A 72,089-nucleotide genomic window follows, 5' to 3' on the forward strand; every position below is an offset into this window, starting at 1 on the left:
GTTTTGAATACATGTTTGGAGTCCGGTCAGCTCTTTCAAACTACCCCAGGACAGGCCCTTCTCTTTCCAGAAGGTGAGCCGTGTGGGGAAGCCAGATCGGAACTCGGGGGCCGCCGCACATGCAGGGTCGCGCGGCTCGGTGATATAGAACCACCCCGATTGCCACCCCTTTATGATTTCCACAAAGGAGCCCTCGAGCCATGTTATGTTGGGCATCTTGCCCACCATGGCGCCTCCGCACTCTGCCTGGCGGCCGCCCACCACCTTTGGCTTGACATTGAAGGTCTTCAGCCATAAGCCAAAGTAGGACTTGATGCGGAGGAAGGCCTCGCACACGACGATAAACGCCGAGATGTTGAGGACGAAGTTCGGGGCCAGATCGTGGAAATCCAGGCCGTAATAGAACATGAGCCCCCGGACGAATGGATGGAGAGGGAATCCCAGTCCACGGAGGAAATGGGTGAGGAATACTACCCTCTCATGGGGCCTGGGGGTGGGGATGAGCTGCCCCTCATCTGGGAGCCGGTGCGCAATGTCGTCGGGCAGGTATCCGGCTCTCCTCAGTTTCTTGATGTCTCCCTCCGTGACGGAGGATACCATCCACTTGCCTCCCGCTCCGGACATGATTGGAGAAGGTCGAGGTGGGAAGTGCGGACTTGGGTGCTGGAGCTCGAGTGTGTGAAAACGGATGAGCAGAGGAGGAATAAGGTGTGGATAGAAAGGTGAATCCTTATCCCTTTATATGGGCGGACGAAACTAAGCGTCCCCACTTGCCTGGTAAAACTCGCTTATCCCCCAAGCGTCGCAATTGATGGCGCGGTTGGGTTACCCACGCCCGTATTGATGAGAATCCCGTAATAAGGGGACACGATCTCCGCTTTGACAAGACGTGTCGAAAAACTGCCTCGCGTTATGTGTGGGGCTGGTTAAAAGAAACGGTTTGAATAATCACCGGGCCATGACATAACGTCATGCTTCCAAAACAATCCAGCAAATTAGATCTGCGAAAATATTATTCTCTCTACGGTGGAACATGGAACTTATTTAGCAGGGTCGGACACTATCCTCGTATTCAAATTCTTCTGATGTATTCGGAGAAGGAACCCGCCTTGCAATGCCGAAGACAATACTGCGTGCCGGACTCATCGTCATTGAAGCCTGGTTTAGGGGCTACTGAGGGAGTCCTGGATTAGGGGGTCGCCGGACAGCCGGACTATCTCCATTGGCCGGACTGTTAGACTATGGAGATACAAGATTGAAGACTTCGTCTCGTGTCTGGATGGGACTCTACTTGGCGTGGAAGGCAAGCTAGGCAATATGTATATGGATATCTCCTCCTTTGTAACCGACCTTGTGTAACCCTAACCCTCTCCGGTGTCTATATAAACCGAAGGGTTTTAGTCCGTAGGACAACAACCATAACATACAATCATACCATAGGCTAGCTTCTAGGGTTTAGCCTCTCTGATCTCGTGGTAGATCTACTCTTGTACTACACATATCATCAATATTAATCAAGCAGGACGTACGGTTTTACCTCCATCAAGAGGGCCCGAACCTGGGTAAAACATCGTGTCCCCTGCCTCCTGTTACCATCCGGCCTAGACGCACAGTTCGGGACCCCCTACCCGATATCCGCCGGTTTTGACACCGACAATAGCCTTTACTATGCCTATTTTAGAAGTCCACATGTTGCTGTTTGAAAACAGAAAATTTACCGCTGTTGCAATACTTCCCTAGAAAAGTCAGAATGTGATAAAATGTTTAAACCTTTTTCATACTAAGCTCTGATAAATTTATTACAGTGGGAATTTTCTTTCATAATTTTTGGATCTAGGGAAGTATGGATCTTGCTGCACTCTTTACAGACTGTCCTATTTAGGCAGATTGATGTTATGTTTGCATTGTTTACATATATTTGCTTCTTTAATGATTCTATTTGAGGATAGGATTATTAAATATGTAGAGGCATTTAGTATGCAATGTTGAATAATAATTTTAGTGGTTTGCTACAGTAGAGTATGATAAGGTTTTTGCAATGGTTTATACTAACTTATCTCACGAGTCCTTGTTGAGTTTTGTGTGGATGAAGCTTTTGAGATTTAGGGAGACCGTGATATGAGAGGAATTAAGGAGACACAAAAGCTCAATCTTGGGGATTCCCAAGGCATACCAAGATAATATTTCAAGAGGTCTCAAGCGTCTAAGCTTGGGGATGCCCCGGTTGGCATCCCACTTTTCTTCTTCAACAACTATCTGCTAGTTTCAATTGATCCTAAGTTTTTGCTTCTTCACATGATGTTTGCCATTCTTAGAATGTCATTTTCTTTTGTTTTTCTTGCTGTTTGAATAAAGTATCAAGATTTGAAATTATTAAATGTTAGAGGGTCTTCACATAGTTGCACATTTATTCGACTACTCATTGATCTTCACTTATATCTTTCGGAGTAGTTTGTCATTTGCTCTAGTGCTTCACTTATACCTTTTTAGAGCACGGTGGTCGTTTTATTTTATAGAAATAGATGAACTCTCATGATTCACCTAGATTATTTTGAGAGTCTTAATAGCATGGTAATTTCCTTAAAATCCTAATATGCTAGGTATTCAAGAATAATAAAATTCTCTTATGAGTGTGTTGAATACTATGAGAAGTTTGATACTTGATAATTGTTTTGAGATATGGAGATGGTGATATTAGAGTCATGCTAGTTGAGTAGTTGTGAATTTGAGAAATACTTGTGTTAAAGCTTGTGATTCCCGTAGCATGCACGTATGGTGAACCATTATGTGATGAAGTCAGAGCATTATTTATTTATTGATTGTCTTCCTTATGAGTGGCGGTCGGGGACGAGCGATGGTATTTTCCTACCAATCTATCCCCCTAGGTGCATGCGCGTAGTACTTTGTTTCGATAACTAATAGATTTTTGCAATAAGTATGTGAGTTCTTTATGACTAATGTTGAGTCCATGGATTATACGCACTCTCACCCTTCCACCATTGCTAGCCTCTCTAGTACCACGCAACTTTCGTCGGTACCATAAACCCACCATTTACCTTCCTCAAAACATCCACCATACCTACCTATTATGGTATTTCCATAGCCATTCCGAGATATATTGCCATGCAACTTTCCACCGTTCCGTTTATTATGACACGCTTCATCATTGTCATATTGCTTTGCATGATCATGTAGTTGACATCGTATTTGTGGCAAAGCCATCGTTCATAATTCTTTCATACATGTCACTCATGAGTCATTGCACATCCCGGTACACCGCTGGAGGCATTCATATAGAGTCATATCTTGTTCTAAGTATCGAGTTGTAATTCTTGAGTTGTAAGTAAATAAAAGTGTGATGATCATCATTATTAGAGCATTGTCTCAGTGAGGAAAGGATAATGGAGACTATGATTCCCCTATAAGTCGGGATGAGACTCCGGACAAAAATAATAAAAGAGGCCAAAGAAGCCCAAATAAAAAAAGAGAAAAAAAGAGGCCATGAAAAAAGAGAAAGGCCCAAATAAAAAAATAAAAAAATGAGAGAAAAAGAGAGAAGGGGCAATGCTACTATCCTTTTACCACACTTGTGTTTCAAGGTAGCACCATTATCTTCATGATAGAGAGCCTCCTATGTTGTCACTTTCATATACTAGTGGGAATCTTTCATTGTAGAACTTGGCTTGTATATTCTAGTGATGGGCTTCCTCAAAATGCCCTAGGTCTTCATGAGCAAGCAAGTTGGATGCACACCCACTAGTTTCTTTTGTTGAGCTTTCATACACTTATAGCTCTAGTGCATCCGTTGCATGGCAATCCCTACTCACTCACATTGATATCTATTGATGGGCATCTCCATAGCCCATTGATACGCCTAGTTGATGTGAGACTATCTTCTCCTTTTTGTCTTCTCCACAACCACCATTCTATTCCACCTATAGTGCTATGTCCATGGCTCGCGCTCATGTATTGCGTGAAGATTGAAAAAGTTTGAGAACATAAAAAGTACGAAACAATTGCTTGGCTTGTCATCGGGGTTGTGCATAATTTAAATATTTTGTGTGGTGAAGATGGAGCATAGCCAGACTATATGATTTTGTAGGGATAGCTTTCTTTGGCCATGTTATTTTGAGAAGACATAATTGCTTAGTTAGTATGCTTGAAGTATTATTATTTCTATGTCAATATTAAACTTTTGTCTTGAATCTTATGGATATGAATATTCATGCCAAAATTAAGAAGAATTACATTCAAATTATGCCAAGTAGCACTCCGCATCAAAAATTATGTTTTTATCATTTACCTACTCGAGGACGAGCAGGAATTAAGCTTGGGGATGCTGATACGTCTCCAACGTATCTATAATTTTTGATTGCTCCATGCTATATTATCTTCTGTTTTGGATGTTTATGGGCTTTATTATACACTTTTATATTATTTTTGGGGACTAACCTATTAACCCGGAGCCCAGTGCCAGTTTCTGTTTTTTGCCTATTTTAGGGTTTCGAAGAAAAGGAAAATCAAATGGAGTCCAATTGACCTGAAACTTCACGGAACTTATTTTTGGAAGGAAAGCAACCCGGGAGGCTTGGAGTCCACTTCAAGGGAGCTTCGAGGAAGCCACGAGGTAGGGGGCGCGCCCACCCCCCTGGGCGCGCTCTCCACCCCCGTGGGCCCCTCGTGGCCCCCCTGACATACATCTTCCACCTATATATCTCCATATACCCTAAAACTATCAGGGAACACAATAGATCGGGAGTTCTGCCGCCAGAAGCCTCCGTAGCCACCGAAAACCAATCTAGACCCGTTCCGGCACCCTGCAGAAGGGGGCAATCCCTCTCCGATGGCCATATTCATCATCCCGGTGCTCTCCATGACGAGGAGGGAGTAGTTCTCCCTCGGGATTGAGGGTATGTACCAGTAGCTATGTGTTTGATCTCTCTCTCTCTCGTGTTCTTGAGGTGATACGATCTTGATGTATCGCGAGCTTTGCTATTATATTTGGATCCTATGATGTTTCTCCTCCCCCTCTCTCTCTTGTAATGGATTGAGTTTCCCCTTTGAAGTTATCTTATCGGATTGAGTCTTTAAAGATTTGAGAACACTTTATGTATGTCTTGTCATGCGTATCTGTGGTGACAATGGGATATCACGTGATTCACTTGATGTATGTTTTGGTGATCAACTTGCGGGTTCCGCCCATGAACCTATACATAGGGGTTGGCACACGTTTTCGTCGTGATTCTCCGGTAGAAACTTTGGGGCACTCTTTGAGGTTCTATGTGTTGGTTGAATAGATGAATCTGAGATTGTGTGATGCATATCATATAATCATACCCACGGATACTTGAGGTGACATTGGAGTATCTAGGTGACATTAGGGTTTTGGTTGATTTGTGTCTTAAGGTGTTATTCTAGTACGAACTCTAGGGCTGTTTGTGACACTTATAGGAATAGCCCAACGGATTGATTGGAAAGAATAACTTTGAGGTGGTTTCGTACCCTACCATAATCTCTTCATTTGTTCTCCGCTATTAGTGACTTCAGAGTGACTCTTTGTTGCATGTTGAGGGATAGTTATGTGATCCAATTATGTTATTATTGTTGAGGGAACTTGCACTAGCGAAAGTATGAACCCTAGGCCTTGTTTCAATGCATTGCAATACCGTTTACGCTCACTTTTATCATTAGTTACCTTGCTGTTTTTATATTTTCAGATTACAAAAACTATTATCTACCATCCATATACCACTTGTATCACCATCTCTTCACTGAACTGGTGCACCTATACAATTTACCATTGTATTGGGTGTGTTGGGGACACAAGAGACTCTTTGTTATTTGGTTGCAGGGTTGCTTGAGAGAGATCATCTTCATCCTACACCTCCTACAGATTGATAAACCTTAGGTCATCCACTTGAGGGAAATTTGCTACTGTCCTACAAACCTGTGCACTTGGAGGCCCAACAACGTCTATAAGAAGAAGGTTGTGTAGTAGACATCAGGTAACATAGTGTTATTCGAAATTTCTCCGGTTCCGTGTTATTCGGAATGAGTTCGTTAACAAGACTTGATCAACCTTGTTAGTGGATTCCTTTTGATGATCATGAGATGGATGAAACTAGAAGGCACAACCTTCTGTACCACACTTTTACTTTCTGTTATTTATATTAAATCAAATAAAAATAAATATTTTTTTGTCTGTTATCTGATTATCCGTGCAATATAAAAATACCTCGAAAATAAATGTTCTCCAAATGCCCTAAAATTTAAATATGATTTTTTCTAGAATATTTGAGAATATTTGGCACTGAGAACACAGCAGGGGGGTCAACCACCTGCCCACGAGGGTGGAGGGCGCCCCCTGCCTCATGGGCCCACGGTGGCCCTCCTCCACTTATTCCTGCACCCATACACTCCTTCTTCCTCCCACAAACACGAATAACCAGCTCAAACCCGAGTCCAAGCTTGTTTTGCTGCCATTTTCGATCTCCTTTCTCAAAGCACCTCTCACAAAACTGCTTGGGGACATTGTTCCTTGGTATGTGACTCCTCCATTGGTCCAATTAGTTTTTGTTCTAGTGCTTTATTCATTGCAAATTTTTGCTGCTTGGATGACCCTGTTCTTGAGCTTGCATGTTAAATTTATATGGTTCCAAGTAGTTTTGATGCATGATATAGGCCCTAGGCACTTATAGGAGTAGTTGCTATCAATTTTATTGAGTTTGGTTTACTTTTATTTTGAAGTTACTAAAAATTTCAGAATTTTTCAGAAAATGATGAGGAGACTATTGAGGGGCTCATCAGGCCAAAGCTCGAAGGAAAAGGCACTGAAGCCTAAGTATAATCTGTCGCGCACCGCGGAGGTTCGGGCGTGTGAATGGCCTTCCGAGGATTTCTTGAGAGCAGCCGGGATTTATGAAGATTTTCATGAATATTCTAAGAATGCAGGCCTTACCGCTTTCCTCCAAGACCAATGCGATCAATATCTCTTATTCACAAATATCTTTGTGCAAAACTTTCATTTCCATTCTAGGAGCTCACCACCTACGGTGGAGTTTTATTTATATGATGAGCATAAGGAGATGTCACTTTATGATTTTTGTCGGGTTTGTTTAGTCCCTTTTGAGGGCAAGACAGAAGAACCACATCGCGATGATGTGTGTGGGGGGGGGGCTTATTGATACTATCACTGTAGGGGAAACAAGGAAGGTTTCCGATGCACGAATCACTAGCATACATTTTCTTGTTTTACGTTATTTTGCATTATTTGCTAGTCGTTGCTTAATTGGTCGTAGAAACTGTGGAAACCTTAGTATCCCTGGTATTATTATTTTGCTCCACGGTTTATATGGTGATAACTCTGTTAGTATGGGTGGCATTATTGCCAAACAGTTAAGTCTGAACCGTACAAAGGGCCCCATCTTTGGAGGCATCTATGCTTCACGCCTAGCTGCACATTTTAACATACCTATTAGGCATTATGAGAAGGAAGAAAAGGTGCTGCCTCGTGTTTATCTAGATTATAAAAGTATGGTGGCACATGATTTTATTGTTAAGAATAGGGAAGGAGAGCTTAAATATCGATTGTTCTTTAATAAACATCATCCTGAGACTATTACCCTGCCTGCTCCTTCTTTGTTTGATTTATCTGTAGGCCAGTACCTTGTTCCGTTGAAGGCTATTCACGCCTACCGGAACCCTGCACCAGCCGTGGAGCCATAGCCAGAACCACAAGTTGATCCTTCACGATAGTCTAATTATCAGTGGGATCCAGAGATGATTGTCAGTCAGTGGCAATCGGGGTCTTCCTCTTCTTCTTTTCAGTACGACCCCAACTACTATTGTGGATATCCGCCAGGCCAGCCGTGGCCATAGACCAACTTAGGCCAAAAGACTAAGTTTGGGGGAGTACATATTTCCTACCGACATTACATTTATGTTCACACACTCATTGCTAGATGTCAGTGCTCATACTTTTTCATTGTATCATCCATGCTAGTTTATTTTCCTTTTTATGATTTCTTCTTGTGTGTTTAATAAACCTTAAGAAAAACCAAAAAAATTAGTTGTAGCTTTTAATCAGTTTAATTTCCATGCTTGTAGTAGTAATTAAAAAGAAAACCCAAAAAGATTTCCTGTTCTTCTTTTGAGTGCTGTAGCATAATTATCTTGATGCATTTAGATGGCTACTTGCTGTTTATTGCAGACCGGTACCATATTTGTTTTGCTTGCCATTTCCAAACCGTGCATCCGATTCCGGTGATCTTTATATCGATTTCAACCGAAATCACCTCACCTTTCCAGTGGCACTCTTGGATTTCCAAGTTGACCATCATTCCTTGTCAAATCTTGCATATGCATCACATATCGCATCCCGCATAGCATACCATGTTTGCATCATGTTGTTCGAGCTTTGCACGTGGTGGATTGTGTTCCTTTTGCTTGTTTGTCTTATTTGGGTAGAGCCGGGAGATGAGTTCACTAACGAGGAGCCCGTTGAGTTTGCTTACGAGGACCAAGTCAACTCTGACAACTTTGCAGGCAAGATGATCATAGCCTCGAAATCACTTCTATATTTGCTTGCTAGATGCTCGCTCTTTTGTTATGCCTATGCTACGATGCCTACCACTTGCTTATCATGCCTCCCAAATTGCCATGTCAAACCTCTAACCCACCATGTCCTAGCAAACCGTTGATTGGCTATGTTACCGCTTTGCTCAGCCCCTCTTATAGCGTTGCTAGTTGCAGGTGAAGATTGGAGATCGTTCCTTGTTGGAACATTGTTTATTGTGGGGATATCACCATATTATCTTGTTATCTTAATGCATCTATATATTTGGTAAAGGGTGGAAGGCTCGGCCTTTTGCCTAGTGTTTTGTTCCACTCTTGTCGCCCTAGTTTCCGTCTGTAACGCCCCGAGACCGATGTGCCAGTTGTCGTCCAGTTATTCGCCGTTGTTGCCATGTCATTCGCTTGCGTGTTGCTTCTTGTCATGTCATCATGTGCATTGCATCATCATGTTTTCAAAACTTGCATGCGTCCCGGCCTCCTCGTTCTCTCCGTTGTCCGTTCTGAGCCCAGACACACTTGCACGCGCCCGCGGCATGTCCGAAATATTATTTTATAAGTGGCCGGAAAATGTTCTCGGAATGGGTTGAAAGTTGGCATGCAATGTTGTTTTGCTGTCAGTAGACCGCCTGCCAAGTTCCATCGCTTGTGGAGTCCGTTTGACGCCCCAACGGATAAATATAGCGGCAATAGTAGCCGGTCTAATGTCGGACGTTTTCGGTCTCTGGAAATAGCCGTCGGGCCTCCCTCTCTTCTCTTCTCTCAGCTCGAGACCGTCTACACAGCCCACTACTCACCGCCAGGCCCTACCTAACCTCTCTCGTCAGCCCGTGACCCTCCTCGCGCGCGCCCGAAAGCTGTCCCGGACCCGACTCGGGTTGTCGCTACCGTTGTGTCCGGATTATCCCCAAACATCTACAAAACGTCTCCGTTTTGTTAATTGGACTCCCTAGCCTATTTTTCCCAACAGTCCGATTTCGATCGGAGGGACGAGGTAGTCCCTATCCAATTATCCGCCCGCTATATATATCGCCAACCCTAAAATTGAGGAAGCTGTCCCATCAATCCCGTCTCCGCCGCCGACTGACCAACCCCCCTCCTTCATCGGGATCTTGCCCGATCCAATCCAACAACAACCGCCTCCTCCTTCCTTGTTTTCCCCATCGAGCCTACCACCTTCCCTGATCCAGCCAGATCGATCCATCCGTCGTCCTACCACCTTGCCTCCTCGTTCCTGTGCCCGCAGCCAACCTCCACCTTCCCGATCCGCCCGTGCACATAGGAGCCCGAGCTCTCAACCGAGGAGACATGTTATTCGGAATGGGTTCGTTAACAAGACTTGATCAACCTTATTAGTGGATTCCTTTTGATTGTCATGAGATGGATGAAACTAGAAGGCACAACCTGCTGTACCCACTTTTACTTTCTGTTATTTATATTAAGTAAATAAAAATAAATATTTTTCTGTCTGTATCTGATTATCCGTGCAATATAAAAATACCCTAAAAATAAAAGTTCTCCAAATGCCCTGAAATTTAAATATGAATTTTTCTAGAATATTTGGCACTGAGAACACAGCAGGGGGGTCAACCACCTGCCCACGAGGGTGGAGGGCGCGCCCCCCTGCCTCGTGGGCCCATGGTGGCCCTCCTCCACTTATCCTTTCACCCACACACTCCTTCCTCCCCAAACACGAATATCAGCTCAAACCCGAGTTCAAGCTCATTTTGCTGCCAATTTTCGATCTCCTTGCTCAAAGCACCTCTCACAAAAACTGCTTGGGGAGGATTGTTCTTGGTATGTGACCTCCTCCACATTGGTCCAATTAGTTTTGTTCTAGTGCTTTATTCATTGCAAATTTTTGCTGCTTAGGTGACCCTGTTCTTGAGCTTGCATGTCAAATTTATATGGTCAAAAGTAGTTTTGATGCATGATATAGGCCCTAGGCACTTGTAGGAGTAGTTTGCTATCAATTTATTGAGTTTGGTTTACTTTATTTGAAGTTACTAAAAATTTCAGAATTTTTTCAGAAAATGATGAGGAGACTTTTGAGGGGCTCATCAGGCCAAAGCTCGAAGGAAAAGCACCGAAGCCTAAGTATATCCGCGCACCGCGGAGGTTCGGGCGTGTTGAATGGCCTTCGAGGATTTCTTGAGAGCAGCCGGGATTTATGAAGATTTTCATGAATATTCTAAGAATGCAGGCCTTACCGCTTTCCTCCAAGACCAATGCGATCAATATCTCTTATTCACAAATATCTTTGTGCAAAACTTTCATTTCCATTCTAGGAGCTCACCACCTACGGTGGAGTTTTATTTATATGATGAGCATAAGGAGATGTCACTTTATGATTTTTGTCGGGTTTGTTTAGTCCCTTTTGAGGGCAAGACAGAAGAACCACATCGCGATGATGTGTGTGGGGGGGGGGCTTATTGATACTATCACTGTAGGGGAAACAAGGAAGGTTTCCGATGCACGAATCACTAAGCATACATTTCTGTTTTACGTTATTTTGCATTATTTGCTAGTCGTTGCTTAATTGGTCGCGGAAACTGTGGAAACCTTAGTATCCCTGATATTATTATTTTGCTCCACGGTTTATATGGTGATAACTCTGTTAGTATGGGCGGCATTATTGCCAAACGGTTAAGTCTGAACCGTACAAAGGGCCCCATCTTTGGAGGCATCTATGCTTCACGCCTAGCTGCACATTTTAACATACCTATTAGGCATTATGAGAAGGAAGAAAAGGTTGTGTTTATTTAGATTATAAAAGTATGGTGGCACATGATTTTATTGTTAAGAATAGGGAAGGAGAGCTTAAATATCATTGTTCTTTAATAAACATCATCCTGAGACTATTACCCTGCCTGCTCCTTCTTTGTTTGATTTATCTGTAGGCACGTACCTTGTTCCGTTGAAGGCTATTCACGCCTACCGGAACCCTGCACCAGCCGTGGAGCCAGAACCACAAGTTGATCCTTCACGATAGTCTAATTATCAGTGGGATCCGGAGATGATTGTCAGCAGTGGCAATCGGAGTCTTCCTCTTCTTCTCAGTACGACCCCAACTACTATTATGGATATCCGCCAGGCCAGCCGTGGCCATAGACCAACTTAGGCCAAAAGCCTAAGCTTTGGGGGAGTACGTATTTCACCGACATTACATTTATGTTCACACACTCATTGCTAGATGTCGGTGCTCATACTTTTTCATTGTATCATCCATGCTAGTTTATTTTCCTTTTTATGCTTTCTTCTTGTGTGTTTAATAAACCTTAAGAAAAACAAAAAAATAGTTGTAGCTTTTAATCAGTTTAATTTCCATGCTTGTAGTAGTAATTAAAAAGAAACAAAAAGATTTCCCTGTTCTTCTTTTGTAAAAAGAAAACCCAAAAAGATTTCCTGTTCTTCTTTTGCTTGTTGGGAGCTTTCCCGTGTAAATAGTTTTATTTCTTTTCTTTTCTTTGGGGGTCGATAGGAGAAGACCATAATTAAATTGTTGAAGTGGCTCTTATATGCATTATTGTTGATCTGACAAAAGAGCCCATATTGCCTTGTCTTCTCCTGTTTATTGAATGCCTACAGATTCCAGCTTAGTCCAATGCATGTGCACTATTATTATTATTCACATCGTTCGGTCGTGCAAGTGAAAGGAAATTATGATGATATATGATGGACTGACTGAGATGAGAAAAGCTGGTATGAACTCGACCTCTTTTGGTTTTGTAAATATGGTTAGTTCATCGTTCCTGATTCAGCCTATTATGAATAAACATGTTTGCAATGACAACTAGAGATCATTGTTTCTTGTGCCATGCTTGATTAGCTATGCGTTATAATGGTTTACCTTGCGTGCCAACATGCTATTGAGATAGTTATGATGTGGTATGATAGGGTGGTATCCTCCTCTGAATGATTTAAGTGACTTGACTTGGCGCATGTTCACGCATGTAGTTGAAACAAAATCAACATAGCCTTCACGATATTTATGTTCATGGTGGATTATATCCTACTCATGCTTGCATTCGGTGTTGATTAATTTTAATGCATGTTCATGACTGTTGTCGCTCTCTAGCTGGTCGCTTCCCAATCTTTTGCTAGCCTTCACTTGTACTAAGTGGTAATACTGCTTGTGCATCCAAACTCCATAAACCCTAAAGTTATTCCATATGAGTCCACTATACCTACCTATATACGGTATCTACCTGCCGTTTCAAGTAAATTTGTATGTGTCAAACTCTAAACCTTCAAATAAATATCCTGTTTTGTATGCTCTAATAGCTCATATATCAACTAGGGATGTCTGTATCTTCCATGTTAGGCGGGTTATTCTCAAGAGGAGTGGACTCCGCTCCTCACTCACGAATAAATGGCTGGTCACCAGGATGCCCAGTCCCATGCTTTATGCAAACTAAATCAAAATAATTGCAAACAAAACTCCCCATGGGACTCTTGTTAGTTGGAGGCACTCGTTGTTTCGAGCAAGCCATGGATTGATGCTTGTTGGTGGATGGGGGAGTATAAACTTTACCATTCTGTTTGGGAACCGCCTATAATGTGTGTAGCATGGAAGATATCGCCATCTCTTGGTTGTTATGTTGACAACGAAAGTATACCGCTCAAAATATTATTCACCTCTATTTCAAAACCGAGCTCTAACACCTCTACAAATCCCTGCTTCCCTCTGCGAAGGGCCTATCTATTTACTTTTACGTTGAGTCATCATATTCTTATTAAAAAGCACCAGTTGGAGAGCACCGCTGTCATTTGCATTCATTATTGTTAGTTTACATTGAGTATGACTTGACTGGATCTCTTTTACGATGAATTACAATGTCTAGTCAGTCCTTGATCTTTAAAGATGCTCTGCATTTATGTTTTGCAGTCTCAGAAAGGGCTAGCGAGATACCACCTTGTTATATCATATTATGATTGTTTTGAGAAAGTGTTGTCATCCGAGATTTATTATTATTGCTCGCTAGTTGATTATGCCATTGATATGAGTAAACTTGAGACCTATGCGTTATTGTGAATGTGGTTAGTTATAATCTTTGCTGAAAACTTGAATGCTGGCTTTACATATTTACAACAACAAGAGCAAACAGGGTTTGTAAAAGTTTTTCTTTATCACTTTCAGTTTATCAACTGAATTGCTTGAGGACAAGCAAAGGTTTAAGCTTGGGGGAGTTGATACGTCTCCGTCGTATCTACTTTTCCAAACACTTTTTCCCTTGTTTTGGACTCTAACTTGCATGATTTGACTGGAACTAACCCGGACTGACGCTGTTTTCAGCAGAATTACCATGGTGTTATTTATGTGCAGAAACAAACGTTCTCGGAATGACCTGAAACTTCACGAAGCAACTTTTTAGAAAATATGAAAAATACCTGCAAAAGATGAAGGCCAGGGGGCCCACCACCTCTCCACGAGGGTGGGGGGAACGCCTGCCCCCCTAGGGCGCGCCCCCTACCTCGTGGGCCCCCTGTTTCCTCTCCGACTCCAACTCCAACTCCATATATTGTGTTTCGGGGATAAAAAAATCGGAGAGAAGAAATCATCGCGTTTTACGATACAGAGCCGCCGCCAAGCCCTAAAACCTCTCAGGAGGGCTGATCTGGAGTCCGTTCGGGGCTCCGGAGAGGGGAATCTATCGACATCGTCATCATCAACCATCCTCCATCACCAATTTCATGATGCTCACCGCCGTGCATGAGTAATTCCATCGTAGGCTTGCTGGACGGTGATGGGTTGGATGGGATCTATCATGTAATCGAGTTAGTTTTGTTAGGGTTTGATCCCTAGTGTCCACTATGTTCTGAGATTGATGTTGCTATGACTTTGCTATGCTTAATGCTTGTCACTAGGGCCCGAGTGCCATGATTTCAGATCTGAACCTATTATGTTTTCATCAATATATGAGTGTTCTTGATCCTATCTTGCAAGTCTATAGTCACCTATTATGTGTTATGATCCATTAACCCCGAAGTGACAATAATCGGGATACTTACCGGTGATGATCGTAGTTTGAGGAGTTCATGTATTCACTATGTGTTAATTCTTTGTTCCGGTTCTCTATTAAAAGGAGGCCTTAATATCCCTTAGTTTCCGTAAGGACCCCGCTGCCACGGGAGGGTAGGACAAAAGATGTCATGCAAGTTCTTTTCCATAAGCACGTATGACTATGTTCGGAATACATGCCTACATTATATCAATGAACTGGAGCTAGTTCTGTGTCACCCTAGGTTATGACTGTTACATGATGAACCGCATCCGGCATAATTCTCCATCACCAATCCATTGCCTACGAGCTTTCCATATATTGTTCTTCACTTATTTACTTTCCCGTTGCTATTGCTATCATCACTACAAAATACCAAAAACGTTACTTTTACTAATGTTACCTTTTGCTACCGTTACCACTACTATCGTATTACTTTGCTACTAAATACTTTGCTGCAGATACTAAGTTTCCAGGTGTGGTTGAATTGACAACTCAGCTGCTAATACTTGAGAATATTCTTTGGCTCCCCTTGTGTCGAATCAATAAATTTGGGTTGAATACTCTACCCTCGAAAACTATTGTGATCCTCTATACTTGTGGGTTATCACCTACCATTAACATCTTTGGTATCCGAGGTATCCGGATTCTTTGATGTGTTGTTGCTGCGAGCCAGCCAGCTGTCCTCACCCGCGCAAAAGCGGGTCATGAGTGTTGTGAGGGCTGCCATAGATTTCGGCTTCTCCTAGCCGAGGTGGCGGGCAAGCCATTCGTTGCGGATGTTATGCTTGAATGCCGCTAGGGCCTCTGCATCCGGACAGTCTACAATTTGATTTTTCTTAGTCAGGAACCGTGTCTAGAATTATCTAGCCGATTCCCCTGGCTGCTGGGTTATGTGGCTCAAGTCATCAGCATCCGGTGGCCGCACATAAGTGCCTTGGAAGTTGTCGAGAAATGCGTCTTCCAGATACTCCCAACTGCCGACGAAATCTGCTGGCAAGCTATTCAGCCAATGCCGAGCTAGTCCTTTGAGTTTTAGTGGGAGGTACTTGATGGCATGTAGATCATCACCGCGAGCCATGTGGATGTGAAGGAGGAAATCCTCAATCCATATAGCAGGATCTGTTGTGCCATCGTATGATTCGATATTTACGGGTTTGAAACCCTCCGGGAATTCATGATTCATAACTTCATCAGTGAAGCATAGGGGGTGTGCGACACCTCTGTGCCGGGCTATATCCCGACGTAGTCAGTATGAGTCTTGTCTGCTGTATTCGGCCCGGCCGGATTTACTCTTGGTGTATCCGACGCAACAATCATTGTCCCGTGTGGGCGCACGTGCCCGTGTCCCGTATATTGACCTTGCGATTTTTGCCTTACTGTCCAAGATGTCTCGTAGGTCCTCTGTGTTGCCCCGGGCCTTAGTATTTTTGAGTGAGTGGCGACGGGGTGCGGTCTGAACTTTAGGCTGAAACGCCTCTCTGGCTCGGCCGCGTAGTGGCCGGTCAGCCGCATCGTACACTGGTGAATGAGGCTTCAATGCTTCCTCCTCGAGGTGAGGTAGCAACCTGCGTTTTGGGTAACTCTTGGACGGGTGCTCGAGTTCATGCTCCTCGGCCGCAAGGACTTCGGTCCACCTGTCTGCTGGCGAGTCCTGATCAGCTTGAAGCTGTTGCTGTTTTTTCTTTAGGCTATTTACTGTGGCCATAAGCCGGCGCTTGAAGCGCTCTTGCTCGACGGGGTCCTCAGGCACAATAAACTCGTCGTCGCCGAGGCTCGCCTTGTCTTCGGAGAGAGGCATGTAATTGTCCTCCTCCGGTTCTCCATCTGCTGCCTTCTCTGGAGGGCTAACTTGTTCGTCCTCTAGCTCTACACCGTGCTGGAGGGGATTGTTGTTGTCTTCGGTGCTATCCGGAGTGTTATTATCTCCTCTGCTGGTATCACTGCTCTTGCTGTGGCAGGACTTAGAACGGCGCCGCTGACGTCGGCGCTTGGGCTGCTTCTTGGAGGGGTCATCCTCCACTGTCTCGTCGCCATTGCCTTCTTTGGGGGTGTCCACCATGTATATATCATATGATGAGGTGGCGGTCCAGCGCCCAGAGGGCGGTGGTTCCTGTTCGTCTCCGTCTTCATCGTCCATACCGTCGAAGTCTTCAGAGCTGAAGTCGAGCATGTCGGTTAGGTCGTCGACAGTGGCTACTAAGTGGGTGGTGGGTGGGCAGCGAATTTCTTTGTCGTCCGCATCCCATTCTAGCCGGACATAGTCCGGCCAAGGTTCTGCCGACAGGGAGAGAGACCTTAATGAGTTTAGCACATCTCCGAAAGGTGAGTGCTGAAAGATATCCGCGGAGGTGAACTCCATGATCGGCGCCCAGTCGGACTTGACGGGCACGGATGTGAGCGGCTCGGAGTCCGTGGCCGGAGATGAATCCAGTGGTTCGGCGACACGGCTCTTGTAAGGGGTGAAGTCAGTATCCGGCTCTATCGCCACTGAGAGTGCGGCCTCCATGGCGGGGTCCATCCCTCCGCTCTTGGATGGCGCGACTTGCTCCGGATTGATGGCCGGAGTAGTTGCGGATGCGATCTCCCGAACATTGTCCGACGGCATAGTTACATCATGCTCGTCGCGACTGTGCGGCGCGTCCGACATGGGCTCGAATCCGTCGAAGATCAAGTCTCCGCGTATGTCGGCCGTGTAGTTCAAGTTTCCAAATCTGACCTGATGGCCAGGGGCGTAGCTCTCGATCTGCTCTAGATGGCCAAGCGAATTGGCCCGCAGTGCGAAGCCGCCGAATACGAAGATCTTTCCAGGGAGAAAAACCTCACCCTGGACCACATCGCTAGTGATGATCGAAGGGGCCATCGAGCCTTATGGTGACGGCACAGTGGAACTCTCAATGAAAGCACCAATGTCGGTGTCAAAACCGATGGATCTCGGGTAGGGGGTCCCGAACTGTGCGTCTAAGGCGGATGGTAACAGGAGGCAGGGGACACGATGTTTACCCAGGTTCGGGCCCTCTTGATGGAGATAATACCCTACGTCATGCTTGGTTGTTCTTGATGATATAGGTATTACAAGAGTTGATCTACCACGAGATCAAAGAGGCTAAACCCTAGAAGCTAGCCTATGGTATGTTTGTATGTTGTCCTACGGACTAAAACCCTCTGGTTTATATAGACACCAGAGAGGGCTAGGGTTACACAAGGTCGGTTACAAAGGAGGAGATGTACATATCCGTATTGCCTAGCTTGCCTTCCACGCCAAGTAGGGTCCCATCCGGACATGAGACAAAGTCTTCAATCTTGTATCTTCATAGTCCAATAGTCCGGCCAAAGGATATAGTCCGGCTATCCGGAGACCCCCTAATCCAGGACTCCCTCAGAGCGCCTCGGCCTCGAGTGGAGCCTCTTGAAGCCAGGCGGAGTCATCGGCGATGAAGACAAGCGCGCCGAGACAGATCTCGCGGCCCTCAGCCAATCCACCGCCGAAAACCATGATGATGGGAATCGAAAAATCGCAACTTCACCAAAAAGTCGCTAAGACACCTGCCCCACGGTGGGCGCCAACTGTCGTGGATCTAAGACTAATAGTAGAATGGGGGTAGGTATGAGGAGGCAAGATCCTAGCTATGGCGAAGTTGTACACATGAGTTTTACGAGTTCAGGCCCTTAGCGTAGGAAGTAACAGCCCTACGTCTCGGTGCCCTGAGGCGGTCGACTGGATTATGTATGTGTGTATGTTTACAGGGGATGCGAACCCTTGTGCCAGTGGAGGGGGTGGCTTATATAGAGTGCGCCTAGACCCCAACCAGCCCACGTTACAAGGGTTTTAAGGTACATCAAGAGGGGGCATTATTGGTAATGCTAACAATCAAGTGACATAAATGTCTATTAAGTCTATGAAGTAATGTCCGACCGTTGCCATGCAGAGTGACTCTAGATCTTCTATCTGTCGAGTGGTAGTTGTTGCAGTCGAGTGACTTTGAGTCTTTCGAGTGGAATGCTTCGTGGTCGAGTGGATTATCCTATCCCTTGAATGCTTCTGGCTCTAAGGTGATGTCCTAGGGAGGGTGTCTAGGTCAGGCCTATGACCCTACCCTAGGTACATAGCTTCATCAGCATCCGAGCCAGGTTTATGCGTAGATGTTATATGCACGAGTAGAACACAAAGGAGTTGTGGGCGTGGGTATATACATATTGCTTGCCGTCACTAGTTGATTCTTGATTCAACGTCATTGTTGGATGAAGCGGCCCAGACTGACATTATGCGTACGCTTTACGCGAGACTGGTTCTACCGACGTGCTTCGCACATAGGTGGCTAGTGGATGTCTGTTTCTCCAGCTTTAGTTGAATCGGATTCAATGAACAGGGTTCTTTCTGAAGATCAAAAAGCAATCACTATACCGCGTTGTGGTTTTGATGCGTAGGTAAGAACGGTTCTTGCTCAGCCCGTAGCAGCCACGTAAAACTTGCAACAACAAAGTAGAGGACGTCTAACTTGTTTTTGTAGGGCATGTTGTGATGTGATATGATCAAGGCACGATGCTATATTTTATTGTATGAGATGATCATGTTTTGTAACGGAGTTATCGGCAACTGGCAGGAGCCATATGGTTGTCGCTTTATTGTATGCAATGCAATTGCCCTGTAATTGCTTTACTTTATCACTATGCGGTAGCGATAGTCGTAGAAGCAATAGTTGGCGAGACGACAATGATGCTACGATGGAGATCAAGGTGTCGCGCCGGTGACGATGGTGATCATGACGGTGCTATAGAGATGAAGATCACAGGCACAAGATGATGATGGCCATATCATATCACTTATATTGACTGCATGTGATGTTTATCCTTTATGCATCTTATTCTGCTTGATTGATGGTAGCATTATAAGATGATCTCTCACTAAATTTCAAGGTACAAGTGTTCTCCCTGAGTATGCACCATTGCCAATGTTCGTCGTGCCGAGACACCACGTGATGATCGGGTGTGATAAGCTCTACGTTCACATACAACGGGTGCAAGCCAGTTTTGCACACACAAAAATACTCTGGTTAAACTTGACGAGCCTAGCATATGCAGATATGGCCTCGGAACACAGAGACCAAAAGGTCGAGCGTGAATCATATAGTAGATATGATCAACATAGTGATGTTCACCATTGAAAACTACTCCATTTCACGTGATGATCGTTCATGGTTTAGTTGATATGGATCACATGATCACTTAGATGATTAGAGGGATGTTTATCTAAGTGGGAGTTCTTAAATATGATTAATTGAACTTTAATTTATCATGAACTTAGTACCTGATAGTATTTTGCTTGTCTATGTTGTTGTAGATAGATGGCCCGTGCAGTTGTTCCGTTAAATTTTAATGCGTTCCTTGAGGAAGCAAAGTTGAAAGATGATGGTAGCAATTACACGGACTGGGTCGGTAACTTGAGGATTATCCTCATTGCTGCACAGAAGAATTACGTCCTGGAAGCACCGCTATGTGCCAAACCCGCTGCAGGAGCAACGCCAGATGTTATGAACGTCTGGCAAAGCAAAACTGATGACTACTCGATAGTTCAGTGTGCCATGCTTTACGGCTTAGAACCAGGACTTCAACGACGTTTTGAATGTCATGGAGCATATGAGATGTTCGAGGAGTTGAAGTTAATATTTCAAGCAAATGCCCGGATTGAGAGATATGAAGTCTCCAATAAGTTCTACAGCTGCAAAATGGAGGATAATAGTTCTGTCAGTGAACATATACTCAGAATGTCTGGGTACCATAACCACTTGACTCAACTATGAGTTAATCTTCCTGTTGATAGTGTCATTGACAGAGTTCTTCAATCACTGCCACCAAGCTACAAGAGCTTTGTGATGAACTATAATATGCAAGGGATGGATAAGGCGATTCCCGAGCTCTTCGTGATGCTAAAAGCTGCGGAGGTAGAAATCAAGAAGGAGCATCAAGTGTTGATGGTCAACAAGACCACCAGTTTCAAGAAAAAGGGTAAAGGGAAGAAGAAAGGGAACTTCAAGAAGAACGGCAAACAAGTCCTTGCTCAAGAGAAGAAACCCAAATCTGGACCTAAGCCTGAGACCGAGTGCTTCTACTGCATAGGGACTGGTCACTGGAAGCGGAACTGCCCCAAGTATTTGGCGGATAAGAAGGATGTCAAGGTGAACAAAGGTATATGTGATATACATGTTATTGATGTGTACCTTACTAAAGCTCGCAGTAGCACCTGGGTATTTGATACTGGTTCTGTTGCTAATATTTGCAACTTGAAACAGGGACTACAGATTAAACGAAGATTGGCTAAGGACGAGGTGACGATGCACATGGGAAATGGTTCCAAAGTCGATGTGATCGTCGTCGACACGCTACCTCTACATCTACCTTCGGGATTAGTTTTAGACCTGAATAATTGTTATTTGGTGCCAGCGTTGAGCATGAACATTATATCTGGATCTTGTTTGATGCGAGACGGTTATTCATTTAAATCAGAGAATAATGGTTGTTCTATTTATATGAGTAATGTCTTTTATGGTCATGCACCCTTGAAGAGTGGTCTATTTTTAATGAATCTCGATAGTAGTGATACACATATTCATAATGTTGAAGCCAAAAGATGCAGAGTTGATAATGATAGTGCAACTTATTTGTGGCACAGCCGTTTAGGTCATATTGGTGTAAAGCGCATGAAGAAACTCCATTCTAATGGACTTTTGGAATCACTTGATTATGAATCACTTGGTACTTGCGAACCATGCCTCATGGGCAAGAGGACTAAAACGCCGTTCTCCGGAACTATGGAGCGAGCAACAGATTTGTTGGAAATCATACATACTGATGTATGTGGTCAGATGAATATTGAGGCTCGCGGCGGGTATCATTATTTTCTCACCTTCACAGATGATTTAAGCAGATATGGGTATATCTACTTGATGAAACATAAGTCTGAAACATTTGAAAATTTCAAAGAATTTCAGAGTGAAGTGGAAAATCATCATAATAAGAAAATAAAGTTTCTACGATCTGATCGTGGAGGAGAATATTTGAGTTACGAGTTTGGTCTTCATTTAAAACAATGCGGAATAGTTTCGCAACTCACGCCACCGGGAACACCACAGCGTAATGGTGTGTCCGAACGTCGTAATCATACTTTACTAGATATGGTGCAATTTATGATGTCTCTTACTGATTTACACCTATCGTTTTGGGGTTACACTTTAGAGACAGTTGCATTCACGTTAAATAGGGCACCATCTAAATCCGTTGAGACGACACCTTATGAACTATGGTTTGGCAAGAAACCAAAGTTGTCGTTTCTTAAAGTTTGGGGCTGTGATGCTTATGTGAAAAAGCTTCAACCTGATAAGCTCGAACCCAAATCGGAGAAATGTGTCTTCATAGGATACCCAAAGGAGACTGTTGGGTACATCTTCTATCACAGATCCGAGGGCAAGACATTTGTTGCTAAGAATGGATCCTTTCTAGAGAAGGAGTTTCTCGTGAAAGAAGTGAGTGGGAGGAAAGTAGAACTTGATGAGGTAACTGTACCTGCTCCCTCATTGGAAAGTAGTACATCACAGAAACTGGATCCTGCGACACCTACATCAATTAGTGAGGAAGCCAATGATGATGATCATGAAACTTTAGATCAAGTTGCTACCGAACCTCGTAGGTCAACCAGAGTAAGATCCGCACCAGAGTGGTAAGGTAATCCTGTTCTAGAGGTCATGTTACTTGACCATGATGAACCTACAAACTATGAGGAAGCAATGATGAGCCCAGATTCCACAAAATGGCTTGAGGCCATGAAATCTGAGATGCTATCCATGTATGAGAACAAAGTGTGGACTTTGTTTGACTTGCCCGATGATCGGCAAGCCATCGAGAATAAATGGATCTTCAAGAAGAAGACTGACGCTGACGGTAACATTATTGTCTACAAAGCTCGACTTGTTGCAAAAGTTTTTCGACAAGTTCAAGGAGTTGACTACGATGAGACCTTCTCACCCGTAGTGATGCTTAAGTCCACCCGTAGTAAAGACTGCATTCCTGAATGGATTTCTGGAAGAAGAGTTGTATATGATACAACCTGAAGGTTTTATCGATCCAAAGGGTACTAACAAAGTGTGCAAGCTCCAGCGATCCATTTATGGACTGGTGCAAGCCTCTCGGAGTTGGAATAAACGTTTTGATAGTGTGATCAAAGCATATGGTTTTATACAGACTTTTGGAGAAGCCTGTATTTACAAGAAAGTGAGTGGGAGCTCTGTAGCATTTCTAATATTATATGTGGATGACATATTGTTGATTGGAAATGATATAGAATTTCTGGGTAGCATAAAAGGATAGTTGAAGAAGAGTTTTTCAATGAAAGACCTTGGTGAAGCTGCTTATATATTGGGCATCAAGATCTATAGAGATAGATCAAGACGCTTAGTTGGACTTTCACAAAGGACATACCTTGATAAAGTTTTGAAGAAGTTCAAAATGGATCAAGCTAAGAAAGGGTTCTTCCCTGTGTTACAAGGTGTGAAGTTGAGTAAGACTCAATGCCTGACCACTGCAGAAGATAGAGAGAAAATGAAAAGTGTTCCCTATACTTCAGCCATAGGCTCTATCATGTATGCAATGCTGTGTACCAGACCTGATGTGTGCCTTGCTATTAGTCTAGCAGGGAGGTACCAAAGTAATCCAGGAGTGGATCACTGGACAGCGGTCAAGAACATCCTGAAATACCTGAAAATGACTAAGGATGTGTTTCTTGTTTATGGAGGTGACAATGAGCTCATCGTAAATGGTTACTTTGATGCAAGCTTTGACACTATCCGGACGATTCTAAATAGCAAACCGAATACGTGTTTATATTGAACGGTGGAGCTGTCAGTTGGAGCAGTTCTAAACAAAGCATCATGGCGGGATCTATGTGTGAAGCGGAGTACATAGCTGCTTCGGAAGCAGCGAATGAAGGAATCTAGATGAAGGGGTTCATATCCGATCTAGGTGTCATACCTAGTGCATCGGGTCCAATGAAAATCTTTTGTGACAATACAGGTGCAATTGCCTTGGCAAAGGAATCCAGATTTCACAAGAGAACCAAACACATCAAGAGACGCTTCAATTCCATCCATGATCAAGTCCAGGTGGGAGACATAGAGACTTGCAACATACATACGGATCTGAATGTTGCAGACCCGTTGACTAAGCCTCTCTCACGAGCAAAACATGATCAACACCAAGGCTCCATGGGTGTTAGAATCATTACTGTGTAATCTAGATTATTGACTCTAGTGCAAGTGGGAGACTGAAGGAAATATGCCCTAGAGGCAATAATAAAGTTATTATTTATTTCCTTATTTCATGATAAATGTTTATTATTCATGCTAGAATTGTATTAACCAGAAACATAATACATGTGTGAATACATAGACAAACATAGTATCACTAGTATGCCTCTACTTGACTAGCTCATTGATCAAAGATGGTTATGTTTCCTAACCATAGACATGAGTTGTCATTTGATAAACGGGATCACATCATTAGGAGAATGATGTGATTGACTTGACCCATTCCGTTAGCTTAGCACTTGATCGTTTTAGTTTACTGCTATTGCTTTCTTCATGACTTATACATGTTCCTATGACTATGAGATTATGCAACTCCCGATTACCGGAGGAACACTTTGTGTGCTACCAAACGTCACAGTGTAACTGGGTGATTATAAAGGTGCTCTACAGGTGTCTCCGATGGTACTTGTTGAGTTGGCATAGACCAAGATTAGGATCTGTCAATCCGATTGTCGGAGAGGTATCTCTGGGCCCTCTCGGTAATGCACATCACTATAAGCCTTGCAAGCAATGCAACTAATGAGTTAGTTGCGGGATAGTGCATTACAGAACGAGTAAATAGACTTGCCGGTAACGAGATTGAACTAGGTATTTGGGATACCGATGATCGAATCTCGGGCAAGTAACATACCGATGACAAAGGGAACAACGTATGTTGTTATGCGGTTTGACCGATAAAGATCTTCATAAAATATGTAGGAGCCAATATAAACATCCAGGTTCCGCTATTGGTTATTGACCGGAGACATGTCTCGGTCATGTATACATAGTTCTCGAACCCGTAGGGTCCGCACGCTTAACGTTCGGTGATGATCAGTATTATGAGTTTATGTGATTTGATGTACCGAAGGTAGTTCGGAGTCCCGGATGAGATCGGGGACATGACGAGGAGTCTCGAAATGGTCGACACGTAAATATCGATATATTGGACGACTATATTCGGACATCGGAAAGGTTCCGAGTGATTCGGGTATTTTTCGGAGTACCGGAGAGTTACGGAAATACGGGGAAGAAGTATTGGGCCTCATGGGCCAAGTGGTGGAAGAGAGGAGGCAGGGCGCGCCCCCCTAGCCCAAACCGAATTGGACTAGGGGCCCGGCCCCCCTTTCCTCCTTTCCTCCCTCTCCTTCCTTCTCCCCCTCCCTCTTCCTTTCCTTCTCCTAGTAGGAGTAGGAAAGGGGAGTCCTACTCCTACTAGGAGGAGGACTCCTCCTCCTGGCGCGCCCTACAGGGGCCGACCGGCCTCCTCCCTTGCTCCTTTATATACGGGGCAGGGGGCACCCTAGAACACACAAGTTGATCATTGATCCCTTAGCCGTGTGCGGTGCCCCCCTCCACTATAATCCACCTCAATCATATCGTAGCGGTGCTTAGGCGAAGCCCTGCGTTGGTAGCAACATCATCACCGTCATCACGCCGTCGTGCTAACGGAACTCTCCCGTGAAGCTCTGCTGGATCAGAGTTCGTGGGACATCATCGAGCTGAACGTGTGCTGAACTCGGAGGTGCCGTGCGTTTGGTACTTGGATCGATCAGATCGTGAAGACGTTCGACTACATCAACCGCGTTCTCATAACGCTTCCGCTTACGGTCTACGAGGATACATGGACGATACTCTTCCCTCTCGTTGCTATGCATCACCATGATCTTGCGTGTGCGTAGGATTTTTTTTGAAATTACTACGTTCCCCAACACATGCCTCTTACCATACTTTTGATGTTTTTACTAATCGTAAATCATACAACGAACACAGAGACACTAACGTTATTTGACCTTCTAATCCAATGTCTCTCTTGCAACACACATGCATCATGCATGCTAGTAGTTTTAAATACCTTAGAAAAAACAACTTCGCAAAGAAGATCAATACTCCTTTCATTCCGGAATATAAGGTTTATTGGTTTTTGTGCAAGTCAAATTTATGTATGTTTGGCCAAGATTACAAAATAAAATAGCAATATCTACAATACAAAATAAATAAAATATAAAAATACTTTTCATGATGGTTCTAATGATACAAATGTGGTACCGTAGAGTTGATACTTTTTTTTTCAAAATACTTGGTCAAACAAGCATGTGTTTGACTTAAAAATAATAATACACCTTATATTTTAGGATGAAGGGAGTACAACAAAACAGAGGAATTGCCAATATAGTCAGCAAAATCAATTACGCGAACCAACCTGTAGTTGGGATGGTTAGGTGGACAGTGGTATCCCCAGCCCACCAAGGTTTAAGTCCTGGTGCTCGAATTTATTCTGGATTTATTTCAGGTTTTCTTGCGTTACACTTTCAGTGGGAGGAGACGTTCCAGGCAACTATATGAAGCGCCTACGGTGACTTCGTAAAATCTCAAGATGATATGCCGGCTCAGTCTCTCGGAGGTGCTCATAGGGATATGGTGTGCGTGTGTGCATTTATAGGGGTGAGTGTATGCGTGTTTATATGAGCGCTTGCGTCTGTACTGTGTTAAAAAACTAAATCAATCACAACAGGAAAAAACAATTGGTTTTTGAGAGAAAAGCGGCATCTTTCTCTCTTCTATTACACTTTTTATGGGTAAAAGACTTTGTTTCTCATAGAATGGTCATATCATTTACAAAAAGAAGGAAAATAAAATATGCTCTCTATTACACTTGATTCTATTAAAGAAATAATGCAACCATTCCTAAAAAGTTGCAACCACACGGGGATAATTGAATAGAGATAATAAAGATCCAAAAGCAAGCATATCTGCTCCCAATAAAAAGAGATGTGTCATACTAAACGTAGCAGATTGTTTGGCACATAGCACAGCTGTATGGCACCGTAGAGGCCCCGTATATTGAGGACATCTTGCCTCTTGATTGTAATAATTCTATAATTATGAAATAAAACCCTTTTTTACCCGAAAAAAGAGGCGTGCCATAATTATCTCTAGTCTCAAGATTATCATCACTTGGCAGCAACACTATGCAAGTGGAGCAACCATAATCATGGTTGTTCATCATTAAATAGGAAACATCAGTGACCAAATCTATCACTTTTAACCTCTAATTTTCAGACATCATTTGTGAGAATTCCTTTACTCTTATCACACTCTACCACGAGTTCCGCTTGAGGCCACCCCCACTGCACTCATCTCCGGCGAGGGGATCAATCTGATGCGTGATCCCCATGCTCCTCCCTCGCTTACGGTGGTCGCCAACAGTCGTCACATCCCCTCTTCTACTGCTGACTGACCTCGAGCGAATCGATCCACCACCCCGCAATGTCGCCATTGGAATCTATGGTGCGAAGGGGGAGAAGAAGGTTGCCTCGTAAGTCGTGGGAGCAGCATGCCGTCGTCAGATTTTGGGGAGGAGACGAGGATGGGAGTGTACAACACCCAACAACGGGAAAACCTATATGACTCGTTGCGTCAAATTTTCGCGCAAACGCACAGGCGAATGCCCAGTGCGAGAATTTGGGTCGGCCCACTATACCCGAGCGAGGCAGCCGGTTTTGGGAAGAAGGTTCCTTGAATCGGTTTTTTGTTTCTTTTACCGTTTTTTCGGTTTCTTTTGTTTTTTCGTTTTCTTTTTTCTTTTTTTTTATCTCTCTTTCCTCTTTTTATTTCTTTAAAAAAAATCGTTTTTTCAAAAATATTTGGATTTTCTCAAAATTTCTTCAAAATATAAAAAAACCATACATTAAAAAATAGTGAATTTCAAAATATGTTTGGTTTTTATAAAATTGTGTTTTAAAATTTTAGTTCAAAATTTATTTCCATGTTTTCAATTTTTATTTAAAAATTATAAAAATGTTTTACATTTTATAAAAAAGTGCGAGAAAGATGAAAAATGTTCATGTTTTCACTATTTTTTCACAAATTCAAAAATATTCAGGATTTCTGAAATTGTTCACATATCTAATCGTTTGCTCTTCTCCAAATTTTGCTCGGAGTTCAAAAAAGTTCTTTTTTTAATAAATTGAAAATATATCATGATTTCTTTAAATATTTTAATTTTCAAATTTTGATCGCATTTTTAAAACTGTTCCGTATTTTAAAAATTGTCAAGAGGGGCTCCCGAGTCTGTCATATTTTGGGGAGAGAATAGAAAAATATGAATACGCTGTGGTACGGCCCATGTAAATACCGGGCCAGCCGAGGAGGCCCTTTCGATGTCGGCCAAGACTGTAGACAACCGTTACGTCTTCGAGATCTGGACGGACACGCCCTCCCCCCTCCCCCCTCGCCGACCTCTTCGCCGCCGTCGAGATCCGCTCCTCCCAGCCTCCCCGCCGCGGCCGGAGAGGGTTGGTAATGCTATCGAGCTACGTTCGATCTGCAGGCGAGCAGCGCGGTGCGGCAGTTTCGTGGGCGATGGGGCGGATGGGGAGCGACGCGCAGTTCTACGACGACCGCGACCGACCGACGACGCCTCCGTAGACTCCCGATTCGACGCCGACAGGTCGACGCGCTCTTCCCGCAGGTTTGGTTCGGAAACTCCCCTGCTTTCGTCTCTTTCTGGACGGAATTCTAATTGATTTGCAATCGGGCGGCGCAGCTGGTCAAGAATGGGGCGGCGGTGGGGCAGTCGTCCGAGATGAAGCTCGTCTACCTCTAACTGCTCCGAGACCCGGAGAAGCGAGCCAACCTTTTCCTGGTAACAGAGCCAGGTCGGAGTAATAACGTACGTGAGCTCAACTACTGTTGGTCCAGCTAGATTCATGCGGTCATTGCATGTTTGATCGGAGAAACAATATCTTCTTTTGGCAAATGCTTCGATTAAACCATGAATTTGCTGCAATTACATATTTGACATGCAAACAGAGATTCTTTCTGATGTTGTTGACAAAGATCATACTACCTTTTAAGTCTGAATCCTGCAACTAGTTGAATTTTGAGTAATTGCCATGTGCTGTTGGAAGTGATTCTGCAAATTTTCTTGCTATTATCGCAGGTGCCAGAATAAAGCTCTCCTTTCCATTAGCATATTCAAGAATGATTTATCACACATAAAGGTGACGTCTTGGGCCTTACACGCCATGGCTTCAGATTGCATTCGTTGCTCTGATTGTATCAGACTATCTGTTGCTGTAAAGAAATGTCTCAAGGATCCATCGCCATATGTTAGGAAATGTGCGGCATATTCATGTGCTCTACAACTTGCTTCCAGAGGAAGACACAACTTTGGAGGAGGTTTGTTTAGTGCAACTTCCTTCTCATTTTGCATTGTTGCTGGACACTATGTGCATCTGAAGCCTTCCAATGTTACTGCAGATAGTGAAAATTCCCCTCGGGTAGTGGGAGCTGCTGCTGTTGCATTTAGGTCGGCTTGTCTGAATCGACGGCCTCAGACTCCAGCCGATGCAGTTGCGACCCTGCCTCTAGATCAGCTCGCCAACCAACCAGTTACTGCTGTCTTCAATCAGTCTCCACAATCCCCGACAACCTCCGGCCGTCATCAGCATCATGCTCCAGCCACCACTCATCTTCTACCCTGTTCATCTACTACCATGTCCGCCATACACCTCATGCACCAACCCTAGGTAAAAAAGTTATGTTCTTTGATGTTGTTGCTCTGCTGCACCATAATGTTGCTCCAATAACGTGCAACCTGTGTTGATATTAAAGCAGTGGGTTGAGTACAGCCTCGATGGCTCATGGACCACACACTCCTGGCTTGCTTCCAGATGCTTCATAGTTCATCACCCACAAAGCTAGCTCCCATGAAGCTATGACTCGACACATGCAACCAGGTGGCCAATTACCTCGATCCATTTTTACCATCTTTTGATTTGGCTTATGCATACGAAATGTTCGATGAAATGGCCGAAGGAAAATAAATCTTACACCCAATCCTTATCGCACACCAGTGATGAAATATGCCTTTCATATTTATTACCGTTGTGCTACCTTCTTCGCTCAGCTCTTGTCTTTTGTGATGTGCTCAGTTCAATTATTTTTCTTTTGTTATTCTATTGCTAGATATCCTTCGATATCTATGTATGATTTGAATTTTAGGAGTCATGTGTTTGATTAATTTGTGACATATTGAACCTTACTTCCCTCCACATTCTTCATCTATGAGAACATATAGGACCTGCAAAAGAGAACATATAGGACGCACCAGATGCCAAAACTAGCAATAAATGATTCTGCAAAATGAACCACAAAATCAAGTTTTACTTCAATCCATCCACTTGGCTAACTACAAGGAAAAATGATATTTATTGGGCCACAACAACATCCAAAAGTAATCTATCCACCAGATTAAAAAGGAAAATTCAACATTATTCTACCAAGCAAAGAAGAAAAAAGCTAAATCATTTTACTGTCATAAAGTTGGATTTGTTGGTGTTTCTTCTTTTACCCCTCCTACCCCCCTGAAACCTCTGGAATAAAAAAACACCTCTCAACAAACAAATGGATTATGTTGAGCCCGACAATGACGACTCAACATGCCCGGGCACTGGGGCAATATGATTCTTTTTTATCTAAAGCATAGCACGGGAATTCAGCTGGTATTAGAAGCTATGGGGACTAATGCGTTAGTGGTTAGTAAAGAAGCAAAATATGTGATCCCAAATATCACATATCCCACAAAGGGAATAACTTGTAGGTCATGTTATGATTTTAATGTTTCAAATAGATCAACATATCCAGAAACATTAACTATTTGGGATAATAAATTGTTTGGAATTGCAAGCTTCTTGCCTATGGTGTGCAAGATAATGACTTCATAGATTTGGTTATCGGCCCGAAGACAGTTATTTTTTTGTTTGTAACCTGAGGACAGTTATTTGCCTGATATATTGATCTAAACCATTCATGAATTGTATAAACACTTAAAACCTGGACCCCAAAATCAAAAGTATGATATGCTAACATATATTACAAATTATTTAGGCATAGCATACCCCTAACACACATCAAAACTACTATAACATAGCATAGATAGAATCGTAACGAGATTACCTTATGGAGAAATGGTGGCATTGCCCATTATCTATGTTATCATCATTTACATCAAGAACAATGTGATCAGAGGATCTCTGCTCCATTTGAGAAGTGCTAGATCCAGGTGTAATCATGAAATTCTTCATAACTAGTTTATCTCCCGCAGCATAATTATGTTCTTTAAAAGTAGAAGAATGGTACTGTCAGTTGTGAATCTATAAAAATAATATATCTATTCTAGCATTAGACACATGAAACAGGCACACACATACAATTCTTGGACCATAAAAGCCATAAACCCTATATAAAATCTATGAAAATCTAGAGAAGATATATGAAAATCAATGAAAACTAAAAAGCCAAGCACATAGTATGACAATTCGCTATGGGTCGACCCTAGAAATTTCCACCTAACCTGCCAGCAAAAGGAGAGTAACCAAAAAAGAAAGACTTTGAAAACACAAATTGCAAGCCTAAAAAAGTAACACACGATTTGCCATGGGGATGCATCTTAAGTTGTCGTTATGCATCACATGAGTTTGGAACATACCCTGGATCATGGCAAATTGTGTCATTTAAAAAAAGGTTATGGTAACAATTAGATTGTGTGTCATTTCCAAAAACTAATGTTGTGATCATGGCAAAACTGCCATGGTGACGCATCTTAAGATGACGCTATGCTATCACTTATGCACGGCCACTTTGCATAAGATCATGGCCACTTTATCTATAGTAGATCATGGTAAATTTGTGTGTAATTTTCTACATTGGCAATTTGTGTGTTTATCCTGGTTCACAACAAAAAAATAATTGTGCATCGCCAATGTACATATGGCAAATCTTTGACATGTGATAGTTTTTATGCATAGATCACGACAACTTTGTATGTTGAAGATATACAAGATTATGGCAAAAATATGTGTCATTTGCAAAAAAAAGAGGTTAGGATGCTTTAATAACCAGGTTGCCTTGTTTAAAGAAAGAGGTTTTCCATGTGGTAAAATTAAATAAAAAAAACTAGTTGTCATGCTCCAGAAAAAAAAAGGTTTGCCATGTGATAAGAAGAAATATTTGGAAATATTTGTTGTGTTATGTTTGCTTACCATACTTATTTTGATGCCATTTTAAAATTTACCAGCTAACTTGGGCGGCAACTAGTAAGTTAGATGCTATATGATTCTTTTTACCTACAAGTCACTGATCCATGAAAACTATTGTAACATAGCATGCATAAAAGCGTAACGAGATTACCATGTAGAGAAAGGGTGGCATGGTCCATTATCTATGTTGTCATCATATATATCAGGAGTGACCTCTGGTCCATTTGAGAAGTGTTAGATCTAGTTGTAATCATGAAATTCTTCATGACAAGTTTATCCTTTAGCATAACTGTGTTCTTTAAAAGTACAACAGTGATACTGTCAATTGTGCACGCGCATACAGTTCTTGAACCATAAAATGCACTGATACCTAATAAATGCCAGCTAAAGAAAGAAAACATAGATATGGGCAAACATGTGTGAACATTCATAATCATTAATACATGGAGCAATGATCAATTTAACCATATTTCATGACAAATTATTCATACTGCTAGTAGTTATAATCTAATCAATTGTCTGGCATGAAGGAAAGTTTGTGCCCTATGGGCACTCATTCCCCAAAATAAGCACAACATTATGTGCATCGAAAGATGCATCACATTTACAACATCAATTGAAAAGTATTGTGTTCACTGTTACCACACAGTAAGTAGTAATACATAAAGTCAGATAATATTGGCAATTCTGTTAGACGAAACAAGGAAAACTGTATGAAGGGTAGAACATATATACAATTCTTTGATCCATGAAACACTAAAAATTCCCCAAAATAGGCACAACATCATGTGCATCAGAAGATGCATCCACCTTTACAACGTCAATTATAAAGTATTGTGTTTACTGTGACCATGCACTAGTAATACATAAAGTTAGATAATAATGGCAAATTATGTTAGACCAAACAAGGAAAATTGTGTGAAGGGTAGAGTAACATAGATACAATTCTCCGATCCATGAAACACTACAACTTCAACATCCCTTCACCTAATCCATGACAAAACCATAAATCCAGATCTGAAATCTATGAAGACATGGTGGATCATAAACATATTGATAATATGATAAAGTAACAGACCATCATCCTACATCTAAAAGATCAGGTCTCTCCGGAAAACCACAAGTGGGCAAGAGCAAATCCAACACAGCTAACATAAATCCATACATTTGGAGGCGCGGACAAAAAAAAAGAAACAACTTTAGCAAAGGACCCCAAACGACACAAGAATCTGTCTTAAGATGAGCGGTGTGTGGTCTAGCAGGAGAGAGACACTTGATTGGTGGAAGCTTGAATACTTCAATTTACAGGAGATGGATACATGCCCTTTTATAGATTCCTTGGCATGCCGCTGTTGCCGCCGCAATTTACTCTTTGGCATGCCGCTGTTGCCGCTGCAATTTACAGGAGATGGATACATGCCCTTTTATAGATTCCTTGGCATGCCACTGTTGCCGCCGCAATTTACTCCGCCTCACATGAAGTGGCGACGACCTTCTGCTTCTGTGATTGCCAGCTCACTCGGCTGTTTTTGAGAAAGAACATCACGTTTGAGGTGCTTTTCTTGGAATCCACGTCACCCACATGGTCTGAATCACTTTAGCCGGCCAATGTCCTGTTGTCGCCAAGGCGGCTCATGCATCCGTGCGTGAGTGTGCCTGTGATGTAGCGTAATAGATGCTTGACGGCCGCGAGGTGATCGCTGGCCGGCGCCTCCATGAACCTACTCAGGAACCCAACAGCGAATGAGATGTCTGGCCGGGTGGCATGAGGTACCTCGGCTGCCGATGATGCTCCGATAGAAGGTAGCGTCCACTGGCGTCTCATTGTGTTCCTTACTGAGCTTGCACCGTGCCTCCATTGGCGTGTACGTGGTTACAGTCCGCCATGCCAGCTTTCTCGAGTAGCTTGGCTGCGTAGGCCGCCTGCGTGTGCATGGTGTTGCAGTCCGCCATGGCAGCTTTCTCAAGTAGCATGCCTGTGTGGGCTGTCTGAGTATTCCACGATGAAGGAGCTGCTCGCTAGCGCCTCTCCCGATGCCTCCCAGCTCCAACTTGCCTCCTCGTCGAAGACAACATCGTGGGAGATGTGCACATGCTTCGAGACGAGGTCATACATCTTGTACGCCTTGGAGCTCGTCTTGTAACCAAGGAACCACATCATGTTGCCCTTCCCGTTGGCTTGTACAAACTCTTCCTACCAATGCATCAAGACACTTGCATTTTCTTAAGAGAGAAATTTGTTGATTGCAAAATTTTGTCCTAGAGTCTTGTTTCCTAATTTGTACCACAACATTATGTAAGGATACAAAAGAATAATTCATATTTTTTTCAAAATTAAATACTACCTTTCTCCAACCAATGTATAATAACAAAAACAAAACAAATTGCAGTTTATGTAGGCACACTTTATTACTATTTGTAACTCCCAACAATTTCGTAGAAATGTTTACGTGTAAATGTGCCAATTCGCCCACACAATATCCCTAGCAAATATTTTCTTCCTTCTTATCGTCCAGACGTTGCAACTCGTTCACACCCTCCCCCTTTTCCATCCAAAAACTCTAGAGCACCGCCATTTCACATTTTTGGAAAGAAACTCCTACAAATTACCCAGACGCAACAATTAGCTCCACAACCTCCTTGCAAATATTTGCCTCCAATGTGCTGTGAAAAAAGAGAGGTTTGCCTCCAATGTCACCTACTTTGCACGCCTTGGAGCAGATTGATCACCAAGGCTATTTTTTTAACCAAGGTTATTTTTCACATTTCTACCAAACAAACTACTACAAATTACCCCGGCCATCCCAGCACACCAAACCCACCAAATTATTCCACAACCTCCTTGCAAAGATTTGCCTCCAATGTCACCAACTCTTGCACACCTTGGAGCGGATTGATCATCAAAGTTACTTTTCTTTTGTCGAACTTGGATTGGGTTTACCCTTTAGTTTCGTGCTTCTGTGTTCTCACTTGATGATCTTAGGCCTTGTACAATGTTAGGTGCTTAGGAAGGTGTTTAGAAAAATAAACCGGATTTTGCTGAAGCATCGATGCCTATTTCTACAGGAGAGACGCCTAATTAAGCGTCTAGTCTCTACAAGTAAGCACCGGTGCTTAAGAAAACACTGGTTTATTTCTCTAAGCACCTCACCTAAGTGCCTTGCATTGTACAAGGCCTTAGGAGACAAAACGAGACGAAAACCTAGGTTAGCCAATACCTAAGAACTAAGTAAAAAGGAAGAAGAAATAAACAAGGCAACAACAAAACAGAGCAAAATCCTATAGTTACATGTATGCTTGCCCAATATGTGAAATAGGAAAAATTGCCAAATCACGAAACTAAAGAAGATCAGTTAGAATGTCCTTCATAACCTCTGCCATACTGAAAGTACAAGGATGAAATACGTATGATTTATGGATTTTAATGTCGCTAGAATATACCAACTTGATATTAAGTTTCATGCACCAACCATTAGAACCAAAAGTCAACTGGTAGAGAAGGTTGGGCAATACACACATACTTCAACACTCGGAACTGCACCTAGTTCATTGATTCAACTAATGACAAACTCGCAAGAAGTGACCATCAAAATAATTGTATTATTGTCTATTGATTTACTATTGAAATAAGCCTAATGACTAAGCATCCATACCTAGCAAATGGGTCTTGGTCCTAATTACCATAAATTTGGCAGTGCCACATATGCGGATGTGAGTATAACGAGGTTTTTCAATGATACAAGATTCTCATGGCATGGTATGGAAAAATAATAAAGAATTATGACCTTCAGTAACACATGGTTGATAGTTATCACCTTTCAAAAGCACATAGAGTATTTCAATTCATCTTCACAACTACATGGAGTTTGTTAGGCACCATTGTTTTGAATATTTTCATCACCATCCGTGCTATTGTTGGCATATGGTATGTTTCCGCCACTTGGGCTAGCACCTTGGCATAGCATGCCTACATGTGGTTGCATGGTGCTTATAGCATATTTTTCCTTGTTATTGCAATCTCTATTGTTTTTCAGACCTATCTTGATAGTCCACAAAATATCTGTTATTTATAATGTCTTGCACTTTGGCATTCTTCCTTCTCTTGTATGTTCTGAACATCTTTTTTTTTCTATACTATGCCTTTTCACCAGTAACGTCTTCATGCTATTATCTGTGTTTCTTCTTTTAAGCATCGACTCCCCATGCAGAAATCCTAATTTTACTTTGTTGTTCATTTCCTTTTTCTCTGCAATCTTCTCGCAAATATCTTGTGGATTTGTGTCATCCATGAAATTAACATTGCTTGGGATATGCATAGTTCCATTAGTATTAATGGGTGATGCCTCATCTAAACCTGAGAAAGAAGATACAAATAAGCTCACTGGTACAATAAACCATTCAGTGTAAACCATTTTTTAGCTTCTAATTCAACACCATTCACATTTGCATCAAGCCTTCTTGTCCTCACGTTCTTTCGCAAATTCAAATAGCTGAATTGAAATGGCTAGTGCTATTTACATGATACAAGGGAATATTTTGTTATGTCCAACTTCAAGCCTGACATTATGAGAATAGGGGCTTGTCTCAGAATGTCAGGCTTGAATGAAACTATTTAGTTAACTTTTAGGTCGGTAGCCAGAGAAAAATCCTGCCCTGCTGCTAATTTTAGGTCGGCCGTCGCCGTTCACTCTCCTTCTGGTGGATAATCGAACAAACACCCCAGAAAAACTGGATCCTGAAAATTCCCGAGCCCGAAATCCGACGTGAAAGTATAAACAGGTCAGGAGGAACAACGACCATACCTCGCCCGAAGGAGCGCACGATGAGTTTTCTAGATTCACATAGGGGCGTTTGCGGTAGCGAGATGCGGCGATGGGTTCACACGCGGCTGGATGCGGCGGTGGACATAACATATTGAGACAAGCCCCTATTATACCATGATGAAACTATTTAGTTAACTTTTAACCTGGAATGGTAGTCCTTCAAATTCAACTTATTTTGCTACAAATGGGCCTCCCGTGCCGTTATAAACAAATCTGAAGCGGTTTGAACAACCACGAGAGGTATTGTCCTTCCTAGAATATTCAGTTAAACTATCATTTTGAGTATATTTTAGTTGAAGTATAATATTAATTACACCAAAGGAATTAATCTGTACATTCGATGGTGCTGATTACGTTCCGATTCCTGATTTTTTTAGCTGTCATCCTATTTTTATGGTAATTTCTCTACAGCACCATCCAATATGGATGGCCCATTTTCTGGAACCTACTTGTAGTCAGCGATATAAGGATCTGATTTTATTGGTAAACAAAATATGAAAATGTTATAGCGGACGATCGCTCGTTCGATTCCTGGCGCGATGCAAGGCATACTCTCGGACCACGTGTGCGAATCTTCGCACATTGCCAATGTGGAACGTCTCAGCGTGGCATGATGATTCAGCATTCGCTCCATCAGGTGTCGACGTGACACAATGATCATCGTCGGATCGGTAGCACGAATCGCGTCGTGGGTCAGAGAGTTTGCACTCTCATTTATTTCTCACCCACTGACTTTTTCCTTCCTCGCTCACATTCTGCTTCTTCCCTGACCTAGGTCGTCTTGCTGCCGCATCCCCACCGCTACATCCCACCACCATATCCCCATCACTGTTTCCCCACCGGCACATCCCGCCGTCGTAGCCGCATCCCGCCGCCATATCCCCATCGTCGCATCCAGCTGCGTGTATCCTCATCGCCGCATCCCGCCGCCATATCCCCACCGCCGCATCCAGCCGCGTGTATCCCCATCTCCGCATCCCGCTGTCGTATCCAACCTCGTTCGCCAACTCCCCTACACGAATCTAGAAAACTCATCATGCGCTGTATCCCCCACCACCGCATCCAGCCGCGTGTGAACCCATCGCCGCATCTCGCTACCGCAAACGTCCCTATGTGAATCTAGAAAACTCATTGTGCGCTCCTTCGGTCGAGGTATGGTCGTTATTCCTCCTCACTTGTTTATACGTTCACGTCGGATTTCGGGCTCGGGAATTTTAAGGATCCAGTTTTTCTGGGGTGTTTGTTCGATTATCCACCAGAAGGAGAGTGAACGGCGACGGCCGACCTAAAATTAGCGGCAGGGTAGGATTTTTCTCTAGCTACCGGCGCGGTTGTTTGCTTTGCTGAATAGAAGAGGTGGGGCGTGGGGCACGGTGCTCATGTTGATTTCTGAAGCCGTTGTACACATTGTTTGCATTTGCTGAATGGAACAGAGGGAGTGGTAGGGCGTAGGCTGGGGAGTTTGGTGGGATGCTCAAATTTGCAGGAGGTGGATGCTTGACAACTTTGCTCTGCGGTTAGCATTTTGCTCTATTGTGATTAGCATATGTGAGCGGAATTTTTTGTTGTTGCCAACATCCAAAATTTGCCATGGTTAATTGTGTGTTCCAAGGATGGCAAGTTTGTGTTTTTCAGATATGTTTTGTTTGTCTGTTGGGTTTAGATGGTAACTCCTACATTAGCCCATGACAGTGTTTATCATCTAGACATGGCAACTTTAGATGTCTTTTTCTAGGATGGCAACTCATCATAGCACTAGATGACAACTTTTCTAAATAACACATGGCAAGTCTTTTTGAATCATCATCGCAACCCATACAATTAGGGTGGCAATTATTTTTCTTGTCCTGTTTTGCCACGTGGCAAGTTTTTCTGAACCATCTTGGTAGTCTGGTAAATTTAAAAATGGCATCAAATTAAGTATGGTAAGCAAACATAACACAACAAATACTTCCAAATATTTCTTCTTATCACATGGCAAACCTTTTTTTTCTGGAGCATGGCAACTAGTTTTTTATTTAATTTTACCACATGAAAAACCTCTTTCTTTAAACATGGCAACCTGGTATATTTTTTGCGGACAAATTGGTTATTAAAGCAATCTAACCTCTTTTTTTTTTGCAAATGACACATTTTTGCCATAATCTTGTATATCTTCAACACACAAAGTTGTCGTGATCTATGCATAAAAACTACCATATGTACATTGGCGATGCACAATTATTTTTTTGTTGTGAACCAGGATAAACACACAAGTTGCCAATGTAGAAAATTACACACAAATTTACCATGATCTACTATAGATAAAGTGGCCATGATCTTATGCAAAGTGGCCGTGCATAAGTGATAGCATAGCGTCATCTTAAGATGCGTCACCATGGCAGTTTTGCCATGATCACAACATTAGTTTTTGGAAATGACACACAATCTAATTGTTACCATAACCTTTTTTTAAATGACACAATTTGCCATGATCCAGGGTATGTTCCAAACTCATGTGATGCATAACGACAACTTAAGATGCATCCCCATGGCAAATCGTGTGTTACTTTTTTAGGCTTGCAATTTGTGTTTTCAAAGTCTTTCTTTTTTGGTTACTCTCCTTTTGCTGGCAGGTTAGGTGGAAATTTCTAGGGTCGACCCATAGCGAATTGTCATACTATGTGCTTGGCTTTTTAGTTTTCATTGATTTTCATATATCTTCTCTAGATTTTCACAGATTTTATATAGGGTTTATGGCTTTTATGGTCCAAGAATTGTATGTGTGTGCCTGTTTCATGTGTCTAATGCTAGAATAGATATATTATTTTTATAGATTCACAACTGACAGTACCATTCTTCTACTTTTAAAGAACATAATTATGCTGCGGGAGATAAACTAGTTATGAAGAATTTCATGATTACACCTGGATCTAGCACTTCTCAAATGGAGCAGAGATCCTCTGATCACATTGTTCTTGATGTAAATGATGATAACATAGATAATGGGCAATGCCACCATTTCTCCATAAGGTAATCTCGCTACGATTCTATCTATGCTATGTTATAGTAGTTTTGATGTGTGTTAGGGGTATGCTATGCCTAAATAATTTGTAATATATGTTAGCATATCATACTTTTGATTTTGGGGTCCAGGTTTTAAGTGTTTATACAATTCATGAATGGTTTAGATCAATATATCAGGCAAATAACTGTCCTCAGGTTACAAACAAAAAAATAACTGTCTTCGGGCCGATAACCAAATCTATGAAGTCATTATCTTGCACACCATAGGCAAGAAGCTTGCAATTCCAAACAATTTATTATCCCAAATAGTTAATGTTTCTGGATATGTTGATCTATTTGAAACATTAAAATCATAACATGACCTACAAGTTATTCCCTTTGTGGGATATGTGATATTTGGGATCACATATTTTGCTTCTTTACTAACCACTAACGCATTAGTCCCCATAGCTTCTAATACCAGCTGAATTCCCGTGCTATGCTTTAGATAAAAAAGAATCATATTGCCTCGGTGCCCATGCACACGGAGTCATAATTATCAGGCTTAGCATAATCCATTTGTTTGCTGGGAGGTGCTTCTATTTTGTTCAGGTTTCATGGGGGTAAGAGGGGTAAAAGACCAATAAACCCAAAGTTATGGCTGTAAAATGATTTGGCTTTTTTCCCCTTGTTTGCTTGGTAAAATAATGTCAAATTTTCCTTTAGTTAATCTGGTGGATGGATTACTTTTGAATGTTGTTGTTGTGGCCCAATAGATATCACTTTTATTATAGTTAGTCAGGTGGATGGATTGAAGTAAAACGTGATCTTGTGGTTCATTTTACAGAATCATTTATTACTAATTTTGGCATCTGATCCATCCTATATGTTCTCTTTAGCAATTCCTTTTGCATGTATTGATCAAAGCTACATGTACTCATTGCCTCACTGATAGTTAATATTCTTGTGGCCACAGTGGGTATGTTCGTGAGATGCAGATGAATGACTCAAATTTCCGTTCACTATTTGATGACCACATCAATTCATTGCTAGTTACTACAAAAACATTTCGACGATGGTATTGCGAAAGCTGCAGGGATAAATTGGAACCATTATATAATAATACCAGCACACCAGCTAGAATGTTGAATGGATTTGCACGAGGACAACATGACGTCCCCAAGGAATTATCGCAAGAGAAGGGTTCTGAGGGATGTCGTTCACCTTCCTACAATATAGAATCCATGAAAGTAGATCGAGTTGTAAATGGTACGTGTAAGCCTTGGTGAATTCCCATGTTCTTTTATTGTATAAACGGCCTAATTTATCTGCTCTTTCTTCTCAGATTCATATGAGTCAACACCGATTAATCAGAAGAACGGTGCTGCAAAATGTCATTCACCAGTGTTCAAAACCTACAAGAGAAGGAAGAACACCAAAGTGCACGAAGTTATAAATAATAGTTCTTTTGTGGAATATCAAGATACCTCTGGCATGGCTTCAACTTTTGCCCATGCATTACCGTCTTCGAGCAGTTATAAGTCGGAAAAGGCAGCACAAATAAGTATTGAACCCCGGAACCAGAGTGCATTAAATCTGATCCAGGTAAATGGTTCCCGATCCATATTAGAAACAAAGGCAGGAAATATGTTTGATCCAAGAATGTCAGGACCTTCGACGGGTTACTATACAAGTGACCATATGCAGGGAAGACATCTTCATGGATCAGTAGACTTGTGGAAGCACACATGCTTCACACAATGTGAAGCGTCTACAGGGAACATGCCAAGCCGTTGTCTACTTCCTAATTCATACCATTTGCATGATCAGTATGATGTAGAAAATTTCATATGGTACAGAGACAGCAACATCATCAATGAAAGTTGTGCACCGACCATGGATATTTCTGCAAAGTATCAACATCCACATTGTCCCAGTAAACCATTTCGCCCTGTTCCTAGGATTGGTGTGCTCAGTCCCATGTTGCAGAAAGAAGTCACAACATATTCGGAGAGCTGCGGAACACAGTCTGGCTACCGACTAGGCATGTCTGAGGAGGAAATGCCTTGCCAGATGTACAGAGGGGAAAACTCGGCATCAAGCTCACAAAAATTCCGGGCAACGTACAACCCCCAACATTTGGGTCATGTCAACTCTGTTGGAATACCAGAACTTCTGCCGGAGAGGGAGAATTCACATTCAAGCAAAGGCAAAAGCAAAATGGTATATTCTTCGGACAAATCTGCACAACAGGATATATGTGTAAGTAATGTAAATTCAACTAATTTTACCATAGAGCTCGTTTTTCTAGTTTTGCTGCTAAAATAAGTAATTCTTGGTAGTAATACACTTTATGACTTGAGGTCAAAATACTACCACCCTGCAAGTGAACAGTTCTTAATTTTAAGTCGCATGTGCAGGCTCAGGCTCTGTCTCTCTCTGGTGTGGCCACAAATGCTGCAACTCGTGGAAGGAGTTGAAAGTTACATGATGAAGGCATGTAACCTTGCATGTGCCTTAACGTGTCAAGTGCATAATCTTTTTTGTTTGAAAGCGCATACATGTTTTTGGTTGTCTTGTCAAGTTGTGTGGAAGGAGTTGGATTATCACCATAGTATGAGTTGGTTGTCTTGTACTCTATAATGTTTTGACATGTAATGTCTCGGAGTCGGGTACCAAACGTGGGTCGTTGAATAAGTGTAATTTGTACACCTGTGAATTGATGTTTTTTCATCCTTCCAAGACTCTATATTCCACCTGATATTTTGTTAATTCATGGCTATTACTGCTTACAACCATTTATGGTTATATTCATTTTTTGTTGTTTTGATGATATATACTCCTTTTTTTTGCGAAAAGATATATACTTCTTACTTGAATTACTACATGTTACTCTCTAATCACGCTCAGCTCACTGTATAATTTATCAAGTTGGCTAGTTTGGTGGTAACATTATCTAGTTTTATGTTTATGAATTTGTATAATGTTTTTTAGTTACTTAATTTACTGACTAACACTTGTTCGATGCACAAATGTAAGTTCTATGGTGAGAGAGAATAATGACACTCTGTAGTGCAACTCAAAATGGTAGTAGAATATCGAAGAGTAGTACAGAACTGAAGATGCATAACCGGCATTACAGTTTTGCTCTTGCAACACCAATGTTTTCGTGATATATGGTGGGGGGAATGTACACTTGATCCAATAAACATCAAAGTACCACTTTAGAAAAAATGGAAAGGGTTCTTATGTCTTCCTGGGAAGACCTTTTCCCTACGGTCCATGTTACTAAATTGGCTAGAGATTTGTCTGATCAGAATCCTTTGATCCTGGAGAGTGGGGTGTCTCAGCTTAGTGAGAAGAAGACCAGAGAATGATTTGATGTCTCTTGGTTAAAGCATGAATATTTTCTTCCTATTATTAAAAAAATAGAGACAAAATGTTACTAGCTCTGATACTATAGATATTTTGAATATTAAGCTCAAGAGATTTTAAAAATGTTTTAAAGGGTGGGGATGAAGGGGAGCCTTGGCGCAGTGCTAAATTTTTGCCTTGTGAGGTCACGGGTTCGAGTCCTAAAAACAGCCTCTTGTACAAATGTAAAGAAATGTTGCGTACAATAGACCCAAAGTGGTCGGACCGAGAAATTAACTCCTGTAGATGTGGAGGCTTATAACTGCAAAGTTGAAATTCCTTCAGAATTATATGAACTGTATGCTGATGAAGAGGTACAGTGGTTGCAATATTTCAATGATAGATGGCTCTTAAAAGGAGACAATGACACTACTTTTTATCCTAGAGTTGTTAATGGGAAGAGGAGGGAAAAAAAGCATTTACTCTCTTGATAATAATGGGGTGGTAATATCCTAAAGCTTGCCACTGGGTACTATAAGGACTTGTTAGGTTCTGCCCCTGGATGATTCTGGAAAAATGTCTACTAGTGATAATGCTACTCTTACTAGACCTTTTTCTGAGGAAGAGGTAAAACATGCTATTTTTTCAATGGATAGTAATAGAGCTCCTCGACCTGATAACATCCCCCATTGAATTTTTTCAATGTTATCGGGAGTTTATTAAGGGTCATATTATGCATATCTTTGATGATTTTTTTAGGGGAGGCTGGATGTTCAAAGGCTTAACTATGGAGTCATAACTCTTATTCCTAAGCTGACTGAGGTAAATTCCATACAACAATTTAGACCTATTTGCCTATTTAGATGCATGTATAAGTGGATTACCAAAAACCCTGATATTAGGAGTGATCCTTTTGCTCATAAGTTGTTTAGTCCACAACAAAATTCTTTTATTAAGAATCATAATATTGTTGATGAGACTCTTTCCTTACATGAAATTATGCATCATGCACATGTTAAGAAATGGGAGGGGGTCATGCTCAAATTAGACTTTGAAAAGGCCCATGATAAGATCAATTGGGATTTCTTACTTGCTGTCCATAGAGTTCGTGGTTTTAATGATAAATGGTGTTTGTGGGTTAAACAAATTCTCAATAATGGCATTGTTTCAATCAAGATTAATTATCAGATTGGTCCATACTACCAAAGTGCAAAAGCGGTCCGTCAAGGGGCCCCTATGTCTCCTTTTCTTTTTAATATGGCAGCGCAATGTTTTTACCAAAATGATACTGCAAGCTCAAAAATATGACTTGTTTGTTGGTATGGCGCCGTGTTTGATTGATAAGGGGGTTGTTGTACTACAATATGCAGATGATACGGTGATTTTTTTTGTCTCGTGATTGTGCTAAAGCTGTCAACCTTAAGCTGTTACTCTACCTTTTAGCATTGATGTCGGGGCTTAAGATCAACTATTTGAAAAGCGAAATTTTTGTGGTAGGTGTTGATAATGGAGTTGCTAGATTTTACTCGGAGCTTTTTGGTTGTGTTGTTTCAACTTTACCTATGAAATATCTTGGGGTGCTAGTTAGTTTTGATGCACTTAAAACTATCGACTGTGAATTCCTTGTGGGTAAGATGATTAGGGGAGTGGATGCCTCGAAGGGGCATCTTCATTTGGGGGCAGGCTTATTTTGGTCAATTCTTGTTTGTCTGGTATCCTTTCTTTGATCATGTCTATGTTTTTGTTAAATAAGACTACCCTAAATAAGCTTAACAAACCCACATGAAGCTTCTTTTAGCAAGCTGGGAGACTTAAGAAGAAAATTCATATGGTCAGATGGAATGTGATTTGTTGCTCGAAAAATAAAGGTGGGCTGGGTGTTTTGGATCTTAAAAAACAAAATATCAACTTCCTTACTAAATGGTGATGGAAATTGGATAATCAGGAAGGATAGTGGCAACAAATTGTTCGAGCTAAGTGCTTCCGTAATCAGACGGTTGCCACGATCAAAGCTCGCTTTTCAGATTCTCCGTGCTGGAAATTTGTTTTGAAAGTTAAACATATCTATATGGAAGGTAGAAAACTTCTTAACAGTGGTAATTTTATCAGGCTTTGGCTTAGAAGTTGCTGGAAAAACCTTTGGCTGATTCTCATAACGGTTGGATCTGGAAAGACCCCATCCCTCTTAAATTGAAATGCATATGTGGAAGTTGTTTGGAAATGTTGTGCTAGTCTAAAGAAGAGAAAATGGTTGGGTGACCCTATGTGCTCTTTTTGTAATGTTCTTGAAGATGCTCAACACCTGTTTTTTGGTTGTGGGGTCTGTATCTGTTTGGGGCACTATTGATAGAGTTACAGGTACTGATAGCTGCCCAAGGAACTTGTGGCAAAGTTTTTACTTGGTTCTATGCTTTTCTACTTTAGGGGCACAAATAAAATATGATGTGTGTGGCTGCTGTTTGCTGGGGGATTTGGACCGTTAGGGACAAGATAACCTTTGAGCAGCATGTTATGCGATCTCCCGTGGAGGTTATCTTCACTGTTTGCTCTTTTATGATGTAATGGGCAGGTCTTCCCAAAAGCGCGGACAAGGATGTGTTCCAAGTTGGATTTAGGGTGTTGATAAAGAAAGCTACGATGCTCGCTTGGTAGATGAATCCACCAGTTGTTGTGTGGGCTTGGGACATGCTTATGGGGTGTGATCGGCTGTTTGAAGGGCTCCTTTGTGGTTGCGTTTTGGTGGAAATGTTTCCACGGGAGTGAACTATGTGTGCTTTGTCTTGTAGTTGTGTTGGTTAGTCTTGGTTTTAGTTGTTTGGTTACAAAACTAGATGTGTTGTCAGGTTTTTGCCCAGTAAGGGGTCTTTGGAGGTCGAGCACTCGTAGTGGGATTTCTGGCAATGCACTAACTCACCTCCCTCTCTTTCCCTCCTCCTTATCTTGCTTGTGATGTTTGTGAACTTTTGTATTTTCGTTAAGCAACTAATGGAAAGGGGATGCTCGGTTGGACAAAAACCACCAATGTTTTTGCACCTCTCAGCACCCCTTTTGATGCCTGGGTCATTACCGAGGAAATAAGAAGCGGAGCAGAGTTGTTTATCTCTTGGCCTCTTTCTTCTCGCAGGCCACCACCTCGCCTAAGCAGCGTGGGCGCCATCGCGCTCTCCACCACCTGACCGACCTGGATGTAGTCATCGTCATGGACCTAAGTATTTGGGAGTTGGGACTGACATCGACGGCGGCCGCTAAACGTCCTACCAAAAACTATTTCGAAGGTGGCGATACGACTAGGGACGGAAGATCTTAGTTTTTGGTAGGACGTTTTTGGACCGAAGGATGGGTGAGCCCTGCTACACATAAGCACTTCGTCTTCAGTACAACCCCCTGGACACATCAACGACCTAGATTAAAAGATACCCCTTCGTAAGGAAGGGTAGGATGGGAAATCCAGGTGGGTGCGGGTGGCCACGGCATAGCGCGGCGCGCGGCCGTACGGTTCGTTGTACGCCCTTACATGGCAGTGTACGCCGCGTGAGAAGGAGGGGCGGGCCCATGTGTACTTAACCCTAACCGCCCGCCCGCATTAATCCGGTGCGGATTACGCTAAGGCCATTTACACCGGCGCAGTGGCAAGTCCCATCGACGGCGCAGTGAGAAGTCCAATCGCCGGCATCGGTCCGCGTGCGGCGTCGATTCACACACCACCGCCTGACCGCCTAGCGCTCGCCGACGGCTCGCGTGCACACGCCACCGCTTTGACCGCCTGCGCACGCCGCCCCCTCGCCTGCCGGCATTAATCGCCGGCACCCACCCCCGCGCCCTCCAGACGCCCTATAAAAAGCCGCCCACGCCCGTCGTCGCTCGCATCACTCTTGCCTCCCCTCGCCTTCTCCTTATGTCGCCGGCGTCGCCTCTCGCGCCTTCCTCTCCCTCTCGCCGGCGATGGCTCGCCCCAACCTGACGCTGGAGGAGGCGGAGGAGCTCGCCCACTTCGCCATCCCTGCCGCGCCCGACGTGCACCTGCCGGCGAGGTGGCGGCTGAGCGTCGATGGCGTGCCGGTGGCGCCGGTGCCCGAGGTCGGCAACCACCTCTTCGCCCGCGCCGTCGGCCTCTATCGGACGCGCATGTTGCTGGAGAAGCTCAAGGACCCGCAGTACGCCCCCAACCACCCCGGGTGGGCGGACCGGCTCGCCGACGACCACGAGCGGCGCCTCCACGCCTACGCCGGCCCACGCCAGCCCGTGAAGCACAACCGCGCGCGGCGGCACCATCTCTGGGACGGGCGCACGTTCGAGGAGGTCGTCGCACCGTACCGCACGCAGGCGGCCGCCGGTGCCGTGCTCGCCCCGACGAGCTATGACTACACTCTCTTCCACCGCGGCGAGGCGCGCTCCACCCGCGCCTGCGTCGACTTCGGCGACCGCGATCGCCGCACCATGGCGAGGAACGGCGCCGGGTCCAGCCGCGCCCCTCCGCCCGAGCCAGAGCAGCAGCCAAAGTCGGCGTTGCTAGCGGAGTACAGGCGGCTGGCGGCGGAGGCCGACGACCCGGACGACATGCCGGGTTACCTGGCGGCGGTCTGGGAGTCGGAGAGTGTGCCGCAGCCGCCCCCTCAGGTCCAGAGTACATGCAGCTCGCCCCGGTCGCCGTCCACCCGGAGGACCCGCCGGACTTCCACGGCTACCACGCCGCGGTGGCGGACTCGATGGCTGCGCCGGCTGCGCCCGTGGCGCCCCTCGACGACAGCAGCAGCAACAACGACAACGACGATGGCGACGGGCTCTACGACGAGGCAGACTTCGGCGGCGTCGAAGACGAGTAGTTTAGTTTAGTTTCGAAATGTCGTTTAGTTATGTTTAATTATTTTCATAATGTCGTTTTGTTAAGTTTAATTTCTGGTTATGTAAAATATTTCCAAAAACTAGAATGAAATATCGATTGCTTGAATGAATGTTGTTAAAAAATTGTTCAAATTGTTTGACCGTTATTTAAAAATGTCTTATTTTAAATAATAATTGTAAAGTTGAAATGCAAAAAAAGTTAAAAACATAAAAGATTGATTATATAAGAAATAAAATTAGAAAATTAGAAAAGCAAATAAAAAAATAAAAAATAAAAAATATAATATTAGCAAAAGAGAATCAAAAGAAATTAAAAAGAAGATCACCGGCCCGGAGCCGGGCAGGGCGTACTAGGCCGATCCCAATCCCGATCAAGCGACGGCAAAAGGGAACGCTTTTCGGCCCCGCAAGGCCCACAGGCCCAACTAGGCGGTGAAGAGAGAGTAGGCGAGGCAGTGTTTTTAGAAGGAGTACGACGGGTAGGGCGGTGCGTGCTATTTAAGCCAGTGCGGGCGAGCTTCGGTAGGCGAGGTGGGACTAAAATTAGAGCTCGCCTCGGGCGACGCTGCGCGTATCGCCGAGATGGGCTGTCGGGGGTTTGGTGCGACATATGCCAAAGGATGGCTTATCATGGTAGGGGCAAGTAGAACGTCGTCGGTGCCTGGAAACGGGATGAGGCGAAGGCATGCACGCCGGCGAATCTTACCTAGCTTCAGGGCTCTCCGGGAAGATAATACCCCTACTGCTGCTCTACGGGGTCTCCGCATGATCACTATGGCAAAGTGTTTACACGGTTGCTCCTTGAGCTGTTTCTTGGAGGTAGGAGAGGGCAAGGCTAGCTCTCTCCCTTCTATATGATCTGGCCTAGAGCTAATGGGTTCCAACCCTTTGCATGGGTGCCCTGGGGGTTTATATAGGCCTACCCCCAAGGGTACAATGGTAATCCGGCGGGACGCGGGCCCAGCCGTCAGCGCCTCTGGCCTCCGTCTTCCCCGCCGACCGCTGGGGCCCGCCGACTGGCGGGCCCTGCCGACTGGCCTGGTACGGAGCGGACAGGCCGCGTCCGCCGCGGGCAGGTCTTGCCGGCTGCTGATTACTGTGCCGTGCTTCTGATGACGCGGGCTTGATCATGGGGTCGTGGCAACAGCCCCGCCGCCTGGTGGGCGATCACTATTGCCACTCTCCATCACATCTTGATTAATGGTGCGTGGGCCCGGGGGAGGGCTCGGCCGACTCCCCCGGGCCGACTCCCGACGGATCCGACTGGTGGTCCTCTTGCCGTCTCCGGGGGTCTCACCGACTGGTGGGACCCGCTGCCTCTGAGCCGTACAGACAAGCCGTCGTGGGTGCAGGATTCAGTCCGGCGGTGCTGATGTCAGGGCCGGCATGGCAACAGTGCCACGCCGCACGGAGATCTTCCTGGGTACGGCGTGATGTGGCCATGCCCGCCCTTGGTAAGGGGCGGGAGTGGGCTTCACTGTAGCCACTCTCCCGCCCCGTCCCCCTTGATGAGGTCACGGGGTTTGTTGGAGTCACAGGCCGACTCCCCAAAGCCGGCTTCTCCGGAAGTCGCCAGTCAGGAGTCGGCTTACCCTGCGGTCGTCCCTGGGACTCGGCCGCGAGTGGTAAGTCGGCCGTCTTGCCATTGACTTCTTGAAGGCGGCTCTTCGTCCTGGGGCCTTGAGGGGCGCAGCCTGCCCCGATGTCTTGAAAGGTTCTGGGGCTCGGGTTGGCCTACCCGTGGCCCATTACTCCGACAGTAGTCCCCGAAGCTGATGAGGCGCCGCGGACGATCGGCCGAGAAGCCTCAGCAGTTTCTCCTTCCGGGTGCTCAACACATGGTCTTGGATGGACTTCTGCCGGGCCGACTAGAAGGAGTCGGACTCACTCAACTCGGACTCGCTCAATTCCGACTCGCACAATATTTCGAACGTCGCGGTGGGATCCATGTAGCGTGCTAGCTAAGCCTCCAGGCCGCCGCCCGTTCTAGTCCTGTCATGCGATGACACGTGGCTGGGCCATTCTGCCAACCTACGCGTGCGATGGGACAGGCCCATAGGCGGGGCCCACCACTACCACGCCTCGGCGCCAGAGCGGATCCGCCGCGGCCCCGGCGGACGGTTGGGATTCTCATGGATTTACTGCGCGCAGTAACTTTGTCGTGGAACGTGGGGGTCGTGGGGCCGTGGGCGCAGTAAATCCCACGACCGCCCCCTCGGCTTCGCAGGCCACGAGGCTATAAGTAGGGGAAAGAGGGGGGCACGCGCGCTCCTCCTTCCCACCACTCCTCGCTCTCTTCCTTCTCACTGCTCCTCGCTCTCCTCCTTCTTCTTCTTCTTCGCTCCGCCGCGCGCCCAATCTCCGACGAGCACCGCGGTCGATCAGCTCGCGATGAGCTCTTCCTCTGCCGCCGTGCCTCCCCCGGTGCGCTCCGGCACCTGGGACGGCTCCGAAGTTCACGACGACCACGTCGAGTTCCTCTACCGGACTCGTCGGCTCCCCGGCGAGGATCACGTGCGGGTGCGTCTTGCACCGAAGGGGGAGATTTTCCCCGCGCCGTAGGAGGGTGAGCGGGTCATCTTCCGCTCGCACTGCTTGCGCGGGCTGGGGCTGCCGGTGAGCAGTTTCTTCCGATCCTTCCTGGAGTTCTACGGCCTCCAGCCGCACCACCTCACCCCCAACACAGTGGTGCTGCTGTCCGCCTTCGTGGCCTTGTGCGAAGGCTTCCTCGGAGTCCTCCCCACCCTCGAGCTCTGGGGGGGGAGTTCTTCTTCTCCAAGCTCGGCACCCAGACTGCAGGCGTGTCGGCTCAATGCGGCGCTTTCATCGCCGTGCGAAGGTCGGGGGCCGACAACCCCTTCCCCTCCATCTCGCTGATAAAGTCGGTGAAGATGTGGCAGAGATCGTACTTCTACGTCAAGAGCGTCTCCGCGAGGGGCGACTGGGTCAACCTACCGGCTTTCAAAGCCAGCCCGCCGGCTGGGAGACTGCCCAACTGGTCGTACCGGGCCAAGTCGCTGACGCCCGCGGGAGTCGGCGCCATCGCGCGACTCCGAGTGCTGACGCAGTCGGAGGGCTTGACTGGTCCAGACCTGCTGGCCGCCTTCGTGGCGTGCCGAGTTCTCCCGCTCTAAGGCCGCCCCCATATGATATGCCAAATGAGTGGGCACCACGACCCGAGTCGGATGTGCACCAAGGACATGCCTCACGAGGAGGTGGCCTTCATGGTGAACTACCTCTCGGACAGCAAGCTCCTGGAGGATTGGCGGTTCGGCAAGGAGCCATACTCCCGCGCCAACCCCCCGCCTGTGGTGAGTTACCTTTCCTTTCTTTCTTTGAATTGTCTTTTTTCTTGCCGAGTTTGTTTTGACCAGTCGGCTTTGGTCAGAATCCCCTCCTCCACCCGCCAGCCGGCACCTCGGGGCCGGCCCGCGAGTTCCTCGCCGACCGGGCGGAGAGCGACGTCGACGACCCCGATCTGGGGGCGGCGGCTCTGGAGGACGACACCGAGGGAGGAGGAGGAGCAGCAGGCGACTTCAGGCCTTCGGCCACTTTCGCCGACTGGCCTGATGACGACGCCGAGGGAGAAGTCACCCCCCGCCATCGGCCAGGAGCCAGCCATCCTAGCGCGGGCTCTTCTGCCACCCCGTGTGCTCCAGGCGGCGGGAAGAAGCGCAGGGCCGTGCCGACCTTGTTCGGCAGTCGGCCAAAGAAGCCCAAGGGTTTGGCTGCGGCGACCCGGCGGGACGAGGCAGCTGCGAAGGCCATCCGCTTCCGTAAGGAAGTGAAGAAGCCGCCATTGGTCTCTGCGTGAGTATTCTGTCTTAATGCTTTATTCTTCTTTGTGGCTTTGTCTGAGTCTTTGCTTGCTCCCCTTGCTTCAGGGCTCCCCTCACTCTTGAGAGGGTCACCGCCGCCTCCATCATGGGGTCAGCGGAGACGTCCGCCACCACTCGGCGGATTGACCCCGCTGCTGACCTCCGGGAGGCGACAGAGCGGAATGCGCAGGAGAAGCGCAATGAAGAAGAGGCCGTTCACCTGGAGAAGGCGGAGGCCGATAGGGCGGAGGCCTCCGCCAAGAAAAAACTGGCGGAGGCCAAAGCCGCCGCCGCGACGAAGCGGCAGGCTGAGGAGGCCGCACGCCGCCAATCGGCGGTGTTCGTCACCCCGTTGAACTCTGCGCCGCCGCCTTCGGAGTTCACGGGGCAGACTGGGCAAGCCGGCAGCGAGAACCCCGCCATGGAGAGGGAAGGCGGCGACCCTTCTACGCCGGACGTGATCGTTCCGCCGCCGTCTGAGGGAGCGCAAGGCAAGCAGCCAGCGGACCCTCCGGTACCGCCGACCGAAGACGAGGCCGTGGCGAGGTTGCTCCTCCAAGTCGGCTCGCCGACGCGCCGCCGTCTGGAGAAGGCGACTTCGGCACCCCGCCCCTGGAGGCCGACACCGCCAGCTCGGCGATCCCAGACGCTGAAGCGACGAGCGCCGCGCCCATTGGGTGGGTGCGAGGAGGCGGCACAGGGCCGCTAAACCAGGCGCTTCTAGACATCCAGGCGAAGCTTCGTGCCGAGGGAGACGCTCTCCAGAATTGCACCAAGGCGTACCTGGCGTCGCGGGCAGCCGTCCGGGTATGTTTTTTCCTTTGGTCCTTGTTTCCTTGTTCCTCTCTGTGGGGGCGCGCCAGCGCATCCACTGGGTGTAGTCCCCAAGTTTCGGGCTGGCTGCTGAGCAGGCGGCCCGGAACTCCAATTGATGAACTCTGGGTATTAATTTTTTGTCTGAAATGCTTGACACGGGATTACCACAACCTCTGTGTCACTGCCTTCAACCGTAACGTTGAAGAGCTAGGCAAGCGGACCGCCGATTTGTCGGAGAGCCGGAGTAAGTCCTTTTCCTTCTTTGCGGGGGTGCGCTGGCGCACCCGCCGGCTGTAGTCCCCGAGATTCGGGCCGACTGCTCAGCAGTCGGGCCGGATCTCCTTGGCGATCTTCTTTATTGATGACTTAACGCCTTCTTTCTTTCTTTTTTTCAGGACCCAATGCTGCTCTTCAACAGCAGCTGAGCGAAGCCAACTCCGCATTGCTCACCAAAGGGGAGGAGTGCAGCAAGCTCGCCACGGAGCGTGATCTGCTGGCCACTCAATTGGCAGAGCAGAAGGAGCTGCTTGTGAAGACGCGGAGGGAGGCGGAAGAGACGGAGACCGCCCTCCTGGCCGACTTCGCGAGCGAGCGCTCCTCCTGGTCTGACAAGGAGGCGATGCTGGCCTCCGGCTTCCATGAGATTGAAGACATCGTTGATGGTGAGTTTCTTTACTTTCTTTCTTCGAGCTGCCGATTATAAGTCGTGCCGACTCCTGGTTTTTGACTTGATTCTTCATTTCTTCCATCTTGGCAGACTTCTTTCCTAGGCACTCGCAGGCCGCCATCCAAGCCATCGAGGCTGATCGTGAAGGTCGGAGGGCGGAGGGCGCAGAGATCGCCGCCGACGCCCCCTGAACCCTTGACGAGCACATCCTGAGCATCGAGGCTCGCCTTCGGCCGACTCACCGGATGCTGCGCCGGCTTCAGTGTGTCGGTGTATAATGCCCTCGATGCGGCTATATCTCCCACGTGTCGAAGCACGACTTAGAGGCATAACCGCATTGAAAGCAATGTCGCAAGTGAGGTAATCTTCGCAAACAACCCATGTAATACAATAAGGGAAAAGAGATACATAGTTGGCTTACAATCGCCACTTCACACAATTACATGACTAAAGCATTACATCATCCATATACAATCAAGGTCCGACTACGGAACTAAAATAAAAGAAGAACCCCAAATGCGACACGGTCCCCGATCGTCCCCAACTGGGCTCCACTACTGATCAACTAGAACGAAACAACATAAAGGACAAGATCTTCATCGAGCTCCTCCTGAGCTTGGTTGCGTCATCTGCACGGACTCCTTGGCACCTGCAAGCTGGTTTTGGAAGTATCTGTGAGCCACAGGGACTCAGCAATCTCGCACCCTCGCGATCAAGACTATTTAAGCTTATGGGTAGGGTAAAGGTATGAGGTGGAGCTGCAGCAAGCGACTAGCATATATGGTGGCTAAACATACGCAAAAGAGAGCGAGAAGAGAAGGCAAAGCACGGTCGATAAAAGTATGATCAAGAAGTGATCCTAGAACAACCTACGTCAAGCATAACTCCAACACCGTGTTCACTTCCCGGACTCCGCCGGAAAGAGACCATCATGGTTACACACGCGGTTGATGCATTTTAATTGAGTTAAGGTTCAAGTTATCTACAACCGGACATTAACAAATTCCCATCTGCCCATAACCGCGGGCACGGCTTTCGAAAGTTCAAATCCCTGCAGGGGTGTCCCAACTTAGCCCATGACAAGCTCTCACGGTCAATGAAGGAATAGACCTCCTCCCGAGACATTTCGATCAGACTCGGTATCCCGGTTCTTCAAGACATCCTCGCCAATGGTAAAACAAATCCAGCAAAGCCGCCCGATGTGCCGACATCCTGATGGGAGCTACACATATCTCATTCTCAGGGCAACACCGGATATGTCAAGCTACGAGTAAAACCAGCCCTCAAGTTTCCCCGAGGTGGCCCCGCAGGCTGCCCATTTCGGACCAACACTTAGACAAGCACTGGCCCGGGGGGGTTAAAATAAAGATGACCCTTGGGCTGGCCTAACCCAAGGGAAAAAGAGGCTAGGTGGCGAATGGTAAAACCAAGGTTGGGCCTTGCTGGAGGAGTTTTATTCAAAGTGAACTGTCAAGGGGTTCCCATTATAACCCAACCGCGTAAGGAACGCAAAATCCGGGAACATAACACCGATATGACGGAAACTAGGGCGGCAAGAGTGGAACAAAACACCAGGCATAAGGCCGAGCCTTCCACCCTTTACCAAGTATATAGGTGCATTAATTAAATAAGAGATATGGTGATATCCCAACAAGTAAACATGTTCCAACAAGGAACAACATCTCCATGTTCCAACAAGGAACAAACTTCAATCTTCACCTGCAACTAACAACGCTATAAGAGGGGCTGAGCAAAGCGGTAACATAGCCAATCAACGGTTTGCTAGGACAAGGTGGGTTAGAGGCTTGGTTCAACAACATAGGAGGCATGAGAAGCAAGTGGTAGGTATCGCAGCATAGGCATAGCAAAAGAGCGAGCAACTAGCAAGCAAAGATAGAAGTGATTTCGAGGGTATGATCATCTTGCCTGAAATCCTGCAAGGAAGAAGAACGAGTCCATGAAGAAGACAAACAGACGTAGTCGAACGGGTCCTCACCAACGCGACGTTACCGGAACCAACCCGAAGAAGCAAACACCGGAAAGTAAGCACACAACATAGTAAACAACCAACACAAGAACATGGTATGATATGCGGGATGCGGTATGCGATGCATATGCATGATTTGACAAGGAATGAATGAACCTGGCCTCAACTTGGAAATCCAAGTGTGCCACTGGAAAGGTGAGGTGATTCCTCTTGAAAACGATATAAAGATCACCGGAATCGGAGTTACGGTTTGGAAATGGCAAGCTATTCGAATATGACAACGGTCTGCGATAAACAGCACGTAGTCATCTAAATGCAACAAGTTAAACATGCTACAGCACCCAAACATGGCAACAAAATACATGGAAGGGATCCACTCATGATGCTTAACAAAAGATGAACACTGAGCTACGGCTAATTTATCCATTAACAGGTTCAAACAAGCATGACAAAAGTGCAATTGGTAAACAGGTTTCAGACTTAGTGAAATTAACACAAGCCTGGAATTTCAGATCAGATAGCACTCTTTGGAGCATGAAAACTATATGCTACAGGACCTGAACATGGCAAAGTAAAGCATGGCATGGAGCTACTCAAAGAGCTTAACAAAAGTCCCTTAGTGACCTTTAGCCAAAAGCGATCAGAAAATACAATTGCAAGCATGTGAACATGGCAAAAACATAATCAGACTCTCAGACTTGGTGAAAAACTGGAGCATGCAAATCAGATATCAAGTAGGCATGTTTACGAGCTCGATGCACTCACTACAGAGCAAGTCATGACAATCTAAGCATACACCCATCAAGAATACACATTATAAAAGTTATACATGGCAAGAACAACAACATAGAATGCACGGATCAACTACAACATCCTCGGCAAAATCGCTAACAAGTAGACAATCTGCCCAGATTCACAAAATAACAAAAGTAGAGCTCGATTGACTCAATCTAGGGTGCTTCATAATTGCAAACAAAAACATGGATGAATAGATCACTACAAGATTAACAAAACATCCTTACTGATCATCCTCAAAAGAGGCACGTATCACTAGGAAACAACATGAACAAATGGCATATTGAAATAAACAGATCAAGGGCTTAGTGGAATCTCTAAGTCCCTGAAATCAGCATTAACGAATGCACCACTTTGCAAGCTTGTGCTAGTCACCACACATATCACAAAAATACATGGATAACACCTCTGGAAAGATGACAAAGCATATAACAAAACTCATGTAGAGCTCATGGGCATATCATGCACACAATAATCATGGCAAAAATGACAAATATCTAATTGGAGCAGCAGATCTGACAATTATCTCAAATAGCACTCTTCTAACAGCATTTCGGGCATCCAGATGAACTCAAATGAAAATGATGCAATGAGATGAAATGATGAGCTCTCTGAGACAAACATTTTGATATGCTATATGCATGAATCGGAGCTACGGATGCAAAGTTACGACATGATGAACATGGGCATATAAATCTGGGAATTTCGGGGACTTAGTGAAATTATACCTCCGCGAAAGTCAACGCGGGACGGAGATATCCGGGACATGGGGAAGGAGCCGTTTGGTTGGAGGGATGGGTGGATCTGATTCATCCCGACGAAATCTCGCCGGAGTTGGCCGGAGTTGCGCCGAGACGGAGAAGGAGGCCGGAGACGAGGAGGAGGCCGGAGGAGGGCCGGATCCGGTGGCCGGAGAGGACGCCGGCGACGAGGAGGTTGCAGGCGGCCGTGGCGAGGCCGGGCGGCGCCGGAGTAGCGCGGTCGGGGCGGCGGATGGCCGCGCCGGCGATGGCGCCCAAGGCGGCGAAGGGGCTCGCCCGCGAGAGGGAGGCGGTGCAGGCATGGGAGCCGGGCGGCGGTGGTTGCGGGCTCCTCCGCGGGAGGCGGTGGCGGCGGGCCGCGGCTCCGGTGGGCGGCTGCCGGCGGCGGCGAGCACGAAGGGGCGCGGTGTTGAGGCGCCCCGGCGAGCAGGCGGCGCAAGTCCGGCGAGGAGGAGGCGGGTCGAAATGGGCGGGCGACGGCGGCGGTGTGGGCTCGCGCGGGCCCGATCTGGGCTCCGCGGGCCGGCGGCGCGAGGACGGCGGCGGAGGACAGGTGGCGCGACGCGATTCGCTGCGGCGGGCGGTTGGACGTGTCCGGCCGCCGGGCGGACATGTCCGGCGGCGCGGGGAGGAGTGGATCTAGGGTTCATCCGCGAAATGATCCGAAATTTCGGGGAGGGGTGCTCTTTTATAGGTAGAGGGAGCTAGGAGAGTCCAAATGAGGTGCGGTTTTCGGCCACGCGATCGTGATCGAACGACCGAGACGATGGAGCAGGTTTTGGTGGGTTTTGGGCCATTTTGGAAGGGTGTTGAGCTGCAACACACACGAGGCCTTCTAGGTCCCTCGGTTAACCGTTGGAGCATCAAACGAAGTCCAAACGGTACGAAACTTGACAGGCGGTCTACCGGTAGTAAACCAAGGCCGCATGACAAGTCTCGGTCCAATCCGGAAATGTTTAATCCCCACACACGAAAGAAAGGTAGAAATGACCACCGGAGGAGAACGGAGCGCCGGAAAGCAAAACGGACAACGGGGAAAATGTTCGGATGCATGAGACGAACACGTATGCAAATGAAATGCACATGATGACATGATATGCAATGCAAGACATGAAAGCAATGACAAGGCAACAATAGCGAAAAACTGGAGGACACCTGGCACATCGGACGCGGGGTGTTACACGGTGCCCAGGCGATTGCCGCCCTGTGGCCGGACATGCAGGCTCCGCGCACCCCCAGCCTGACGGCCGACTGGCTAGAGGTCGCGGCTGGTCGTCTTGAGGCCTAGAAGGGTTCTTCGTCCCGAGCTGGAGCGCGTCGGGCCTTGGAGTTCGTCAAGGCGTGGTATCCGGGGCTGGATCTAGACCGGCTGGCCACGCTTCGGTCGGAGGCCCAGCTAGAGCTGGCAGCTGCGGAAGACACCCTCGTCAAGCGTGCTGCAGCGATCGCCGAGTACACCGACACCAGCATCTTCGTCCCCGAGCGATCTGAAGATGGCGAGGAGGTACCGCCGGAGTGGTTTGGGATGAACCCGGACTACGGCGAGGACTCGGCGGAGGTGATTGGCTCCAGCGTCGAGGAGGAGGGCGAGGCGGAGGACGGAGGCGAGACGGAGGCACCAGAAGACGGAGCAGACGGCCAGCCTCAGCTCGACCGCGCCTCCAGCAACGAGCCGCGTGCGACCGACCCGACTGCCGCCGGAGGCGATCAAACCGAGACTAGCCAGCCGGCCACCCCGACGCCTGACGCTGCCGCGTCGTCCGACCCTCCGAATCCGTCAGCTGCTTCCTAAGCTGCCGCTTTACCTTTATTTTATCTGCTTCAGTAGTCTTTGAAGAACTTGTTAATTCGCACAATTCCACCCGCGGGGTGTATTTTGAACTTCTGCTCGAAGATTCGGCCAAGGGCCTATGCTATGTAAATATATTTATCCGAGTTCTATATTTTCTTGCTCATTGCTCTTTTAGCTTTTTTTTCCTTTGCTGCTTTCTCTTAGTTGCCTGCCTTGCCAATCGGACAGCCGCTCTGTGGACTGCCGCTGGATCAAATGCTTGGCTACTTTGGGAAAGCAAGTACTTAGCCGTTTTTAAGAGTTTTTGAGCAAGTTGAATAGGGGGCGGCAATCCGACTACTCGAGAGTCGGTTTGCAAAAAGGCTGGAAGCCGTCTTGAGCTATGTTTTATGCTTTGAGTCCTTAGCCATTTTTCATGTGAATGCCCATTCTACCTTACTTCTGCCCACCGTGCAGTCGCTCTGCGAGCTGCGGCTTCTGACAGGAGACGGTTTAGGCGTTTACACACTACTTGTCCGACTGCAGGAAGCATTTCATAGTGCAAGGCGGCAAGTCCCCGGGCCGACTTGTCGAGCCCGGTGCCAAACGGCATAAAAAGGAGTAACATACTTGCAGGCATAATTTTTATCATACAGACAAAAGAGGGCAGTCCCCGAGCTCGTCTCGGGGGCCCCGAAGTCTTGGTACTTTAATACAAAAGGTAGCGTGGTACATACTGCATCAACTGTAAAATCTTCGGAGGAGATTTGCATTCCATGGACGCTCTGTCTCCTAGCCGGAGTCGTCCCTCTTGCGTTCTCGGGGCTTCTGAGCGTCAATCAGGTAGTAGGAGTCGTTGCCCAGTACTTTGCTGATGATGAAAGGGCCTTCCCAAGGCGCCGACAGCTTGTGCTGGCCAGCTGTTCGCTGGATCAGCCGGAGCACAAGGTCGCCTTCTTGGAAAGATCTTGGCCTGACCTTCCTGTTGTGGTATCGGCGCAGGCTCTGCTAGTAGATGCTGGACCGGCTGAGTGCCAACAGCCGGCCCTCTTCCAGCAGATCGACGCCGTCTTGTCGTGCTTCTTCTGCTTCCTCCTCGGTGTACATGGTGACTCGTGGGGAGTCAAACTCTATGTCCGTTGGGATGACGGCTTCGGCACCGTAGACGAGGAAGAAAGGCGTGAAGCCAGTTGACTTGTTTGGAGTCGTGCGCAGACTCCAGAGGACGGCTGGTAGCTCGTCGAGCCAGCAGCCAGCCGAGCGCTCTAGAGGCTCGATCAGCCGGGGTTTGATGCCGAACAGGATGAGGCCATTTGCTCGCTCCACCTGGCCGTTTGACTGTGGATGGGCGACGGATGCTAGGTCTAGTCGGATGCCCTGTGTTGCGCAAAAACGGGCCAAGGCGCCTTTGGCGAAATTTGTGCCGTTGTCGGTGATGATGTTGTGTGGTATGCCGTACCGAATTGTGATATCGGCGATGAAAGTCACGGCAGTGGGGCCGTTCAGCTTCTTGATTGGCTTCGCTTCTATCCACTTGGTGAACTTGTCCACTGCGACAAGTAAGTGAGTTAAGCCACCTCGTGCTGTCTTGAATGGTCCCACCATGTCTAGACCCCAAACTGTGAAAGGCCAGGCAATGGGGATGGTCTTGAGTGCAGAAGCAGGCTGGTGCAGCTTGGAGCTGAACTTTTGGCACCCTTTGCATTTTTGGACCAACTGCTTGGCCTCTTCTAGGGCAGTCGGCCAGAAGAAGCCGTGTCGAAAGGCTTTTGCGACGAGCGCTCTTGAAGCCGCATGGTGGCCGCACTCGCCTTGATGGATGTCTTTGAGAATTGCTTGGCCTTGCTCTGGCTCTACGCAGCGCTGGTAGACACCAGTGACGCTGCGCCTGACCAGCTCTCTGTTGACTATGGTGTAGGCTGCCGCCCGGCGTTGTACTTGCCGAGCTGAGGTCTCATCAGTTGGCAGCTCTTTGCTCACCAGGAATTTGAGGATGGGCTGGGCCCATGAGGGTGCTGCTACTTCTTCGACTGCCAGAACTGCGACTTGGACGAGGGCGGTTGGGCTGGGAGGCGGCGGGTTGGGGTCAACAACCGCTTGCTGGGTTAATGAAGTCCCCAGGCCGGCCGGCGCGGCCCTTGGGTCGAGTTCTGGAGTCTTCGAGTCCGCTGCCACAGTCCCCGGGCCGGGTTCGACTGTGGCGGATTTGGAGCCATCTGCCGAAATCCCCGTACCGACTGCCGGGGCTCTGGAGTCGGTTCCGACGTCTTCGGGAGGAGTCGGCACAAAAATGGAGTCTGATTCTGGTGAAGGCTTGACACACGGCTTGAGGAGGCGTTGAAGGGCGACGCCGGATGGTATTGCTTGGCGGGTAGAGCCGATTCGTGCCAAGGCGTCTGCTTGGTCGTTGTCGTTTCTTGGCACATGGAGGAACTCGCACCCTTCGAAATACCCGCTGAGTTGCTGCACGAGGAAACGGTAACTCGCCATGTTTGCATCTTTCGCGTCCCAGTCGCCAGATGACTGCTGGACCACTAAGTCCGAGTCGCCATAACACAAGATCCGGCGGATGCCAAGTTCTTTGGCAAGCCGGAGCCCGTGAATGAGCGCCTCATACTCGGCGATGTTGTTGGAGGCGGCAAAGTGGATTTGTAGCGCGTATTTGAGCTTGTCGCCTTTGGGAGAGGTGAGGATGACGCCGGCTCCCAAGCCAGTGCGCATCTTGGAGCCGTCGAAATGCATCCGCCAATGGGTGGAATCAGGCGCTGGAGGTAGGTACTGGGTCTCGGCCCAGTCGACGAGAAAGTCAGCCAATGCTTGTGACTTGATAGCGGTGCGGGGCTGGTAGTGGATGGTGTAGGGAGCCAGCTCTATGGCCCACTTGGCCACTTGGCCAGAAGCATCTCGGCTACCAATGATCTCGGCAAGCGGGGCCGTGCAGACCACCGTGATTGGATGCTCTTGAAAGTAAGGGTTCAATTTCTTGGCAGTAAAGTGTACACCATAGCACATCTTCTGGTAGTGGGGGTAGTTCTGCTTGGAGGTCGACAGTACTTCACTCAAGTAATATACCGGTCTCTGGATAGGTAGTGCCTTGCCTTCCTCCTTGCGTTCTACTACAATGACCGTGCTGACCACCCGGCTGGTGGCGGCGATGTACAGGAGCATAGGTTCCTTGGGGGTCGGAGCCGCCAGGACGGGTGGAGTAGTCAGCATCTTCTTCAACTGGAGAAAAGCTTCGTCCGCCTTATGGTTCCACTCGAAAAAGTGGTCTTCTTCATGAGTTGGTATAAGGGGAGAGCTTTCTCGCCCAGCCGACTGATGAATTGGCTGATGGACGCCAAGCAGCTGGTGAACCTTTGCACATCTAGCAGTCGGCTGGGTACCTCCATTCTCTCAATGGCCTTGATCTTTACTGGGTTGCATTCTATGCCGCGTTCAGAGACCAGGAAGCCAAGGAGTTGTCTGGCTGGTACTTCGAAGACACACTTCTCGGGATTGAGCTTGATCTGGAATCGGTGTAGGTTCTCAAAGGTCTCCTTGAGGTCTTCCAGCAGCGTTCCGCACTTTTCCGTCTTCACCACCACGTCGTCTACGTAGACGTGGGCGTTTCTGCCGAGCTGCTTGAGGAGGCACTTCTGCATGCAACGCTGAAAGGTGGCGCCGGCATTCCTTAAGTTGAACGTCATGGTGAGGTAGCAGAAGGCTCCAAACGGTGTGATGAAGGCGGTCTTTAGTCTGTCAGCCGGGTTCAGCTTGATCTGGTGATATCCTGAGTATGCATCCAAAAAACTCAACAGCTCGCATCCGGCTGTGGAGTCTATCACCTGATCGATTCTTGGTAGAGCAAATGGGTCCTTGGGGCAGGCCTTGTTGAGGCTCGTGTAGTCAATACACATTCGCCACTGCTTGTTCTTCTTCAGTACCAGGACCGGATTTGCTAGCCATTCTGGAAAGAACACCTCCATAATGAAGCCGGCTGCTAGGAGTCGGGCTATCTCTTCTCCGACAACTCTTCTCTTCTCTTCTGATAGGCGGCGCAGGGGCTGCCTGACCGGCTTTGCATCAGATTGAACATGTAACTTGTGCTCGGCGAATTCCGTCGGTACACCTGGCATGTCTTTGGGAGACCATGCGAAGATGTCCCAATTCTCACGGAGGAAATCGATGAGCTCGCCTTCCTATTTGATGTCGAGGTTTGCACCTACGACGGCGTACCTCTCTGGGTGCTCCGGATCTAAGGGTATCTTCTTTGTCTCTTTGGCCGGTTTGAACGAACCCTCAGCCTCCGACTCTTTTGGGTTGGGCGATACCTCAGGCTGCTTGCCGGCCATCGCCACAACTCGCTCAAGGAGCCGCTTCTCGGCCGCGATTACTAGGGACTCAGCCAGCCGACTGCTCTCAGCCGCGCAAGCAGATGACTTCCGGTAGTCGCCAGCCACAGTCAGAATTCCTCTAGAACTGGGCATCTTCATCTTGAGGTAGGCGTAGTGGGGGACCGCCATGAACTTGGCCAAGGCGGGTCGGCCGAGTAGCGCATGGTATGGGCTCTCGAGGTCCACCACCTCAAACCAAACAGACTCTCGGCGGAAGTGATCTTTGTCTCCAAAGAGGACGTCCATCAGGATCTTGCCGATTGGTGAGCAGGAAAGCCCAGGAACAATGCCGTGGAACACAGTTCGGCTGTTCTAAAGCTGTCTTTGCTTGATTCCTAACTTCTCCATGGTGTCCTTGTACAGGATATTGATGTTGCTGCCTCCATCTATCAAAACTTGCGAGAAACGCGTGGCTCGTCTGTCCGTAGCAAAGGTGGCGTCCAGGACCAAGGCATAGGAGCCCGGACTCAGCATCACTTCTGGGTGGTCAGCCCTGCTCCAGCTGATGGGCTTCTCGGACCAGTGCATGAACTCTAGCGTCTCCGACGCTACTGCATTCACCTCTTGTCGCTGCAACCGCCTGCTGCGTCGATCATCAGCCATACTGGTAAACACAACGTAGGCTCCATGCTCTTCAGGGTATTCGTCTTGTACTGCGCCGACTGGCCTGACAGCCGGCTGCTGGGGTGGAGGCGGAGGCGGCTGCCCAGCAGGAGGGGGAGGCAGGAGGTCATCTCCCTTAGCGATCCTGGTGAGCCAGTGGCACTTTCGGGTGGTGTGATTCGCCGGCTTTGCGCCGCTATGGAACTTGTAAGGTCCATCCAGGGTCTGCTCATAGGAGAAGGCCGGCAACCAGTTTGGCTTGCCGCCTTTCTGTCGCTTGGGCGGAGGCTGCTCATCTGGCTGCTGGGCTTCAACGGTCGTGACCTGCCGGCTGCCGGAAGCCGGCTGCGGGGCCTTGCGCTTGCGGTCGCCCTGCTGTTGTCGCCGGTTGGTGTCTGCCGCCGGAGTTCTTGGAGCTTGAGGGGCCACTTTGCCAGTTGTGCTGATTTGAATCTCTGCCTTCATGGAGGAGTCGGCCGTGGCGTACTTGTCCGCTATGATCAGCAGCTCGTCGAGGGTTTCTGACTCGTCGCAGAGGAGTTTGTGCTTGAGGAGGGTGCCTTCTCTGCACCCGACTATGAAGTACTCGATGGCCTGCACCTCGTGCACGCCCTCACAGGAGTTCCGAAGCTCGGCCCAACGCGTGAGGTAATCGCGAGTCGACTCGTTGGGGCCTTGCACGCACAAGGAGCGCTGACGAGGCTTGGGAGGACGCTTGTACGTGCTGGTGAAGTTGCGGACGAATGCTTCGGTGAAGTCGACCCAGCTGTTGATGCTGCGGGGCTTCAGGCTGTTCAGCCATGTCCGGGCCGTGCCCTGGAGCATGAGCGGAACGTACTTTACGGCGACACGCTTGTTGCCGTTTGCTCTGCTGACAGCCGTGGAGTAGTCGACTAGCCAGTCTTCCGGCTTCACGGAGCCGGTATACTTGGGCGTGTCTCTCGGGAGCGTGAACCCTCTGGGAAAGGGCTCGTCCCGAATGCGGGGCCCGAAACAAGGCGGACCCAGCTCGTCTTCTTCTTCTAGCGCTAAGGATCGGTGAAGTCGGTCGATCCGGTGGCGGGTGTCATTCTCTCCAACTCCCTCTCGGCGGCCAAGGCGGTCGCCGAGAGTCGGATGGTCAACAGGCGGCGGGGAGACTCGCCTCTCCTTGCGGGGAGGGGGAGGCGGACAGTCGTCCCATCGTTCCACTGCTCTCGGGCGGCCGTCTCGGTCGCGCTCTATGGTAATGCGAGTCCGACTGTGGCTGACAGCCGGCTCATTATCTCTTCTTCCTCGGGCGCCGCCAGTCGGCGTCCGAGACGTCGCGCCTTGATCTCGGTGAAGGTCATCGTTTGACCGCTGCGGCACCTCCGTGCGGCAGCCGGTCTCATTCTGCGCGGCGGCCGCGTCGAGGAGCCGCTGGACTCGCTCCATCATGAGGCGGCGTTCTTCGCCCTCGAAATTGTCCAGCTCATCTGCCGCTGCCTGGGCGGCTCGGATGTTCTCCGCTGGTGTAGCGTACACAGGGCGGCTTGCCCCAAACAGGTTGGCGATGGCTACGCTGCGCTGCTGGACCGCGCCAAGGTGGTTGGGCCCTGCCGGGGCCAGCGAGCCGCCAACGGCGCGATCCATCTCCCGCTAGTAGGCTTCTGACAAGCGCCTCATGCTGGCCAGCTTCTTCGCGCCTTCAACGAGCTGAAGGCGGCGCGCCTCCAACGTCTCTGCGTCAGCGTCTTCCGAAATGGGCGCAGTTAGGTCTTGTAGCGCCACGCTGAGTGAGTCGTGCGCTCCTCCGCCGGGGAGCTCGTCATGACTGATGACGAGCACCTCGGTGACGGTGCTTCCGTTGCTCTCCGCGCGAGGGAGAGGTTCGTCGTAGACCACCACATTGGTGGGGAACGCGTCGAGCGACGCGGTGTCGGAGTCAACCAGCATCGGGTCGGTGGAGCCTACGGACTCTAAGTCTACGGCAGGCTCGCCGGAAATGTGGAGCTGATCGAGGAGGCCCGCGAGGAGGCTCTCGGGGCCGCCCGTGCCTGCGTTGAATGCAGGTTCATCGGAGAGGCGAACCTCGCCGACAAGTTCGGCCAGGCAGCTGGTTGCGCAGGCGATCTCAACGCCGCTTAGCGCGTCGGCGCAAACTCCGTCTGGCGTGCCTGGCTAGCTGCGCTCGCCAGGGAGAACAAGGGTTCCCGTACAGAACAGGTCTCCGGACGGTGGTGCACCAGGCCCCACGGTGGGCGCCAAATGTCGGGGGTTTGGTGCGACATATGCCAAAGGATGGCTTCTCATGGTGGGGGCGAGTAGAACGTCGCCGGTGCCTGGAAACGGGATGAGGCGAAGGCATGCACGCCGGCGAATCTTACCCAGCTTCAGGGCTCTCCGGGGAGATAATACCCCTACTGCTGCTCTGCAGGGTCTCCGCATGATCACTATGGCAAAGTGTTTACACGGTTGCTCCTTGAGTTGTTTCTTGGAGGTAGGAGAGGGCAAGGCTAGCTCTCTCCCTTCTATATGATCTGGCCTAGAGCTAATGGGTTCCAACCCTTTGCATGGGTGCCCTGGGGGGTTTATATAGGCCTACCCCCCAGGGGTACAATGGTAATCCGGCGGGACGCGGGCCCAGCCGTCAGCGCCTCTGGCCTCCGTCTTTCCCGCCGACCGCTGGTGCCCGCCGACTGGCGGGCCCCGCCGACTGGCCTGGTACGGAGCCGACAGGCCGCGTCCGCCGCGGGCGGGTCTTGCCGGCTGCTGATTACTGTGCCGTGCTTCTGATGACGCGGGCTTGATCATGGGGTCGTGGCAACAGTCCCGCCGCCTGGCGGGCGATCACTATTGCCACTCTCCATCACATCTTGATTAATGGTGTGTGGGCCCCGGGGGAGGGCTCGGCCGACTCCCCCTGGCCGACTCCCGACGGGTCCGACTAGTGGTCCTCTTGCCGTCTCGAGGGTCTCACCGACTGGTGGGACCCGCTGCCTCTGAGCCGTACAGACAAGCCGTCGTGGGTGCAGGATTTGGTCCGGTGGTGCTGATGTCAGGGCCGGCATGGCAATAGTGCCACGCCACACGGAGATCTTCCGGGGTACGGCGTGCTGTGGCCATGCCTGCCCTTGGTAAGGGGCGGGAGTGGGCTTCACTGTAGCCACTCTCCTGCCCCGTCCCCCTTGATGAGGTCACGGGGTTTGTTGGAGTCGCAGGCCGACTCCCCAAAGCCGGCTTCTCCGGAAGTCGCCAGTCAGGAGTCGGCTTACCCTGCGGTCGTCCCTGGGACTCGGCCGCGAGTGGTCAGTCGGCCGTCTTGCCATTGACTTCTTGAAGGCGGCTCTTCGTCCTGGGGCCTTGAGGGGCGCAGCCTGCCCTGATGTCTTGAAAGTTCTGGGGCTCGGGTTGGCCTACCCGTGGCCCATTACTCCGATATGGGCTGAAATCTGTGGGCCGCGTGGGCCACCTGGAGGGCACGCGTGCAAGCGGTCGAAGGCGCATGCCGGCCCAGTTGACGCGGGGCGGTGGGACGGTACAGGGGAGACACACTTGTTTAGTCCCACCTCGCCCGCTGAAGGATGCCCCGACCGGCTTAAATAGCAGCGTTCGTGCACCCTGCCATATAAGATAGTTAGTAATAATTTGATTTGACTTTACACTGTCCGGGCGGCACTGCCGTTGCTGCCTGGGCAGGTAAAATCTCAAACGGACTTTAGACTGCGCGGGCAGCGCAGCAGTGCTGCCAGGGGCAGTGTAAACTCAAATCATATCATTAGTATCTATCTTATTTTTGACTGTTTGCCACTCTACGCAAGTTTGTCTCACCTCACTCAAATTGTATCAGTAGTACCTATATTATTTTTTAACATTTGCCACACCTCATTTAAATCACATCATTAGTACCTATATTATTTTTGACCGTTTGCCACTCTACGCAAGTTTACTCATGTCAAGTCATGTCTGGGGAGTGTGTTTCGGTTTCAGAGCAAGTAAAATCGTAGAAAATTCTCGGAGGTTCGAAATGCCCCGAAACTTGGCATGCTTGCTTTCCATGAGTGTACAAACGTATGGAGAAAAATTGGGTCCATTTGAAGGATGTCAGAAAAAAGCCTTTGTTGGGACGGGGCCTTCGCTCCTACCAGAACGACGTGCATAGAGGAAGGTCATTTTTTGTCCATCTTCAGAATGACCCCAAGTTTTGCGACAGGGTAGGCATGCCCACCGTAGGACCCCACGCAAAATTTCATCGTGTTCCGAGCACACACTCATGTCGTGTCACGTCCGAAGAGTGTGTTTCAGTTTCAGAGCGGGGAAAATCGTAGAAAATTCTCAGAGGTTTGAAATGGCCCGAAACTTAACATGCTTGCTTGCCATGAGTGTACAAATGTATGAAAAAAATTGTGTCCATTTGAAGGATGTCAAAAAAACCTCCGTCGGGACGGGGCCTTCGCTCCTATCAGAAAGGCATGCGGAGAGGAAGGTCATTTTTTGGCCATATTCAGAACAACCCCAAGTTTTGCGACAGGGTAGGCATGCCCACCGTAGGACCCCATGCAAAATTTCATCATGTTCCGAGGACAGACTCATATCGCGTCACGTCCGGGGAGTGTGTTTCGGTTTCAGAGCGGGGAAATCGTAGAAAATTCTCGGAGGTTCGAAATGCCCCGAAACTTGACATGCTTGCTTGCCATGAGTGTACAAAGGTATGAAAAAAATTGGGTCAATTTGAAGGATGTCGAAAAAAACCCCTCCATTGGGACGATGCCTTCTCTCCTACCAGAACGGTGTGCGCAGAGGAAGGTCATTTTTTGGCAATCTTCAAAACGACCCCAAGTTTTGCGACAGGGTAGGCATGCCCACCCTAACACCCCACTCAAAATTTCATCGTGTTCTGAACACACACTCATGTCGCGTCATGTCCGAGGAGTGTGTTTGGGTTTCAGAGGGGGTAAAATCATAGAAAATTCTCAGAGGTTCGAAATGCCTCGAAACTTGGCATGCTTGCTTGCCATGAGTGTACAAATGTATGAAAAAAAATTAGGTCCATTTGAAGGATGTCAAAAAAAAACTCTGCCGGGCGTGTACAAAAGTCTTTCCGCGTGGATAGTCATACCTTGCAATACTGATGCAGGTCATGTTGTATCACTCCACAACGATTGTGGAGTGATAGAGCAGAACCTGCATAAGTATAGTGAGGTATGGCTACCATGATAGAAGACTTGATGTCATGCAGCTATTTAAATCCACAATTCGTCATCAAAACTAGCAATGTAGGACTAAAAATAGAGCACTCTCAGCGGTTGGCGCCCCTAGCGGCGCATAATTGGTGGCGCACATACGAAGGCCCGCCCCACCATGGCCCGTGCACACTGTGGGCCGCCCTGCGCACGCCTTTTGTGGCCAATGTAGGCTAACTTCTTTTTTATAAATAATTTTAGTACCCCATTGATTATGGAGACTCATATGTAGTGGTTTAAATAGTCACACAAAATTTTAACGTCCAGTTATTATTGATTTATATTATATGTATACGGATCCAGATGGTGTAGGTGTTGCTCTGATTGTTAAACTTTATGAACAAACAAAGCAACACGTATATCATCCCTTCTGGGTAAGTATACCCGTGCTATGATGTAATAATTTTTTATTGTTTTTTATAGTTGTGAAATTATGGGATAAAATCTGTAATGGGTGGATGCTTTGAGACGATCAAGGGATTAAATTTTCTGTCCGGGTTGAGTGACGATGCTCTGCCGGCACCCGCAGCCCGTCCGGGTTGAGTGTAAAGTCAAGTCATATAGATTAGACATGACATTTGATTATTCTGGAGCTGCGGGTTGCTCTTCATATGATTCGAGCATTGTATTTGTAAATATCAACAAAAAACACTAGAATAAAAAATCATGTAGTGTGAACAGATTTATCTCAGAAGAGTAATGTAAATTTTTGCTATGACACTCCATTATTTTGGAGTGCCAGAGCATCATTTACAATAGCCTACTGAGGAAAGGCCGCCACACTAAAGGATTTAACATTGTACGCAGAGGACGGTATTTAAACAGGTGATTAAGCGTGACCAGAAGCAATATGGGACTAAAGGATTAGTAGGTTGGGCGGTGGCTGCCGTGGCTTTTGCTTCATGGGCCCTCACATGTGCGCCGCAAACGGCGCCCAAGTAGCCGCCGTGGGTTGCCTTCCTGGCCCGGCCGTGCGCGGCGCGCGCGGGCAGTTGTAAAAAAATCGTTGGCAAACAAACAAATGTAGACTGTTTTTGTGTTCTTTCATGAAGAATTTAGTATAAAATGAATGTAATGTCGAAACACACCCAATTTTTACATGCGCATGAGTGACCCCCACTGGCCCCCACGCCAAATTTGAACGAAATCTGAGTATGAAAGGATGTTACGTTATGTCCGGAGACCGTTTTTGTGTATTTTCATGGAGAAAATCATAGTAATGCATCGAGTGTCGAAATGAACCGAAATTTTGCATGCGTGTTTGTGTTGCACACTGTAGCATGTGAAAAAATGGTGTCGTTTCATGACTTTGCGAAAGGGAACACATTGCAGATGCCCGTCCCCCCTAACCGATACCTCAGGTTTCTACTTCAACTACATATGGACATGGACGAAACACACCCAACTTTTACATGCGCGTGTGAATGACCACCACCTTCCCCCACGCCAAATTTCGATGGAATCGGAGTACGAACAGATGTTGCGTCATGTCCGGAAACCCTTTTTGTGTATTTTCACGGAGAAATTCATAGTAAATGAATCAAGTGTTGAAAACGGACAGAAATTTTGTATACATGTCTGTGTTGCACACTGTAGCATGTGGAAAAAAATGATGATGTTTCATGACTTTGCGAAAGAGAACACCTCGCGTGCACCCGTCCCCCTAACCGATACCTCAGGTTTCTACTGCATCTACATGCGGACATGAATGTACCATGCCCAACTTTTGCACGCGCGTGTGAATGACCCCCACCGACCCCCACGCCAAATTTCAACGGAATCGGAGTACGAATGAACGTTGTGTCATGTCTAGAGACCGTTTTGTGTATTTTCACGGAGAAAATTATAGTAAATGCACCGAGTGTCGAAACGCATCGAAAATTTGCATGTGTTTTTGTGTTGCACACTGTAGCATGTAAAAAATGGTGTCGTTTCATGACTTTGCGAAAGAGAACACCTCGCGGGTGCCCATCCCCCCTAACCAATACCTCATGTTTCTACTGCAACTACATGTGGACATGGACATACCGCACCCAACTTTTGCATGCGCGTGTGAGTGACCCCCACCTTCCCACACGCTAAATTTCAACGGAATCGGAATACGAACGGACGTTGCGTCACGTCCGGAGACCGTTTTGTGTATTTTCACGGAGAAAATCATAGTAAATGCATCGAGTGTCGAAACACACCGAAATTTTGCATTCGTGTTTGTGTTGCACACTGTAGCATGTGAAAAAATGATGCCGTTTCATGAATTTGCGAAAGAAAACACCTCACGGGTGCCCGTCCCCCATAACCGATACCTCAGGTTTCTACTGCAACTACATGTGGACATCGACGTACCGCACCCAACTTTTGCATGCGCGTGTGAGTGACCCCCACGGCCTCACGCCAAATTTCAACGGAATCGGAGTACGAACGGACGTTGTGTCACATCCGGAGACTGTTTTTGTGTATTTTCACAGAGAAAATCATTGTAAATGCATCGAGTGTCGAAACGCACCGAAATTTTGCATGCGTGTTTGTGTTGCACATTGTAGCATGTGAAATAAATGATGTTGTTTCATGAAAATATAAAAAATGAACAAAAAGAACATAAATATGAAAAATCATGTAGTGTGGACGGATTTACCTCAGAAGATTAATGATTTTTTTTATGTGACACTCCATGATTTTGGAGTGCCAGAGCATAATTTCCAATAGCCTAATGAGGTAAGGCCGCCACACTAAAGGATTCAACATTGTATGTAGAGGACGGTATTTAAACATGTGAATAAGCGTGATTAGAAGCAATGTGGGACTAAACAATTAGCAGGTTGGGCGGTGGCCGACGTGGCATCACTAGGTTGGGCGGTATTGGGCCGGGCCCAGTAGGTGCCCAAAACAGTTTTTTCCATCGCCGTATACCGCCACGCACGGCGAAACCTTACCCCCACTCGCCTCGTACGCCACACCGTGCCCTTCATCGCCCTATCCCCACTCGCCCCCATGTACGCCCATCGTCGTTCATCGCCTCACAGTGCCGCAAAAAAGCGGCGCGTCCGACTACCGTCAACACCGCACGTTGCTGCAGTTGGTGTCAGGACGCCCAATAGCCGTCGGCACATCTCGCCCACATACGGCTGCCTACTTTCCCTCTGCCGCAGCCACTGCTCGGCGGTTGTCGCCCGGATCAAGGTGACATTTTCCCGCCCCATACATTTTCTGCTAGTGGTATTGCGTAGTTATATATATTAATGGGGAAATAATTTGACATGCAGTATCGACATCGATGGTGTGATTCCATGTTCCATAGAGAAGTGGATAAGTCTCGTTGAGAATTAACAAGTGCTCA

General features: G+C 47.0%; 1 protein-coding gene across 4 annotated transcripts; it reads left to right on the forward strand.

Annotated features, from left to right (window-relative positions):
- The first annotated feature begins 28,087 nt into the window (after positions 1-28,087).
- Positions 28,088-42,533, forward strand: LOC125536329. Of its 4 annotated transcripts, XM_048699526.1 has the most exons (10): positions 28,088-28,382; positions 28,458-28,583; positions 28,854-28,914; positions 29,028-29,092; positions 29,174-29,442; positions 29,531-29,652; positions 39,629-39,788; positions 40,738-41,030; positions 41,107-42,023; positions 42,182-42,533. In XM_048699526.1, the coding sequence occupies exons 6-10, from the start codon at positions 29,631-29,633 to the stop codon at positions 42,239-42,241; spliced, it is 1,452 nt and encodes a 483-aa protein (XP_048555483.1). In that variant the 5' UTR covers positions 28,088-28,382; positions 28,458-28,583; positions 28,854-28,914; positions 29,028-29,092; positions 29,174-29,442; positions 29,531-29,630; the 3' UTR covers positions 42,242-42,533. The 4 variants fall into 4 exon arrangements, with proteins under 4 accessions (XP_048555483.1, XP_048555484.1, XP_048555482.1 ...); XM_048699527.1 differs by having other exon boundaries at positions 28,854-29,092; positions 29,528-29,652; XM_048699525.1 differs by having other exon boundaries at positions 28,854-29,092.
- The last annotated feature ends 29,556 nt before the right edge of the window (positions 42,534-72,089 follow it).

This window comes from Triticum urartu, chromosome 2 (genome assembly GCF_003073215.2).
Source record: "Triticum urartu cultivar G1812 chromosome 2, Tu2.1, whole genome shotgun sequence".
In the NCBI taxonomy this organism is placed as follows: Eukaryota; Viridiplantae; Streptophyta; class Magnoliopsida; order Poales; family Poaceae; genus Triticum; species Triticum urartu.

Coding starts and splice junctions, on each gene's coding strand:
- LOC125536329 (XM_048699527.1), top strand. CDS start 29,631: ATGACTCGACACATGCAACCAG. Junction 39,789..40,737: donor TGCCACCATTTCTCCATAAG/GTAATCTCGCTA, acceptor TTGTGGCCACAG/TGGGTATGTTCGTGAGATGC. Junction 42,024..42,181: donor CTGCACAACAGGATATATGT/GTAAGTAATGTA, acceptor TCGCATGTGCAG/GCTCAGGCTCTGTCTCTCTC.